This window comes from Solanum dulcamara, chromosome 11, assembly GCF_947179165.1.
Source record: "Solanum dulcamara chromosome 11, daSolDulc1.2, whole genome shotgun sequence".
Taxonomy (NCBI): domain Eukaryota; kingdom Viridiplantae; phylum Streptophyta; class Magnoliopsida; order Solanales; family Solanaceae; genus Solanum; species Solanum dulcamara.
Window position 1 is genome coordinate 46,733,240 of NC_077247.1, and position 72,089 is coordinate 46,805,328.

General features: G+C 31.2%; 5 protein-coding genes and 1 long non-coding RNA gene across 8 annotated transcripts in view; 4 read left to right on the top strand and 2 right to left on the bottom strand.

Annotated features, from left to right (window-relative positions):
- Positions 1-3,612: 3,612 nt before the first annotated feature.
- On the top strand, positions 3,613-4,600 carry LOC129873980 (uncharacterized). Its single transcript, XM_055949188.1, has one exon. It carries the CDS (start codon positions 3,844-3,846, stop codon positions 4,315-4,317), a length of 474 nt encoding a protein of 157 aa, XP_055805163.1. The 5' UTR covers positions 3,613-3,843; the 3' UTR covers positions 4,318-4,600.
- Positions 4,601-10,013: 5,413 nt separating this feature from the next.
- Positions 10,014-12,782, top strand: LOC129874469 (uncharacterized). Of its 3 annotated transcripts, none has more exons than XR_008762900.1 (4): positions 10,014-10,091; positions 10,172-10,275; positions 10,690-10,934; positions 12,426-12,782. It is a non-coding gene; the product is annotated as an uncharacterized LOC129874469 (long non-coding RNA). The 3 variants fall into 3 exon arrangements; XR_008762901.1 differs by having other exon boundaries at positions 10,888-10,934; XR_008762902.1 differs by having other exon boundaries at positions 10,021-10,091; positions 10,184-10,275.
- A 12,969-nt stretch (positions 12,783-25,751) lies between these two features.
- Positions 25,752-30,751, top strand: LOC129872152 (protein trichome birefringence-like 38). Its single transcript, XM_055947031.1, has 5 exons — positions 25,752-26,251; positions 26,645-26,816; positions 29,104-29,279; positions 29,395-29,553; positions 29,935-30,751. The coding sequence occupies exons 1-5, from the start codon at positions 25,938-25,940 to the stop codon at positions 30,224-30,226; spliced, it is 1,113 nt and encodes a 370-aa protein (XP_055803006.1). The 5' UTR covers positions 25,752-25,937; the 3' UTR covers positions 30,227-30,751.
- Positions 30,752-35,224: 4,473 nt separating this feature from the next.
- Positions 35,225-39,829, bottom strand: LOC129874278 (protein CHUP1, chloroplastic). The gene is made up of 6 exons (XM_055949538.1): positions 38,319-39,829; positions 37,588-37,719; positions 37,304-37,485; positions 37,063-37,174; positions 35,583-35,717; positions 35,225-35,486 (listed from the first exon to the last, which is right to left on the bottom strand). The coding sequence occupies exons 1-6, from the start codon at positions 39,549-39,551 to the stop codon at positions 35,361-35,363; spliced, it is 1,920 nt and encodes a 639-aa protein (XP_055805513.1). The 5' UTR covers positions 39,552-39,829; the 3' UTR covers positions 35,225-35,360.
- A 28,903-nt stretch (positions 39,830-68,732) lies between these two features.
- On the bottom strand, positions 68,733-69,870 carry LOC129872647 (phenylalanine ammonia-lyase-like). The gene is made up of 3 exons (XM_055947579.1): positions 69,772-69,870; positions 69,322-69,381; positions 68,733-69,050 (listed from the first exon to the last, which is right to left on the bottom strand). Exons 1-3 carry the CDS (start codon positions 69,868-69,870, stop codon positions 68,733-68,735), a joined length of 477 nt encoding a protein of 158 aa, XP_055803554.1.
- A 1,247-nt stretch (positions 69,871-71,117) lies between these two features.
- Positions 71,118-72,089, top strand: part of LOC129874160 (phospholipase A1-II 1-like) — a 1,957-nt gene continuing 985 nt past the window's right edge. The window contains exon 1 of the mRNA XM_055949405.1: positions 71,118-71,891. Coding sequence (XP_055805380.1) covers positions 71,250-71,891 — 642 coding nt within the window. The 5' untranslated portion in view covers positions 71,118-71,249. The remainder of the gene's footprint in view (positions 71,892-72,089) is intronic.

The following is a 72,089-nucleotide window of genomic DNA, read 5'->3' on the forward strand; positions in this document are numbered from 1 at the left end:
GCCAAGTCAAAATTTGACAAATAAAAAGGGACGGAAGGAGTATATAAGTTTTTTGCTATTATTAATAAAATAGTTTTGTCATTACTGTTTTGATTAATTTATCACTAATGTCTGTATTTTTTTTTTCACATTTCAATTTGTAAAAAATAATATAGGGTTTCTTGTATAGCTGTACGGTGACCAAAAAAAAAAGCTTCAATAATAATAATTGTATGTGTATGTAATGTATCGATATTATATAAATAGGAGAAAAGATATAAAGACACAACTAAAGTTATCTTGTTTTTTTAAAAAAACACCTTAACTTTAAGTGTGTCCTATTACCCCACAAAACTATTTAATACCTTTGTAAATAGATCATTTTAACCCAATATTGCCCAGCGTTTGTTAACACGCAGCTGACGTGCATGAACAACGTTTTTTCTTCCCAAAACCAATCATTTCATTACTTTTTTATTTTTATTTTTCTTTCCTTTTTTATTTTTATTTTCTATTGAATTCTTTGTTTTCCCGGTCTTCTTCAACGCGTTGATAGCGATTTTCGTCGTTGTGTTTGATTTTTTTTTAATACGAATGATGAAAAGGTAATAAAAATGACAAGAAAAAATAAAGAGGGAGATGGTTACTATTGATCACCATTTTATCCGGTGAAAAAAAAAAATTCGGCGACAAAGAGATGCTTTTTGCACTATATTGGTAATAAATTTCGTCATTGATGTTTAATTTTTTTGATAAAGATGATGAAAAGATAATAAAATGTCAAAGAAAAAAACAAAGAGGGAGATGATCATTACTAGTCACCATTTTATCTGGCAAACAAACATTTTCCGGCGATAAATACTTTAAATTTTTTCTCCACTTTTATGATCTACTTCATTATTTTTTTTATTTATAATATTAATTAATGTGACATTCTTAATTAATATATCATTAAGAAAAAATGAAGTTGATTGAAGAAAAAAAAATGGAGGAGGACTTGAACGTGGGGGTGGAGGTGAGGGTGAGAGGTGAGAGGTGATGAAGAAGAAACAAAGAAAATTGGGGGAGGGGCTGGAATGTGGGGTGGGTAGGGGAAAAAAGTCAAAAAGTAAAAGAGAGAAAAAGAATAAAGAAAGATTTAAAAAAAAATTTAAAAAATTAAATTAACACGTGTCACATAATAATTGGTGCGTGGCATTACTTTTTTAAAAAAAAAGTCGAAAAATGACGCAATAGTATTACTTTAAAATTGTTCAAGGGGTAATACGACGCCGGTAAAGTTAAGGTTTTTTTTTTGAAAAAATGGGACAATTTCAATTGTGTCTTTATATCTTTTCTCTATAAATAGAGTAAAACTTTGTATATATGATGTATAACTATGTATAAGAAATGTACATACATCCATATACTCTGTTTATACAATTTTTATACATTGCAAGTTGAATTATTTTTTTCAATGCTGACCAACTCAAATCTCCCCAAAACAGTTTCGAATTTTAGATATGAGCTCCTCGCGATGTTTCGAAAACGATTCACATTTGTGGCATGTCAAATTTTAAAATCGAGTTTTGTAGAAGTTTAATGGCTAAAGGAGTCTTTTAGTTCTAGCCAATTTAAAATCTTTTCTAAACAGTCTCAAATTTTAAGTATGAGCTCCTCTCGATGTTACGAATCTTTTGATATATTATTCACTCAAAATGATTCATATTTTCGACAAATTGAATTTTAAAAGTTGTGCTTCGAATCTCTTTTAAGTGCGGATTCACTGGCTATAAAATGTCTCTGTCTATATTCACCCCAAACTAAGTAGCCAAACATTCTTAATCTCAACTTGAGTCTTCATATAAGTGCCTTGGTGGCTTCCACACTCACAACATGCTTTGTCTTCAGATCTATCCAACTTTAACTAAAGGCCAAACAAAGTTCACATTAATAAAGCATAATTGAGTGGGGAAAGAGAAGTAATGCAACTGGTAAAAAATTTGGCCGAATGGTTATATTGTGTAATAAATGATAATTGAGTTGTTTTAAATAAAAAAAATTGACCAAATACATATTTTGTTTAATTTTCTTAATAATATATACTTTCTTACATAATTTATGCATATATTATTGCGAGGTAACCCAAAAAGATCAATAATCATATGTGGTTGGATTACTAAAGGTGGATTTAACACGATTATACTACTTTGAGCAGTACTAATCCAAACGGGCCCTAAATTGTCTCGTTTGATTATTTGCAAGTGAAAAAAATTAAAATACAATTTTTGTGTTTTAAATTTTTCTAACAAACACTAATGTTTAAATAAAGTTATTTTTTTAAAAAAAGTTCTTATGATCAAACCGTCCTTCAATTTATATTTCTAATGTAACATTAGTAATGTTGAACTTAAAAAGTAAGGAAAGTGCTGATGTATACCCAATGATGTATCATAATTATGCGTCAGAAATTTGACCTTTCGATTTATAATTTCCTAACAACTCACATGCAAATAATTTAATTATCTAATATGATAAAAATATAATTTTGTAACTTTATTTTTAGAGTAGGCAAAGTCTATGACAATACGTGAAAATTGCTCATAACTTGGAATACAATAAGTCATAATAATTTATCCTTTATTGTAAAGGGGTCAATACCATCCAGGGTTGTTTGGTTTAGGAGTCAGTTACGGCGGAATTAATAAATAAAAATTAATAATATAAACTTTATTTATTCGATTCTTTTTTTGATGAAATATCAGGCTTTTATTAATAATGAATCAAAGTACAACTCATTTGTAGTGAAAGAATTATTATATGATGATTAATAATGAATGCATTGTTGTGTGGTGGTTGTTATCTATCGTAAGACCTCAGTCCCCGAAGCGAAGAAAGAGGAGCAGAAATAAGATGTTGTCCTCTTTTTGAAGTCAAGTTTTTTTTTTGGCTCCTCTCTTGATTCAGTAGTTCTGCAACTACTATCGCAGTTGTTGTCAATGGGGATCTCACATTCTGAAAGGTTACGAGGCCGGCCCCAAAGTTATATATCATTGTTATGGTGCTGATGAATTCACTATTTTAATGCCGGGACATTACAGGTTGAGCATTTAAGACATGAATTAATTATTCTAGAAGGAATTTTTTTTATCTTTAAATAATTAATTAATTCCTAGAATATTAATATACATGTATTTGTGTTCTACATTGCATCTCGCATAAATAATTTATAAATTACCGCATAATTTAATTAATGTGAATATTATCTTATGCAAAATTTTATTTTAAAATTAGTAACGCATTTGTATCCTAAACAAAATATTGTATTATCTTATATGGGATTTTGTGTCTGGGATACGGTTTTTTTTTTTGGACATTTTCATTTTTATTTATGTTTTAAGATATAGTCATTCTTAATTAAATATTTACTTTATTAAGATGATTATGCTTGTAGTAACAATATAATAAAATGAGAAAAAATAACTAATTTTATCTTGAACTATAAATTATAAATAATTTGACATAATTATTTTTAAAAATAAATATATAATTTGACACTTGGGTGGCAAAAAAAAAAAAAAAAATTGTCATGTCTATAAAAGTAGAATATTGAGTAATAAATGGCAAACTCGTAAAATGAAGAAAAGGAAGTCAACCAATCCAATAAACAAAGAACTTTCTAACTGATTTCCTTTCTGCTTCTCAGAAACTCTCGTCTTTTCCAACAAAACAAACCTCTGAACAACCCAAGAAACAACTTCACCATTGAAACATCATCACCTCGATGACTCTACACGTTTTTACCTGAATCCTATCAAACAAACCTAGCGTCTTCATACTAAATTGTACCTAATTTTCAGCGTGTATATATACACAAAACACGTAATGGCAGGGAATATAATCGGAGGTGCAGCTCTTGGACAAGCATTGAGAATGTTATCCGAATCGATCACACAAGTCGGGAAAACTTCCGTCTGTTTCGATTCGAATTTTCGACGATTAAATTCGATGCTGCTTTCAATTAAGCCAGTGCTTGAGGATATTGAGACACTGAACAAAGCCTTGGAGGGAAGAGAATCAGAAATTGAAATATTCAAGAAGAGGTTAGAGGAAGGTGAGAAGCTTGTTCGTAAAAGTGCGAAAATCAAACGTTACAATGTGTGTAAAAGGTGGTACTATTCAAATAAATTAGCGGATCTTGAAAAATCGACAATGAAGTTCTTTGAGGTGCATGGCTTAATGCAAACATGTAGAGATCAGAAAAAGATACTTGTTGCCCTTAAAGAAGAAGGAGAGAAGTTGGATGAGATTTACGCCATTTTGAAGAATATGAGGCTTGATAAAAGCCGACGTATATAGCGCTACAATATAAAGTGAAGACTGAAGAATATATTCATCGTGTGATATTGTTACACAACGAATATATATAATAATACTATGCCAGAAGATGTTTAGTTACTTGTTTAGTCGAACAAACGACCATTTTATTTCCAAGAATAGAGTTTCTTTAGCTATATAACAGATAAATGTGATTTGATAGTATAAAGTTTCTTTATAGTAGCGTTATAGTATACATCAAATTCTTATAGAAAGACTCGCGTAAAAGTTTTTAATTTATAAAGAAGGTGATCAGTTGACGTCATTCTGATTAAATTGGTCGTATTATTTTTTTTTACACTGCCTCAATGAATAAAATTTTGACAGAAAAGAAAAAGGGGAAAAGGGGGGAAATTCAGATTTTGTTTTGGGTTAATAGTTATGAGCCAGTTGAGTCGTGAGCTTGACGAAGAATTTTGGGGAATTGACATAACAGGGCAACTGTTACAAATTATTAGCAATTTATAGCCCAATTTTATTTAGCAGAGCAAAAAAAAAATATAGCACTAAATAGCCTAAAAGTAATTAACAACATTTTAATAGATTCATTTTTTAAAACAACGTACAACCAATCAGCATTAATGAAGGAGACTTGAAATCAGTTTTTCTTTCTTGTTTTTAGCTCCTGTAATTAAGGAAGTTAACTTTTCAGTTTCCTTAATTGTATTTTTATAAAATATCAACGCAGTTCACAACAATATCAAGATATAGCTGACATTTTTGATTGTTTTGATTTTCGATTATTCCATGAAAAGGGTGGTTATTACAACAGATATTAATTTCAATGGATTCATTTAATTAAATTCAATTTTGTTAGCTAATGAATCAATAAAATTTCGATTGTATAATTGTCGATTGTGTATAGGTAAAGTATTGAGTACTCATTTGATTATTAATTGTATACATGTAAATTTATGCTATCAGCTGCAGTATATGCATATTCAAATATTATCCATTAAAATGTGACTACACTGTCAATTGTGTATACATAATATATTAAGTATTCATTAAATTATTATTTATGTACATTTAAATTTATGGTGTCAAACTGCAATATATATGTATACATGTATGCATTAAAATATGTATACATATTCATGTGTCCAATGTATACATACTCATGTATGCACATGTATTAATTCACTTAAGAGTTTGAATACATTGATTTGATTGATTTTTGCACAAATGTATGAATAATTATGTGTATAGTTATCAATTTTGTTTATACAAACCTTCAATTTCACAAATCAAGTACTCCCAATATTTTTGACAATGATGATGCAAGATTTTGAGAATGTGAAGTAAATATAGGTTACCGCAATGAGAAAACAACGGTTTAGCATCATCATATATTGAGTGAATTCAGATGCGGATGAGAAAAAACAGGCACAAAAGAAGCCAAAACCTAAATTTCCACCCAAAAAGAATTGAAAATCCTAATTCCACAAATGAGGAAATTCTTAATTTAATGGGTACGAGAAGTTGCAAAATTAGAAGTTGCAAGATTATGTATGAAAGAGGAATTTAAGTAGATAACAATTGATATCCAAATTGTTATATTAGATATGCATAGACAGAACAGATTCAAGATTCAGGATGAAGAGAAAATAACAATGGATAACCAAATTGTTATATTAGAAATGAAAACAGAAAGCAAATTTAGGAATAGAAGAGAAAATCTAGGAAAGAAAAAATTCGAACTACTTATGAAACATTTAAGAAAGAGAAAAAGGAGAGAAAAAAGCAAAACCGTTTCTCAAATTTAAAGAGAAAATATCAGAAAATTAGTTCCACTTTTTAAGAATACAAAATGGGCTAATTCATGCAATAATAAATATTAAAAAGCGTTTTAATGCCAAAAAAATAAAAGAGGGCTATTTAATGCTAATTCAATCTAAAGGTTGTTATGCTATGCCAACTTTTCAAGAATTTTAGGCAGGCCTGAATCCAATGATGATTAGTATCATGGACCCCAATACTAAAAAAAGCCCCGAGGCCCGTAAAACCTTGCTCATGATGCCCAAGGAAAAGATTCCAGATTGAATGGTGTTTTTTTTAAAAAAAATTGAATAAGAATTTTTGCAAAAAAGAATTACTCCATTTATTTATTAAAAAATAAACAAACATCAAGAGAGAGAAATCCATTTTATCCAAAAACAAAATATTTTAGTTTTACGAACACTGAAAAACTATTTTTAAGTAGTTAAGTGGCCTTTGCGTAAAAAAATATGAAAAATAGTTTCTGCCAAAAAAAACAATACGTGGTTCTTCTTTCTTTGAGTTTGATTGAAAAATAATTTTTGCAAAGAATTGGAAAATAAATAGATTCAACAAAAGTGGATGAAATAAATACCTACTTAGCCTAGATCCTTCGGTGGGTAAATTTAATGGAAGTAGTGGATAAAAATATTGCATAACAATAGTTTAATTAACAACATTCTCAATCAAGATTTTTTCTTCAAGCTTATTTAATACGTACATTTAACGAGGATATTTGTTTCCTATGTCTTTACGTTTTATAAGGTTAATTAAGTTGAAGCCCTACTTGAGTATTTTTTTTCTCAAAATTTTACCAATAACATTTCAAAACAAAATTACTATTATCTAGCTTTTATATTACTTGACCTATGTTGACCTGACACATTTTGTAAGAAAATTTTAATTAGATGTGTATTTTACTCTTTCTAGTCCATGTTAAGTGGTCACACTCCTTAAAAAAAATATTTAAGAACATAAAATAAAGGTTATTTTCTACTATTACCCTTTTGATTATTTCTAAGCTATTCTCCTATAAAATGTAAATTAGTTAAGAACAACATTAAAAGTAATTGTAAATATGAAAAAAAATATAAGTCTCACTCGTTATCTTGAACTTAGAATAATTCACTTAATTTGAACTACGAAAAAAAAGTCTTGATAAATCACTTAATATGAACTAGAGGAAATACTAAACTAATCTTATTAATGACACTTGAAATTCTAAATTTGATTATTACTATTTTATATAATTTTTAAATTCATATTGGGAAAAAAAATATATGATAAAACTCTCTATAATTATTTGCTAAAATAAATAAGTAAAATGAAGCACTTATTTTTAGTATAGGGGCCTAGCAAAATATGGGAGCCCAGGGGGCTGTGGTTACTAAACACTCTTCATATCTCATATTAGTTATCATATTTTGTTTCTTACTGATCTTTCGAGTTAATTTTTTTTAGATTAATTCAATATTTTTAATATTATAATTTAAATATTCAAAAGTTATTAAAAAAATTATAAATTATCATTTTTCTTATATTAGTATAACAAAAAATATCTCCAGTTGGATACAGTGCAAAGCGTTCTGTTTTGGCGAATCTAAAAAAGTTTTTTTTTTCACTCATCCTAAGAGCCACCATCGGTACTAGTCCAGGAGGTCAATAATCTCCATGAAAAGACTTTCATTATTTCCGTCTTGTATGATATCGATCATTACAATCAAAATCGAACCCCTTTTCTTACCGTCAAATGGCCCTCCGACATCCTAAATCGAGGTGGTTCTAAACGTAAAGGATCTCGCTCGAAAGAGACTCTTCACCTACTCAATTGAAGCGGTAGCTTCCCGTTCCGTATTTAAATACCAATTGTTGCCATTTTGAAATATTCATTTGGGACGAAAGTGGACGCCAGTAAGTATAACCACTTTAGTGATAAGCTAGATCCCAATAAAAGATAACGACAACCATAGCAATAATATGGATTTATTTTAAGATGACACAAATGCATTCATGTACATATAGTTCCAGACATATATTTACAAAACAAATTAGAAGCCAAATTAGTCATCATCCTATTAGACTATTAATAGTCAAATTATTAAACGTGACTTCAAAGCCAGAGCAGAAGGAAAGCATGGACATTATTCAAAGTGCAAACTTATCCTTGCAAATTGGGCAAGAAGAAAGATGATTGATAAATGATTCTTTCTCAATCAATGATCACTCGTATATTAATTAATTAGTTTTATTCTCATTCTTATTTAGCCTAAAATATGAGAACACATTGTTTATACCCTACATATAGCAAAAACTATTCTAGATCATTGTTACTAATTCGTATATTTTTAAATGTTTGAGGCAACTTTTACATTAATTCAACAAGTTTTTTTTATTCCACTAGTGAATTTGTTCGCGCTTCGCGTGGTTATGAAAGATAATAAGATGCCAATATATATTTAACCAGATATATAATTGATTTCATAGAGAAATACGTTTAGTTAGTAATTAGTTGACTTTCAACAAAGTCATAAGTTGTTATTTTGAACCAAAAGAAAAGATAAACTTACCAAAACAATTTTTTTATATAAAATATAAAATAAAGAGAAATCATAGAGAGAACTATGAAAAATAAATAAATAGTGCAACATCATTCTTACAATTTTAATCATTAAAAAATAGAAAGAAAAAATAAAAAATCAATACACAATCTTTCAAACTCTTGCCAACATCATTCCTACAAGTCGATCAACATTCAATAGCCTTCATTTTATTCTTTAAGTCAAATTTAACTCAAACTAAAGAATGAATAAAATAAGTATCGAAAACATAACAACTTAAAAGGATATTATGATCATTTCGACGAATTCTTACAATGCCTCTATTTATAGGACTATAATATGAATATGTCATGAATATGACTTTTTATTATTTTAGGGGTTATGATAATAAAAAAATCATGGGAGTGATGAAAATAAAGACCATGAAATTTTGCATTAAAGAATATGAATAAACGGTTAATTGACATATTTATCATTCTACAATAAAAATAGAGAAATTAGAGAATTTGTCAAAAAAAAAGAGAAGAAAATAAACAGAATTCTTAGCCAAAGATTATAATAAAGATGAAAAACTCAAGAGACTCAAGCATTATTGTGTAGATTTTAGTCTTATTTAAAACTTATAATGAAAAATTATTAATTGAGAATTCATGGAAAAGAAATTATATTTAGACACTTTAAGAAAGTAAAAGGTCAATAAATAAATAATTATGTCCTACAAAGTCATAAGTCATTATTTTGAATCAAAAGAAATTATAAATTTACAATAATCATGTTACACCCCACACTCTTGAGCTCAGAACGTCTTCTTAAGTTCCTTAGACACTATCATGTGAGCCGGATAAGCTACGACACTATCAAACAACTCTAAGGAAAGAAGATTGTGATACCTCGCGAGAAGGGAGGTTGGAGATAGAGTCATAAGAATTCGGAAAGAGTTGGAGGCTAAGAAGTGAGTCGTAGGACTCGATTTACCTACGTAAGACACTAAGTTAAGAGTCTTATACACTTAAGTTGCTTAAGGATATATCAAGCTTACGTAGTACGGATTACATAGGCTCTTAAAGTGAGACGAAATTACAAACCCGCGAGAAAGGGAAAAAGGCGATGCGTGAAAGCCAATGGAGGAGCGACACGTGGAAGCACCTCAAGCAAGCAGGTGATGCACCTACTTAGGGTCAAGTAGGTGATGTAGCTGCTTGGGGGAGGTGGACCCCGCTGCCACGTGGCAGCCCCTAATTGGCAGCATGACACGGTGGCCAATCATGGCTTAACACGTGTCATCCTTAGGGGCTGACACGTGTCACCCCTTGGGACCACCCATATAAGTGATATGTATCTCAAACTTCAGCTTGTTCATCAAAAATTTCCAGCAGCAACGTGAACAAAAAACCCTAAAGCTAAGGAGAGAAACTTGCGACGATTTTGAGAGAAAAATAGGTAAGTCCCATTTTCGTTCCGTAAATTAATTAATTAGCGTATAATACAATGATATGGAAGTATTAGTAGTATAAAATTAGGATTTGGTGCAGCAAAAATCAAACAGCAAGCTGCCACAACGATTCAGCACGTAAAAACAATTCCGAGGCGCGATTTCGGCAAGTTTTAGCCAATTTCGGGAAAGGTAAGTGCTTCCCCTCTAATTTGAAGTTTATGATGTTAAATTATGGTGTATTACACACCTTAGGAGCTGCTTGAAGTTGGGGAAAAGGTTTGAAAAGTTCGGCGTTCAAAATAAATGAAGTTGGAATCGCTATAGTTAAGTTGTTGTCGAAATAAGGTGTTGTACGCGTAGGGGTTGCTGCTGGTTATGTTGTGGCGTGTTGCAGGGTCTAAAAGTTCTCTAAATGATCTGGTGGAGATTCTGGTTGTAGATACATGACCCTCCGCTTTTGCAATCAAAGAATTCGTGAAAGAAAAATTAAAAACTCTAGTTTTGGTATCTTAGTTTCGAGTGAATTGTTGGGGTTCATATTGAGTAATTTTGTCGTAATATGTATATGTATGGGCTGCTAGTTGAATTGTTGGTTGGCTGCAGGTGATAAGGACATGGTTGGGAATTCGGATAGGGCACATTATAGGGGAGGTGCTGCCCGATTTTCGTTAACATCTTAACTAGTTAAGGAACTAGTCGAGAAGGCGAGCGAAGGGATGAATGTTATGAATACTCGTGGGTAGTCAAAGTTGCTGAAAAGTCTAAGGTTGTTAATACTTGCATTACTTCCATGTTAAATAGGTTTCGAGGACAACGACGTGGACGTGATTAAGAGAAGTCCATACAAGGTATGTGAAGCTTTCTTTTGGCGTATTTTTGGAATAAGTATGTAGAGCTATTTCTCTTTTCTTTTGGCATGTCCTAGATATAAGTTATAAATGATATGAATATGATATTTGGGATTTAATCCATTCGTAAATGCCTGAGTATGAGTCGAGACTCTTGTTTACTTTTTGATATTAGAACTCCTGTAATAGCTGAGTCACTGCCTTTAAGTCTTCTATGTGATGGAAACTAGTACATATAAAGCCTATTTCTTCTCTCCTTTAGGATGACTTAACTTTTAAGTGAAATGATATATGATATGGGTTTAGAGGTAATTCCATTTATGAACTCTGAGGGTAACTCGTGACTTGTAGTCACTTCTGACCATTTAGAGTCTGAAAGTAGTCAAATCATTATTCCTGAGCCTTCTATATAGTGAATAGTAAGTGGAGATACAAGCTCCTTTCCTTGAAGGCTCTGAACGATCAATGTCTCTGATTGCATAACTGTGTCTCTGATTGCATAACTCTGTCTCTGATTGCATAACTGTGTCTCTGATTGCATAACTATGTCTTTGATTGCATAAGCTATGTGGCATTCTCTTGATGCATGTCTGTGATTCCTGAGGCCCCAACTGATGTAAGCCTAATGACATCTAGAGGGCACTTCGGATAAGTACCTTCCTGGTCTTCAGGTGACGGTTCACTTGACAGTTTCATCGAGTCTCAGATAAGGACTTAGTTGCATATGGTTTCTCACTACTCTACTTGTGCATACTGTAATCCTACTTTCTTTGCGTCCTACGATGGGTCGGATATTATGTTAGGCGCAGTTTTACTACTTCTTTCACCGCGTCTCAGGCCGGATGTGTATAGTTCCACGCATGAGGAGACGATGTCGTACGTGAGGTGTGATATATGTTATATGGTATGACGATACAATTATTCACCGAGTCTCGGGCCAACTGTAATATGATAGTAAATGTGGTGAAATAAGGAAGGAGCATCGAGTCCCTCCTTAGAGGGCCGGGTACGTATGTATATTATGATGGTACGCTATAGACGTACACCACTCCATTCACCGAGTCCCTCACTAAAGGGGCCGGATACTTTATGTAGGCATGCATATGAGATTAGAGTGATACAGTGTGACCCTGAGCCCCGCAGTGAACCGGGTGTAATACAATGATATACTTGGTAAGATTATACCATATACGATGATATGATACCGTATGTGATGATATGATGAAATAAAATGCATGATGATACGATGATATGTGAATATGAAGAAATGATTATGACACTGAGTTCACTAGAGGGTCGGGCATAGTATATGATGATATATAGGATTACGTGTCCTAAAGTGCAGGTACAGTAATTTGTTAATTGTTACACTTGTCCCTTGCATCGTTATTTCAGTTATGGTCTCAGTTATGTGTTGTTATGCTTTATATACTCAGTATATATATCGTACTGACCCCCCGTACTCTGGGGGGCTGCGTTTCATGCCCGCAGGTACAGATGTTCATTCTGGAGATCCGTCAGCTTAGGAGTTCCTCTCAGCTGTGTCGGTAGTGCTTCACTATTCTGGAGCCTAAATTTTGATGCTGGTTACTTAATGTATACATTTGTACATTCAGAGGTACGGCAGGGGCGTTGTCCTGCCATATGTTGTTGTTACTATTCCTAAAGGTCTGTAGACATATGAATGTGGGATGTTTGTGAGCTCGTTTCAATTGTGCCTATATGGCATTTTATGAGTATTGTTTTTATGTTACAGCAGCCTTGTCGGCTTGCATTCCTTTATGTGTTATGAGACGAGTGAAGGAGGTCATACGTACATGAAAAAGTTTTAACTCATTTGTTTTTTTTTTGTGAGTAGTATCCCCTTGTTCATAGTTCAATATGACTATAACAGATAGGTAGGTATATGGGGGTCCAGGTCGGACCCCGGTCGCGGCCTACGGGTTAGGTCGTGACAAATCAAAACTTTATATAAAATACAAAATAAAGAGAAATCATGAGAGAACTACAAAAAATAAATAAATAATGCAACATCATTTTTATAATCTTAATCATTAGAATATTTTAAAAATATATGAAATCAATGCACAATTTTTTGAGCTCTTGTCGACATCCACTTCCACAAGCCACAATCAACGTTTAATAGCCTTCATCTTATTCTTCAAGTCACATAAGAACGTCAATATAATAAGCACGGAAAACATGACAACTTAAAATGCTAATATGCTCATTTAACAAAGTTTTACAATAAATCTCTATTTTTAGGACTATAATATAGAATACAAAATAATGTCATGAATATGACTATTAATTATTTTGGGTGTTATAATAATAAAAAGTAATGGGAGATGAAAATAAAGACCATTAAATTTTACATTAAAGAAAATTAAAAATGATCTTTTAGCTTCTTAACATTGCATATTTAACATAATTTTGAAAGTTAAATGAGTGATTTTTTAAATATGTTTAATATAACACATAAATAAGGAAAAATAGAAAAGACCTCAAAAAAATTTATAAAATAATTGTAGTTCGCCAAAGATAGGTGTCATATCACTTATTTTTAATTTTATTATTATACATAAATATAAATTACTATTATTCTCTTGCAGTATATTTATCATGACGATCATTGATGAACTTTTTTATATATTGTCTCGATTATATTTCAGACTTTTTTTTTTCAATATCATTTTATTGTAGTGGAGAATTAAGCGTCCTATTCTACAAAACGATCACCAAAACTCATATAAAGGTGAAAGTAGAATAATTAGAAAAGTTTGATGAAAAAGTTTATTTGCACAATGATTTGACTTCGTTTTTCCTACATGATCAAGTAATTATTTTTAATATAGCACATAAATAAGGAAAAATAGAGAAAAGTTCCCAAAAATTAAAAATAAATTTGTTGTTCTTGGCCAAGAAGAGGTGTCATATCACTTATTCCTAATTTTGTTATTATACATAAATATAAATTGTTATTATTCTCTTGCAGTGTATTTATCATGACGATCATTTGTAGAGCCTTTTTCTATATTATCTCGGATATATTTCGAACATTTTTTTTCTATTTTCAATATCATTTTGTTGGAGTGGAGAATTAAGCATCCTATTCTACGAAACAATCACCAAAACACATATAAAGGTAAAAGTAGAATCATCAGGAAAGTTTAATGAAAATGTTTATTTGCACAATGATTTGACTTCTGTTTTCCTATATGATCAAGTATATTTTTCTATAGCTAGCTTTTCTTCTTTGTTAATTTTTTTCACTTTTTTAATTAAGCTTTTTGGTCTTATACGATTTATCTTTGTATTTGCTATTTGTTCAACATTTTTAATGACAGAATATACTAAAATTTGCATTACTTGAAATTCTTGTCAAGTTTTTACAATAATATTAATGTAATAAAAATATGACTTACACGTACATAAAAAAAAGAGAAAAATAAAAATAATTATGCCTTTTCGCCAATAATTTTGTGGGGGCCTGTTTAGATTTTTTTCACTAAATTGTTGGATTGAAGTTCTATCCGTTGATCAAAAGATCAATATCATGAAGAAGATGAAATTTTTTTATTCAACCAAAAAAACAACTACAAGAAAGTAATCAAATCTCATATATGTAAAAAAAGAAGAAGCTAAAAGCAATGTATAAGCTATAAAATATTTTATATAAAGTTATACAAAAATTGTGATTCTTGGCCAAAAAGATGAGCAAGTTTCACCTATTTAATCTCTAACGTTACTATACATATAATTTGATCATCTCTTTTGTAACAAAATTTCTAATGCCTCTATTTATAGGACAAAAATATGGAACACCAAATCATCTATTAATATAATTTAGGAGTTATGATTGTTAAAAATCATGAGAGTAATAAAAATAAAGACAGTTAAGTTTTTAGATTAATGAATAAATTAAATAGTAATTGACACATTCATTGTTGTATAATAATAATAAATAAATAAATAAAAAAAGGTCCAAAAATAAAAAATAAAAAATAAGATCATTGACAAAAAAGAGGTGCCATGTTTCTTTTCTTTTATCTAACTTTATATAATATATAAATTTGTCAAATTACCCAAGTAACAAAGGTACTGAATTTTAATCTCACTATTGTTCGTTATCAAAAAAATATTCTAAACTATTTGGTCCAGCCACTAAAGTGGACCTCCAACTCCACTTCAACCACAAGTCCCACTGTCTTGATGTAGCCTACCTATACCTAAGTCCATTTTGAGTTGACTTTCACAATCAAGTTGACCTTCTGAAAGTTCCTCTCTTCTATAGTAGAAAAAAATAATAATGTGAAATTAGAAGTAGTATACTTTGGTAATTGAATTTTGTTATATTCCATCGCTAAATAAAATTAGCATAATTTTTTTATTATTTAACGGCAAAATTTGTTTGGTCAGTAATTCTTTATTTTCTAGTAATGAATTTACAGATGGTCATAATAAATTATAATATTAAAATGTATCACTTTAGTGGTAGAAATTAACAACAAAGTGGTCAATTATTCTTGATCTAACTCATATAACCAAAAATCTCATGATCATCACTAATTATCCATCACCAACTCATGATTTACAATGTTATTATTTTATTACTTTGCTATTTAATTTATGAAAGAATTTTACATTTATAAATAGTTGTGTTTCTTTTTATTGTGTTGTAGTATAAAAATTATGTGTGAAAAAATATTTTATTGTGTAGTGAGGTTGGAGTAGTGAAAGAAGAAAAATTCTAAATCTGTAATTTTTTTACTGTACAAAATAGAATAATTTTATGTTGAAGGAAGATGTTTTTTTTTTACAAAGTTTTGAACTATTTAATTAAGCCGGAGTTATTTAAGTTATATGATGTTGTTGGATTATAACAAGGCTTTGGAATAAAATAAAGCTTAGAAACGGATAAAAATGAAAATTATGATAAGGCTATTGCAAGAACCAATTTCAATCCCCTATAGCATACGTGGAGGGTAAAAATGGTGGGAGGCCGGGGTGGGGGGGTGGGGTGTAATTATTAATAGATTGTTTTTGCAATTTTTAATATGAAAATTGGATGTGTTAATTGATAATGGCAAATAGAAATCTTTTGGCTAACAACAGGATTATGAACGAGATCATTTTTACAATGAAGAGTGAGTAATTAATTAGTTGTTCTAATATATATATATATAGCATTTCACACTTTTAATAAAACTTTTTTGATAATGTGTAATTCTTTGGACCAAAGTATTCATAAATGTCGGATAATTTTGTGGAGTATCAACATTAGTCAGTAATAATGTTGATTTTGTCTCATTCCTTCAAACTTAAAAGATATGATGTGCTCACCAATTCCTTCAAACTAGTCTTGGTAAGATAATTATTAAGACAATGATGTGATCACCCATTCCCTCAACTAGTCTTAGATAATTATGTGACCAATTCCTTCTACCTTATCCTTTTATCTTCATGTTTGGCTCTGCAATGATTCCTACCACATATTTATTTTATAAGTTCCCATATTATCTCAAATCTCTATAACGCAAATTGCCAATTTCCTAATTTTATAACTAAAAGATTCGAAAACCATCGTAATTGCTCCAATTTGTTTTTTGACTAAATTTAATACTTCCTCACATAATTGAAAGAATTGTGAAAGATTAAAATACGTACACAAATCGAACACGAAATGTAATTTATACGAATATAATTTTATATCTAAAGACACATTTCACTCTCGTAGAAGCAATTCTTGTTGTAATTGGGGCCACCCCCTAACAACTTGTCTAAAGACTAACTAAAGAGAAAGTGCAGAGTGCTCCAACTATACCCTACGGCACCCATTCGAATTGGTTTTTTTCATCAATCATAATGCTTCATAATTGGATTGGGCAATTGGCATGAGTTAAATGGAAGTACTCTCATGGCTAATTCCTTTTTTTCAGAAAAAAAAAATATTGGTTGATCTCTTCCCTTCTCTCTAACTACCTAGAGGGAAATAATAAGAGATAAGTATCAAAAACATCTAAATTATCACATTTTTTTGAATTTCATATCTAAATTATTTGAATGGTAAGTTTCCTATTCAAACTATCACTTATTAGTTTGAAAAACACACCTATGTATAATACACTCTCTCTTTTATTTAAAAAAATGTTGCCACTTGACATTGCACATAAATAAAATATTTCACCTTGACAAAATAAAACAAACTTTTAATATTAGTTAAAAGTTAAAGATTAAAGTTTATTATCCAAGAAAAAATTATTTTTTGAAAAATAAAATTTAAAATATTTTTCTCACCCAACTCTACCACCTCCCTCCCACCCAATCCACCTCGTCCCCCACCCCCACTTCCGACAATCCTCCTCCCTTTTATTTTTTAAATTTCTTTTATAAAATATTTTTGAAAAATTCTGACTCCATCTCTTCCCCCAATCCTTCATAAAATAATTGATATTATTTTATTTTAAAAAAATTCTACCCACCCCATTTAACCCTCTGCTCTTAACTTATTGTTATTTTTTAATATATTTTTCTCATTTTGTGTTAGATATATACATATATTTTTAGAAAAATATTTTTTTCTACTTACATATCAAATATAACAAAAATAAAATTTTTATTTTAAAACAAGTCTTGCATCAAATAAAAGATACATACATACATACATACATACATACATATATATATATATATATATATATATATATATATAACACAAAATGAAAAAAATTGAAGAAAAAGATTAGGTGGGTGGAATAGAATTGTTTCTTTTGAAAAATTAAAACAAAAACTAAATTATTATATGGGTGGGGGGAGATGAAGTAAGAATTTCTTTAAAATTTTTACAAAGAAAATTATAAAATAAACTAAAAATTAGGGGGGGGGGTTTACGGTGAGAGGAAGTGGTGGAGTGGGTAAAAAAAATATTTTATATTTTATTTTATAATATTTTTTGGGGATAGTAATACTTTAGTATTTAACTTTAATTAATACTAATAATTTATTTAATTTTTGTCAAGGTGAAATATTTTATCTATGTGAAGTGTGATGTGATAATTTTTTAAAAAATAAAAAAGAGTATAGTACACACACCATAATGAGTGTGTAATAAAAAAAAAGTATGTTTCTCAAACTAATAAGTGATAGTTTAAGTATGAAACCTACACTATTAATAATTTAGTATGATAGTTGAGGTGTGTTAACACTTATCTCAAATAATAATGCACATACTTGTTACATCATCATGCATCATGCTCATCTATTATCACACCATCAAAAAAGTTGTTGTCTTATCCTTTTAGAACCTCACATATAAAATTAGAGTGAATATATTGTTGTTGTTGGTTGTCTTCTATTATCATTTTAAAAAAAAAAATGGGTCCACTGCCCTTCCACTCTTGTATTACTTATTCTTACATTAGCATTTTACTACATGTGTTCTATTTTCTAATCCTGATCACTTATAATACAAAAATTGGACTTAAAGAGAGACCTTGGTTTAGCTATGAACTAACTTTCTATGCTTAATTAAAAACAAAAACTTGCCAATGACATCTTTGATGGTTGTCAATATTGCATTATTTTCTATATGTAGTACTTGATGAAATTGTTAGCCAAAAGTTCATTAAAAAATGGTTGCACGTGTAACTACAATCCCACTAGGATACTAATGTGTATTTTAAAACAAATTAAAAGAAGATATCAAATACAAGCTTGCTTTATTAATCAGTTGCCATCTTAATCCAATAATTAATTTTCTTCCCCTCAAGGGTCACAGTTGCTTAAATAAATTTTTATATACACCTTGTTTCACGTTGAAAATATTGGGTTCTAGATGGACCCAACTAAATAGCTACATCCTCACTTGGTTCAGTATTTACAACAATTGTAATATTATTGTTCACAACTTAATTTCTATTTTAACTTATATGGAAAATAAAATATATTTAATTTACTTATAAATTAAATAAGGATGAATTCACATGTAGTTTGAAAGAGAAGGTTCCTCCTAAAGTGTTTACTATTAAATTAGTTTTAACATCGATCTTAAAAGATGGATGAAGTAGGTCAAATACTTATCTTGGAATGTAACTATGGACATTGGACACAATAGGGGGTAGGACCACACACATGTAACACATGGTTAGTGTAATATAGTTAGAAGTAGATCAAGAAAAAACTACCATTTTGGTTATACCTATTTTTGATGGGTGGTTCCAAGAATATAGTCATTGACTGGAAATATTCCACTCATGATTTTTTGGTTTTATTTCATGAAATGCATGTTGCCGTATTTTTCGGTTAAGGTTTTCTTTAAATTAAAAGAGGAATAGAATATTGAAAGATGTTGTGCTTTGGAGATTAGGAGCTCCGTTGATTGGGGATTTTGATTTCACGTCGTTAGTTATTGATGATGATTCAATTCCTTATCTTATTCTTTATCTTATGATCTTCTTCTTCATTTTTCTTTTCCTTGATACTATATATAATAAAATTTATTTATTTATATTTATTTTCTATATTATTATAAAAGCACGAATATAAATGTTGATTGACTAAAATATTCACTAAAAGTTAATTTACTTATTTACTCTTTTAAGTTGAAATTATTTACTCTTTTAAGTTGAAATTTCCTCCATCTGAGAAATTACTAATGAGTATAAATGTAATTTTGTTCTAGAACTAAACAAAATATATTTCTATTAGGACTAAGTTTATTGCAAGATACATATTAACCTATTACTACTACAAACTGAACATTAAATCTATTTCAAGTAAATTACGAGTAGAAAATTTCTACACGTTTTATAATATTGATCGATCAAAATATCTATTAAATATTGAAAGACTTTTATATCCTTAATGAGTAAATATTTACTAGTTATAACTTTAGTTAATTTCAAAGTCCTACATATTTGCATGGTAATTAAATAACAATCATTTTAAAAAATAGTAAATAACAATTTTATCTATTGTAGAAAAATAGTAAATGATAATTTTATCTTAGAGTCTTTCAATAAAGGATAAAATGTTCAATCAATAATTCAGTGAGCTACAACCTCCCGTCATTAATCTTTTTTCCTAAATTCAAGATTATTCGAGACCAAACTCCTAGATTCCAAGTCGAATCAGGGTCAAATCTTAATTTGATTGTTGGATCTTGAGTTATAAATCGAGGTAAGATTTCGGATGGAGTGTCAAGGTTGGGTCCCGAATTAGATGTTAGGGTGGGATTTAATGTTAGGTGTCGGAGTTAGGTTTCAGATCGAGAGTCGAGGTTGTGTGCTAGATCAAGTATTGAAGTGGGTGTGTAATCGATTATCGGCTTTGAGTGTAGGTAACAGATTTCGGTTCGAAAGTCGGATCCTAATTCGAAAGTCGGGTCCTAAATCAAAACTTGGAGTCGGGTCCTATGTCGAAAGTCGGGATTGTTTCCTAGGTCAAATTCGGGGTCAGATCTCGATTTGCAAGTCAGATCCAAGGTTTGATGTTGGGGTCGAATCTCGAGACGAAAGTCGGGCCGAATCAAGAGTTGGAAGCCGGGGTCGGTCTCATGTAGGATGGTAGGGTCGGGTGGGGTCAGATTTCGGTTCTAAAGTTGGGAGCAGGGTCGAATCTCAAATCGGAAGTCGGATCCCAATCCGAGATTCGAATTGGGTCCTAGATCCGGAGTTGGTGTCGGAAGTGTGGTCCCGAATTAGTATCGGGTGTCAGGTGTCGAGGTTGAATGTCGGGGTCAAATTTCAGTCGTGTCCAGAGTCGAATATCTAGATCGGATCTCGATTGAGTCTCGAATCGAGTCCTAAAACGAATGTTGGATCAGCAAATGGTCGGGAGTTAAGGTCAAGTCTTGATTCGAAAGTAGAGTCCCGATTCAGGTGTCGGATGTCGGGGTCGAGTTTGAGTCGAGTGTCGAAATAGGACTCTAAATTAATCATCAAATATTTTTTATATGATAATTGATAGGAAGTAACGTACAAATTATGTTCGTAGACATTAGTATTGAATAAAACACGAAAGATACTGTGATTCTCGATCCCCTTCATGTCACTAAGTTATTAGTACAGTTCTAGTAGAAAATGGTTGCTAAACAAAACAAAAGAGAATAATTTGTGTCCAGGTTGGAATCAATCTATTGTTAGTATTTAAGCATCTTATTCTAATGGAAAGTTTTATGTTTTTTTTAATAACGATAGTGTCCAACTCAGCTTATGCACTTAATTTGTTTAGTGAATAATTAGTGCTTTCCATTAATATAGATATGGAATTCTATTTCCAAATTTAGGCAGAAAAAAATTACCTACGTAATACTTTTGTCATTTGAAATTCGCACTTTAATCTCTCAATATGGTATTTATCCCATTATTCTATCAAAAAGAATTATTCCCTCCATTTCTTTTTAGTTGCCATGATAAGATTTTGCATATCGTTAAAAAAAATTTAATTAAGAGAGTAATTTGACAAATATATTTCTTATTAATTTTTTAATTTTTATTTATTTATTTACGTGCCTCTTAATTCTAAAATAATTAATAAGAAGGATAAAGCTGAAATAAAATAATTAACTGTAACACCCCAATTTTTTTCGCCAAGACTCGAACCATTCTTCATGTGCGTGTAGGATCTAACTCAGTGACTTTTACTTGTATATATGAGTTAGGATTAATTCCTAAGTATTTGAAGTGTATTAGATGTGTTTTAGGGTCATAAGGAATCCCTAACACCAAGCCGAGTCCAAAGAATTTCTATCGGCTAAGTTTTCCGATGAGTCCATATAAGTGTCAATTTCAAACGACCATATATCCTAAAATATAACGAATTGGGTATCCTGTGACCTATAAAATTAAAGGTCTTTGAGTCTTCTTTCCAACGCCACCAAGTTGTCTCATTTGGAGTTCGGAGTAAAAAGTTATGACCATTTTACTGAGATGCTCTATCCTAACAGAAGTCCGCGATGGATCCGCGATGTGAAGAGGACACGGACTCCACTGCCTAAGATGAACGACCCCCCCTTATTTTTTAAGGGTATTTTTGTCCTATAACCCTTTGAGAAGTTATTCTAATGTCCCTAAACTTGTAGAAATCAGTTTTCCTCATTAAAAACCCTCTCATTCACTTCTAAACATCAACGCTCAAGAATTTTCAAGAAAGTATCAAGTTAGGGTTCTTTTTCAAGATCTTTAACAAGGTAATTCCTTCATAGATTTCAAGCTTTCCAAACCAAACTTCTTCATCTATTTATGAATCGCTAAGAGAAATCTTCAATCCTAACCATAGAGTTTTCAAGAAAACAAATCTATGAATTTCAAGAAAGGGTCTCTTAATTGTTCTTCTTCAAGTTAAGATTTTTCATCAAGATTTATGGAGCTTTTAGGGCATGTAAGGCTAACATAAAATATGGATTGAGTTCTTCCATATGCCACATAGATGTGTTGGATAGAAATTGTGAAAGACTTGAACCCTCCATGAACGTTTTCTTGAATTTTTCTAAAACCCTAGAATACCTTTACATACTATTAATTGATTGATGATCTTCATGACTTGAATTCTTGAACAAATTACTTTTCACATGATATTTCATAAACTGTAGCCATATATATATTGATTGTAAATGATTATGTATATGTATTGATTGTAAATGATTATGTATATGTATTGATTGTAAATAATTATGTATATGTATTGATTGTAAATGATTATGTATATGTATTGATTGGAATGAAAAACACGAATTGGGATAGCTAGGAATGTGAATGACCTAAAATAGGAACATAACTTATTGTTGTCATACAAGTATATCTAACTACTCTTGAAAGATGTGATTGGAACTGATTGGATAGTATGATTTGTTGAAAGGTTTGATTGTGATAAAATTGATAAATTGATAGGGGTCCACATGAGACTTGTCAATATGATTAGATTAAACTGATTGGATAGAGTTTTATGAGCATAGAGTCTTGGGAGGAGTATCGAGCACCGAATTGGGTAAGATTAAGTAATAACTCGAATCCAATAACTACGTCGCCAAACTAGGAGATGATTGGACCGTTAAAGTCAGATGTTTCCCAAATTACTGTCCTGACATGATAGGACTTGATTGATTGTGGATCCATGATTGTTGATTCGTTCCTACCCTGGCAAGGTATGAACGGACGTGACAATAACGTCGGTTTGTTGTACTATCACTGGCTCATAAGTGATAGTTGTCGGATAAGAAAAACTCTTATAATAGTCTTGATAGTACTCCGAGTCGGATTGGAATAGATTGGATTGAGTTGTATATGATTGGTTTTGTCTAAATCATATTCTTGTTTAAACTTAGGACATCTTGATTTAATTGTTCCTTCTTCTGAGTTGAGATTCTGAGTTGATTTGATCCTACCCTGATGCATGTTTCATTTTGCCATTTTACATACTCGTACATTTCACGTACTGACGCCATTTGGCCTACATCGTTTAATGATGCAGAGACATGTATTAAAGATCATCAACAGGCGCACCGTTGAAGATCTATTCACTTCCAGCTAGTTGGTGAGTCCTCCCTGTTTCCGTAGGATATCACATTTATCTTTTCAACTTTGAGTTTGTTTTCCTTTATTTTGATTTGTGGTAGTCATGAACTTGTCATTGACATCTCTTGGATTGTTGATAGAGGCTTCATAGATTAGAGTTTGGATAATGTTGATTTGTTTATTTTGACTAGTTTCATTCTTACTTGTTGTTAAATTGGATATGTGGTTGGCCTTTGACCTTATTTATGAATAGAATCCTTGTGAGTTGAGTCTTCCGCTGATAGAATGTGACTGAATGAGAGTGTGATTGGATCAAGTAATTCGCTTGAAGGCCAGCAATGGATTTCGAGTGCCGGCCACGTCTAGAGTACCCTTCCGGGGCGTGACATTAATTCTCTCTTAATTATTGAAATTAATAGTTATTTTGAAACAAATATTTTTAATATATATATTAACTAAAAAAGAACGAGAGAGTATTGAAATTCTTATCTAGTATAATTTGTTTATTACTGCTTTCTGGAGTGGAAAACAAGCATTTATTATATTTTGCACTCCCTTTCGTTCCTGTTTAGTTGTCTATATTTGACTTAGCAATAAATATTAAAATAAATTTATTATATTTTCTTCAATTATTATAAATATTAAAAAATGAATGTATTTAATAATAAGTAAAATAGCTATAAAATAATAGATTTTTTTTTTTCAAATTGAACAAAGTAAAGATGATTAGATGAGTATTTATTTTATAAGTATAATATACAAGTGAAAACGGAGAGAGAAAATATATTCCTATATTTTATTTTTCAGCCTTTTTCTTTACAAATAAAGTACTACAAGTGCATTTAATCCAGAAAACAATTGAAGTTATACTATAAAACAACTAATACCCCACATAAATTATTGATAGCAATAGACAATAGGCAGCCTATAATAGGCTGTAAACTTGCTAAAACTAGTTCCCTTGTGCCTGGAAATTAATAAATCTTTAAAATTCATTTAATGCAACCCAAAGAAAAAAAAATTATATAAATAAATGAATCTTAATTAAGAACGTGGACTTTTTTTTTTGATTAAAATAGATATTATTATATAATTAGCATCAAAACGGCGGTGCAAGTTGTTCCATGGGAAGCCCCTGGTCCAGTATTTGGCCATTACATTGTTTAACGTTTCTTATAAAAGTAGTTCCTGAATTATCTGTAATCAACACTTCGATCGCAAACAGTATAACAAGAAGGTGGACTTGTTATACTGATTACTGAAATAAAGTATCAGTAGAGGATAAAAGAATAAAGTAACATTTTGCTTCTTTTTTTCTTGTTCCTTTTTCGATGAGGGAATAATCCGACTAAGCAATTCCACTAAATTAGAATCTCTGCTTCTAATAATTGATCATAAAACCAAACAAACCAACAACTAAACTCATAATATTCAAAAATGATTTAAGATGTTTAAGATATCTACAGTTTTATCTTTTAAAAGTTAACTAACTTATAGTAGTACCTGATTTAATTTCAACTACTAATCCAAACAGGACGAATCAGTACCACGATTTCTAACTCCTGTAGTCAATGCTGCTAAATTAGGTGTTTTTAATACTCTTGTAAACTATGTGCAAGTAAAGCTAATCAAAAACTGATTCAACCACCTTTTTTTTCTTTAAGCATTTGACATTTTAAATATATTGATCCAACTAATTAGAATTCACATAGATCTCTTTGTTCTGAGGATTTCTTCATTTCATGAGTTTGAATTTGTAAACTTTAAATAAGCGTTGTATCATAAATTTTAAATAGTTTTTACTTTATTTCAAATTTATGGAATAAGAGTTGAAGATAGAGTCGTGTTTGGTTATACTTCTTGTAAAGGAGTGAAGAGAATATTTATTTTGAAATTATGAAGATAGAATTGGAAAACATGTTATAAGTTATTTTTTTTCAAATTTGGAATACAAGTTTTCAAACTGAATTTGAAATTTTCATAATAAAATACGGATTTTAAATAAAATAAAAAATAAATAATGTTTACTATCTCAACTATTCCACCGGATCACCACAATTATTAATGGTATATATCTAGTCTATCAAATAAACAAGTCTGTTAATTAATTGTGCCGACGGAATTACTCCATAGAGAACAATGTACCAAGAGAAAAATAAATTTAACTGCTAAGAGCCAAAACATAATGCCCCACTGTTTCTACACGAAAACTTGATAAATTGATCAAATTCATTCATGATTTTCCAATTCGATGTCAGAAATCAACGTCAATCTTTTTTTTTTCTTTCATCATGTGATCATTTTTACAAGGAATCTCTAGATACCACTTCTCCTCCCACCCCACCACTCCACCCCCACCAAAGCAAAAAAAAAATTAAAAAATATTTTTATGTAGTTGTGGCTTGTATTATATATAGGACAATGTACTAAGCTTGAAGACAAGTTCCTCATTACGTGTTCCCTCCATTATTTCCATACCAAAAAGGCAAAGATGGTTCTGTGGAGCCAATTGGTCATTAAATCATTGGTTTTAGTTAGTAGCATTATTTCTCTGTTGTTACATACTGGCAGAGCAGAGGTTATTGTACAAAATTTGAGTGGCCTTAGTTGGAAAAACAAAGGGTTAGTAAGCAGTAGCAGGTGTAACTTGTTTCAAGGTAGCTGGGCAATTGACCCTTCTTATCCTCTTTATGATTCCTCAACTTGCCCTTTCATTGACCCTGAATTTGATTGCCTAAAATATGGTCGCCCTGATAAGCAATACCTCAAATATGCTTGGAAACCTGATTCTTGTAACTTGCCCAGGTACCCTTTAATGTTCTTCTTCTAACCCTTTTTTTTTTTTTACTTTTTATATTTGCAATATAGACTTACAATATTCCAGGATAAGGCTGCGTACGCATCACTCGGGCCCAGACCCTATCACACCAATTATGTTGTTGTTGTTATTGCAGACTTACAACACATTTTGAAGAAACAGAGAAGCTTTTGCTCTGTTTAATATTGTTTAGTACAACTCCTCTTGTGTGTGTTAGTCGGGGCGTTGTAATAAATTGACAGTCAGCGTAAAAGCTAGTCAATTTATGATATATTTTCATACCGGCCTCAATTAGTTATGTAATGATTTACTAATAGATTATTTTTTTTCTATTTTTTGAGAAATTTAGTTTTGATATCAGCGATTGTGATGTTTTACAGGTTTAATGGAAAGGATTTCTTGAAGAGATGGTCAGGGAAGAAAATAATGTTTATTGGGGACTCATTGAGTTTGAACATGTGGAATTCTCTGGCGTGTATGCTACATGCGTCGGTGCCCAATGCCAAAACTGCAATTTCTCGGACGGAGACACTTTCTTCTGTCACCTTTCAGGTTTACACTCTGTTTTCCTTTATGTGTGTCTCTCTTTGTTTTTGGTTTTCTTGTTATCATTTCTGCTCCTCCCTCCTCGTTTTAGTTTTTAAAAAATTATCTTAAAATAAGTGTCAGTTCAGAAATTTAAAATCAAAATTGACAGCTATTTTTAACTATATACTTAACATTAAGAACTTTAGTGAGAGAAGAAAAAGGGGGAAAGGGAAAGGAAAAAAGAACAATCTTTTGCTATAGTATTTTAACTGTTTTTGATTGGGTGTAAAAAAAAAATTAATCGAAAGTATTTAATGACAGAAATGATTTTTCTAATCATTTGATGATGTTGAATTCAACAATTGTTAAAAGAACATATACGTTACGTTATTATAATTGTAATGGATCATGATGTTGGTTGTTGACTTGTTGGGATAATGATGAAGCGGTGAAAAAAGAGGAATAGCCACTAAACAGGTGGATTCATCATTAATTATTAGGTCACCAGTTTAAAGTCTTAAAATAAAGAATTTTTTATATCGAATATCAAACAATTAGATTAAAATTAAATTTTAAAAAGCAATAACAAAGAGGGCATAGATTTCAGCAGAAATAGACTAATCTTTCTGATTTTGAAAAGTTTATCTTTTAAATAACAAAAAACTTTATAAACTTAGGCATCGTTTTGGTGTGAGAAATAAAAATAAATAGTTCAAAAATAAAATTTTGATCTCTTGTTTGATTATCAAATTTGAAATAACTTATCCCACCATTTATATCATAGTGATGAGATAAGTTATCCTATATACCCGATAGGATAACTTATCTTAAGATAATTAATCCTGGAATAAAATAAAGTATGTTCACAACTAAAACATATCATTGAGATCTCACAAATGAAGTTTGAAAAGAATATATAATATATGTCTATCTTAGAAGTTGTTTCCACCCTCAATATGTTCACAATCATGTATGAATGATGATACTAATTTGTAACTTTATAAAAATGGAAATTAACTTGCTTAGAATAAATTAAATTCTATTGATAATATAAAAAAACTGTATACGTAATTATATACTCCATAATTTAAGGCTCGTCACAAAGCAAAAACACATGCATACACATATATGTGTGTTCTCACGTGCTCTGTCTTGGTTTCCCTCTGTTTTTGTTTTACAATATGAGACTGCAATTAGTACAGGAGACAGATGGAGCTGTTAAGGAAAGAGTTTATTTTCTCCAATTTTATATATTCTGTTTGGCAAATCGTGAAGGAGGAGACAACCAAGATCCAAATAAGATGTAGAACAGGGGATAGAAAAGTTGTTTTTTTTTGTTTTTTTTTTTTGGTGACAGCAATAATTAATATAATACTTCAAACAAAATATGAACATTATTTGAGAACTGTGGTACCCAAAGACCACAGCCAACAAAGGAAAAAAAAGAAAGTTGACTTTTTAGGCTCCCAATAAAAAAACTTCGAAAGGTGACAAAAAGGAATTTTTTTTTTTGCCATGTCTTCAATATCAGTAAACCCGTGAACTAGTGAAAGGCATGCTTAGCCCTTTTCCATATTCTCGAATCTGCTCTAGCCCAATTATTCTTTCTTCTTTTCTTTTTTTAACTAAGGAAAGAGAATGACAATTGAGAATGGCATAAATTGCCTTTATTTTTTTTCTTGCTAGTAATATACTCTTATTTAATACTCCAACATAAAAAATTTATAAGAAATACTAGCTTTATGATGTTTTTTTTTTACACGTCTCTTGAGAAAATATTAGTTAGACAATGTTTTTGACTATTCTTCTGGTGGCAAGCAGCGGTTGCCAGAAGCTATAAACCTCATATCCATCTTCCTTTGTTATCAACCCTTTGAATATGTTCCAAAGGTATAGTTATCGATGTATACCTACTCAATCTTCATATTTATTATCAAGTTGTAATTGTTGCATTTACAAGAAACCATAAGGGCAACAAAAAAGATAGTACAAGAGAAAAAAAATAATAGTTGTGTTACCTGGCCAGAACATTGCCATAATCATTGGTAGGTCCAATCTTTGAAGGCTAGTTTTTATTGCGACTTTTTTGGTTGTCAGAGCATAAGTTCTTCACCTTTGGCCTTAATTATAAGCCACATCTACTAAAAAAAAATCTAACCTAACAATAAAAGGCATAGCTTTGTCATAAAAGCTCTGACAATTTTGTTGCCAACTTGTTACTCATATTTATAGAAAAAAATAAGGGTGTTCCACTATAGTTTTTGATACACTTTCACTTTTTTAGTTGCCTCATACTATCTTTCCCCTGCAGGACTATGGAGTTACTTTATTCCTTTATCGAACAACTTACCTTGTGGATATAGTCAGAGAAAAGATTGGACGGGTATTGAAATTGGATTCCATTCAACAAGGTGATGCTTGGAAAGGAATGGATATGTTAATTTTCAATTCTTGGCATTGGTGGACTCACAAGGGAAATTCTCAACCGTACGATCCGCTTTCTCCCTTTTTTTCTAAAAACACCATATAATAAATCAAATTAAGACATAAAATGATGAAGAGGTGTGAAAAAAACGATAATAATTGAATCATATTTTTGTAGATGGGATTATGTGCAAGATGGTATGAAAGTATCGAAAGATATGGACCGTTTAATGGCATTTTACAAAGGTCTAACTACTTGGGCAAGATGGGTTGATGGAAATGTTGACTCCTCTAAGACCAAAGTCTTCTTCCAAGGCATTTCTCCTACTCATTATATGTAAGCGCTACACTTCTTCGTTTGCTCAATAATCACTCGAATTTAAGTTTCATACATTGACAATTCCAAAATTATTCGTTTGATCAACTAACTCAAAAGTGTGTAATGGTAACCTATATTTGGTCGAACCCTTGAAAAGTGTTGCTGCACCTTTGTTGGATCCTCCAGAAATACATAGCTTCTGAAGGATCCGACACATATTCAACGGTATTTTTGACGAGTCCTAGCAACCATGTAGGTAACCTAGACAAAGTAGATTAAGGTGCAATCATAGTCAGCATATAACTTAAATCCTTCTTACTAACCACTAATTTTCAGTAAACAGAAATGTTTCCCAGTCTTAAGAAGCTCAAAATTCATACTTTGTTCTATCTTGATCAGGGGTCAGGAATGGGGGGCATCAACAAAGAATTGTAATTCAGAGCAAATACCATTAGCAGGATCGACATATCCAGCAGGGACACCAGCATCAGCTATTGTAGTTAACAAAGTACTAAATAGGATGAAGACACCAGTTCACCTCCTCGATATCACGTTTCTCTCCCAGTTAAGGAAAGATGCTCATCCATCAATGTACAGCGGCAATCACCCTGGTGTAGATTGCAGCCACTGGTGTCTCCCTGGACTACCTGATACTTGGAATCAGCTTCTCTACGCATCACTAATTATGTGAGGATGAAAGAACCTCCTCATATAATTTTCTCCTTTTAATCATCTTCCTTTCCACTTAAAAGAACTGTACATTTGTGGATGTGTGTGAAGACCATCAGCTCAAAACAGCGAGCAATCCAGTGCACGTTGCAATCAATGGCGCAGTACTCCTGGACTTCTTAATAATTGGAGCCAGCTTGTTTATGCAGCAGCAGTTCTTCTCTGAAGATGAAGACTTCAGATTAGTTTTAACTGATTATAGTTTGTTTCTTTTCATAGGTGTTGGTCTGTGAAATTAATGATTCAAGGACATACAATAGCTTTTAGATGTAATAAGGTTGCATAGTAGTTTTGTTAATTTCTAGTTACTAGCTTGAAGTTTCCTTTCATTTTATTAAGCAATTACAAATAAAAGCAGAATCTCTCTGCTTATATATATCTGGATTGAGTCCTAATACATGTAAAGGCTTCTTATCCAGATATGGAATTTCATATGTAAGTCAGATTTATGATGCACAACTAAGGGATTTGCAACACTTAGATGAAATTTTCACTATTCAATAACATATTTTGCACGGCCACCAAATGTTAACATTGTTTACACTTACCATATAAGTTGAGAAAGGAACTTTCTTACAGAGTGTGTAAAGAAGAAACATGTACATATGATGGAAACCATAAGTAAAAATAATGAACTTCATTGACTTTCATCTGGTTTGCAGATGAAGTAAAAAAAAATAATAATAAGGAATTGACTTTGAGACAATCGGAGATGAAAGATAAGTTACCAACATGAATAGCAGCATTTACGATGTGAAGATCATCAGTTTATCTTCCGTTTCTTCAACTTCTACACCGCAGGAGGCAGGAGCATATCACTTACCATTTACAACCTTAATATTCATGATTCTTGCACTATCAAACACAAAAACATAACCAACCAAGAACAGGATATGTTTGTTGGTATAGTTCAGAGCTGCTAACATCTTATAGTTGTCAACTGCAACCTGTGATGGAGCAAATTATTTGTACAGTAATTTCTCCATATCAAATCGACTAGTCCCAAAGAAAAGTTTTTCATTCAATTTCAGTTTGATAGCAAAAGGATCACATACCTTTTGTTTTATAAAGTTCGCCGTGAGATCTATGTTGTATGAAACAATGTAAAAATGAGAAGCTATGATCGTAAGGAAAATGTAAGTATATCTCGTACTTAGGAAAGACTGATTTCACTGTTCCGATATCTAAATGATTGTTGAAGAGGCTGAGTGTTATATTCGGTTAAATTATCAAAATACCCCTACACGAAAGAACGCTCGCACAATGCATCATCCGTAACTTTTTCGGCCAATCCAAGGTCGGAATGTCGATCAGGGGGAAAAATCATGTAGGAAAGTGGTCTTGATTGAATTTTAGGCCAATCGGATCAAAAGATAATTTTTTGGGGCAAAATTTCAATTCCAGAGAAGTGCGCAACCAGTCTACGTCGCAGACTTGCTCTCCCGTAGTGCAATTTTTCTCGAAATCAGGCCAGAAATCTTTTTCACAAAACTAAGCCATAAAACGCATTCATCAAATGCGATTTACCCTTTATTCATAAAATGCATTCCTAGAATGCGATTTATGTGTAATTTTTTTCCTATATTTTTCGGTTTCAGTGAGGGCATTCCGATCTTTTCTCCACCCCTCCTATACTTAACATATAACTGATATAGGTCGTTTTCGACCTTATAAGAGTTTCTAAACCCATTTCTTAGGCTTTTTACACATTCAAGCAAAAGAAACTAGGGCTAAGAAGAGGAGAAAGAACTAGGGTTCTCTTTCAAGATTCTTCATCAAGGTAAGTTCTTTTTCATAGATTTCAAGCTTTTCAACCCAAATTCCTTCATATATACATGAATCGCTAAGGAAAATCTTAAATCCTAACCATAGGTTTTCCAAGACAACAAATCCAAGAATTTCAAGAAAGGGTCTCTTGATTGTTCTCTTCAAGTTAAGATTTTTCATCAAGATTTGTGGAGCTTTTAAGGTTTGTAAGGCTATTCATAACTTTGGATTGAGTTCATCCACGCACCGGCCCTACATCTCAATGCAATCGTTACATAGTTGAGTTGAGTTTTAGCCCTAGTTTCTTGAGTTCTTGAATAAATTATAATCCCCATTGCTCATGAGTTGTTTCTTTTGAGATAGTTGTGGGTTTGTCTCGACACCTTCTTGATAGTTGATAAAGGCTTCATAGACATAGACTGAGTAGATTGGAGTTGATGTCCCTTTTGAGTCTGTTTTTGCAAATACTATTATTTATGAGATTGAGTTGGCTTTTAAAATTGTTTACTTAAAAACTATTTCTTTATTGAGTTGTTGAGCTGTTATCCCCTTGAGTGTCTTATTTTGTATATCTAAGTCTTCCGCTGAGTGATTAGACCAAGTGGTTCGCTTGGGGCCAACAAGGGTCTCTTAGTACCGACCACGCCTGGCGTGACTCTAAGGAAACTTCCATATCAATCTGCAGTTTCATCTACTAGAATGAAAAACCAGGCATAGATAATAGATCATGCATGAGCCACATAATCCACCCAACACAGTTGAGCCTTGCTTCCTTTTAAAGAATCCATCTCATAAACTTTAACCACTTTAACGAATAACAAACCTAGCTGAAATGCAACACGATCTTTTAATTATGGTTAGCCATTTATCCCGACTGCAAATAGCATGTTTGGATGGACATCAAGAATGAGTCCAAATAGAGCCTACACCAACACTGAAAGAAAAATCACCTGTGATGTTGAAAATTGAAATATAGCCTTGAGTAGCATTAAATTTATGGACCATGTAAAATCACTATAAATGGAGACATAAAAGTTGCTAGGAACTAGAGATAGAGAGTTATACAAGTTAGACATATTAGTAAAATAAAAATGTGGCAGCTCACTAGGTCACCCTGCACAATGTGCACGGATGCAGCATTTGAAAACATTGTTTCCAGTTCATTTTGATTATGTCCAATTCAACGCAAAAAATTTTCCAAGAGAACCTCATCAAGGAGGAAAGTTGCATTGGTAGCATGGGACAAGCTATGTGTTCCAAAGAAATATGGCGGACTCAACATTAAAAGTAGCAAATTCTGGAATGTGACTTACGATTGGTCAACTGGGTCCATGGTCTCTAACTCTCTATATGAAGAACCAACCTGATATCTGGACACACCACCCTCCATTGGACTGCAGTTGGTACTGGAAGAGTTTGAATGTACTTAAAACTGATACAGTAACATGGTATCTGAATGATCACTATTTGTTGACTCCGGTCTCCGAATGGTACATACTCTGTGGGTATCCATCCCTCAACTGGGGAACTGGGAGGCAATTCAAGAAGGAAGTTGTTGCTGCAGTATGGAGGACTATGGAACTGGAATTTTTTCAGAAATGAAGCAAATAGTAGCTATAATAGTGTCACAAATTAGGAAAGAAGTTACAGAAAGAATTGCAGTAGTACAGGGGTTGAAGAAAGCTGTTAAATGTCGTTTTTTTATTCATCGTTTGTGTAATCTTTTGGTTTGTCTATGGTAATATTTCACATTTATTAACAAAAAAAGAAGAGGAGGAAATTCAGTCATTATTGTTCAGTATATATTCAATCTAGGGAGATCATTTAGATTAAAGAATGCTATGGGCACAAGCTATAATATTTTCTAATCCAAACGGTATCTAACAAGTTAAACAGAGCAATTGTCAGATGATTTGTATTAACATATCACTAATAACAGTTAAATTAGGCTACTTCATTTTCTGCATTACTGCATCAGGTTCTTTCGTCGTTCTGAATGATGAAGTGTACTTTAGAAGGGACCTCTTGTACTATGCTGTCACAAAGTTGTGAGAAAATTTAGTATATCTAGAGGATGAAAAGAACTCAACAATATTTTCTAGCCTCTCTACCAAGTGGAAGTACAACTCCCAATAACATGCAGCATTAGACATCTATGTTAGCTGTTGTAACACACATCTTCAACAACTCCAAGTACAAACAAATTAAAGGAATTTAAGAATAAAAGAGATAAGAAAACGATTTTCAAATTAAAAATGAACAAGTTAATCTTCCAATTTCATTCCCCTAAAATGCCATGATATCACACGTCAAATTAATAGCCATTATATGTTTTTGTTAGAATATATGGTAATATATTTTGATAGATTTGTAACAAATTGTATATATTCTAACAGTTTTCTGTAACTGTTGAAATAGGAAAGTAAAGTACTCCGAGCATAGACGGATTCATGATTTAAAGTTTATTGATTCTTACAACAAACTCAAGTTTGAAAAATCCAATCTTGATTACAAATTAACAAGCAAGTCTAGTAACCAAATAAGTTGCAGGAATAAGTTGTTAATTCCATAAATGTTATCTTAATCCCTGCTACTACTTACTTACAGTAATAATTTTTATGAGTATAATTTTCACTTTAATTACTACGTTGTACAACAATTATTTGGAAATGAAGCGAAGCCAGAAAGTAAAAGTACCCATCTCTTCATCATTGCAAGTTAAGGTTAGATTTATCGTCTTCTCCATCACTTTAGAAAAAGGGGGAAAACAGTGAGAGAGAAATTGTGAAACTTTCTTTTGCTAGCTCTCCTTTCAAAAAAAAAAAAAAGGCACAAAGAAAACGTATCTTCTAGCTTTGGTTTTATGACGAGGAAAGTGAGGAAGATGAGAAAAGAAAAAGGTAAGTAGACGTAAGTTCAAAACTTGAATTTGAAATGGTGGAAGTTAAACTTGAAACTTAAGCATATTTTGAGGAATCGAAATTAACATTTAGCCAATTCTAAGAAAAATGAGAATGTACCTGGATTAATCCAAAGCTCATATCTGTTTTCATATTTATACTTTTTGGTCTATAATTTTTTTCATGTTGAAGCTTGGGCTGGGCTTCTAAGTTATGGTATAAACAGATTAATAAATATAAAAAAAAACTTATGGTTAAGTTATTAGCTGATGGAGAGTCCATTTTCACACGAATTATGAATAAATTAATAAATGCTTATGCATAAAAATGGCTACTGCCATTGGTATATTCACATACACATTGGTGATGTCATTTTTTATACAACAAAAATAACAGCATTCTGAAGCTGAGTTTGCTGCAGATTTTGAATTAGCAAGGTGTAGATCTGCAAACATATTTGTGTTGCTGATTTTGACATTGTATATGGCACGATCTTGCTTTGTCTCTCAGCTCTTGGAATGCCCTCATTGTCTCCACGTCAAAACCACCCGCAAACTTCACAAAAAACATAAACCACAAATTTAATTATTCCTAGTACAAAAAACCATGTGAGAGAATTAATTTGCACCTTTTTTCCCTTTTAGTATTTACCTGATGTACACGAAAGGCGAACCTAACGCCTTGAATTATAAGCTCTTCTTCTTCGGGACCACCACCAACCATTTCTAACTCAGCGGATACCCTCTTCATGTACTTCATAGCTAATTTTACTGATGCCAGCTTGATCTGCAATAATGCAAAAGAAAAAAACACAACTACCTCACGTTATCAACAGGTCCTTCTTTGTGTTATTTCTCAATCAAAGCAGCAGCATGGTACAAAATTTGAGACCACACGGGATGCAAGAAAATGGAAGATTATTAATACAAAGATTTGCCCCACATAACAGTGAAAAACAGGGACACCAGTATTTGTGCAGGCAAGCAGAATGTCTGTGAACGTTGCCTGCTCTTAATTATATAACCTTGCAGGAAAAAGACCAACAGAGATAGTTTCATAGATGCCCATATCACTGTGCAGTAACCCCAAGTGATATGATATGCCCAATAATTGACCTAAAATCTCAGAAGGAAAATATTTTTTTCATTGGCCTCTGCCACGGGTCCCAAACTCAGCTTAGCGGATTACCCGCCACACGAAGGGGTAATGTAGTTCAATTATATTGTGGACAAATTTTATAAGCATTTTTAAATCTTGAAAAGTATGAAAATAAAAGTAAAGAAACAAGTTTTTGCCAATTAGGAAACTTCTTCCTGCTAGAGGCATATTTTAATTTGCCTTTAAAATATGCAGATATATCTTAGTGTGACATTATAAAAAAATAATAGGGAGATTTCTATCTTAGAGTGACATTATAAAAATCATAGGGATCTATGAAAGGTCAACATTAAGAATCTGATTCTTTTTTTTCTACTTACTACCACCAAACACTGGCATAAAAAGGGATGCAGACAAGCAAATATGTTTTGGAGAACAGAGACTTGACATGTGCTCATGCAGGCATGGGCATGTTAATAATGCAGAACTTCCCAATAAATTCTGTCATCTAGTAACACACTAATAGAAAAATACAGAGTATATTTTAACCCATGCTATTTCCTTTGTCTATCCATTATTCATCAGAAACCTCCATGGGTACAGACCAGTAAGACCAAGAACCATCTCAATTATATTGCTTTTCCTCTAGTCATAAAGGAATAGAGAGAGATCTGATACAGTAAATTGGTTTTGAGAAGGAAGTATGAAATCATACCATGAGAAATGAAAATCACATATCGTGTTTACTGGCTTTGCAAAGCAGAGGAAAGTACGAAGAAATTTCGACAGAACTAGCTTCAGTGCTCTATGCATCATTTCCTAGAGCGTTTTGGGAACTGTCCTAGTATTTCCTTTTAATAGTCAGTAAAAAATGGACACGCATCAAAAGGGGTGCCACCAGAAAAATTGGCACACATTGCGGTCACTGGTGAAACTTGAAGACATTTCTATGTGAAACATAAATAGGAAAAGTATATCATCAAACAGCTACTATAGTAGAGATCATGAAGGAGACAAGAGAATTATAAATTACCTGAGTAACAAAACCAGTATCCAGCATCCACTCAATTGGAATTTGAAAGACCTTATATCTCTTTGTAGCTGATTCTCTCATTCTTGACAAATTGTAAATTCCATGCTCTAATCTGTTTTATTGATAACAAGAGACATTAGAATGGTGATCAATCACTACTGTCTACCATATTTCCTTTACAAATGCAAGTTCTCATTAATTAATTTAGAACTTAAATAGTAATAATAGAGCAAATTCGTACTTTTCAAATAAGGCCTGCATCTTCTTAAGAGCTGTGCCACAGGGTTGTCTGGGATTATCACGAAAGGACGATGCCTCAGATTCAAGTTTCTTTAGATCACAATATCCAAATGCAGCTTCTCTCAGTGCATCAGCCTTCTGTTCAGGCCATTCAAAGTGTTTCAGAACAGCCCTTTCATCAACCTGAAAAAACTTCAAGTCATCAGATTGATTGACCAAATATATACAATTTCGCATGTTAGATAATGAAACAAACATTAAATGATATGTAAAGAAAAAGTTTACCAGGTAAGAGAGCTCGTCATCAAGCCATTTTACAAAAGGCACAACATCCTCAATGTCTGTGAATGCAGCATGTTCTACTTCTTTGATCAAAAACCTAATAAAATCTCCTTGTGTCTCAACATCAGTTTTAATCTGCAATAAGGAAGCAAAAGTGGAATAATCAGAAATTAAATAAAACAACTAACATTGAATGAGACTTTACAGTTCTACCTTCTTTAGGCAAACCTCATTAAAATGCCAATTCTGTTTTCTCAGTTCCAAAATTTTAGTCCAATTAAGAATAAATTTTGATTGAGATCTTCAATTATTTTGTGTTTATTGTTAACCGATTAAAGATTTGTAGCACTTTGTATGCAATTATCAAAATTCAACTTTTTGTTCAAATACTAATATCAGATCTGAAACAAAATTTCACTTAAACGCATGAAATCCATAAAGATTGTGATAGCGATTAGTCAATTTATGCAGCATCGAATTGACTAAATTGCCCAGAGTGAGCTGATGGAATTACACCTTTCCTGATTCATAATTGCACTTTACCCCCTTACCTATATTGATTCGAATCTAGAAACTGTCTTATCTTGTAGGATACTTTAGCAAAATTCCAAGAAAAGTGCAATTAGGGTACCAAAAATAGACATTACAGAACTAGTCATTTTCGCAGACAGGAATGCATAAGGTAAATGGTAAAACAGTGATTTAACAAAATAGCAATGGTAGAAAAGACTTACCGCTAGTAAATGCGCCGACCGGTTCTCAATTTCTCCGATCATATCCTTCGCCGACGCTGGGGCATCGGCGGCGGAACCAACTCCGGCACCGGAATCCCTCCGGCAGTCTCTCCGCATTAGAGAGTGATAAAACTCCACTACTTCAGGTATCCGCCTAACATTTGCTTGTAAAGGCTTTAAACCTTTCGGAGGTGGTGGTGGTGGTGGCGGTGGTGGGCCTGTTTTGGACGCTGCTGTAGGTAGTGGTGGTGGTGGCGGCGGCGGCGGTGGAGGAGGATTTGCTGCCATGTTGGGCGCCGGTGCTGGTAGCGGAGGTGGAGGCGGAATGTTAGAAATTTCAGCTAATGCACGTTCAGCTGAATCTGATAATGAACTATACGAAGGAGAAGATGAAGAAGATGATAAAGACGAAGATGATGAGGATGATGGCAATAGTGCCGATGATGGCCGCGGTGGTGGTTTTGGAACTCGAGGAATTCGTGATCTTAAACTCATAATCCCAACCGATATCTCAGCTAGCTCATCTGAATTAGACCTAGAATGTCTAGGCCTTTCACACATTTCCAATGCACTAACAATTTCCTCTTTCACCTCACACTCTGGTTTTGAAGTTAGAGTAATGCTAGGTTGAGTCACGCATTTCCTCAAATACTTGGCGAGGTTAGATTTGTTGTGAGCACCATTTGTTACATCTACAAATCTATGAGGTGATAACTCTTCATTAGCTTTCTTCAGCTCAGAAATTTCAGCTTCCATAGCTTTTATCCTCTCATCAAACCTCCCATTTTGCTTCGATAGCTCAATGTGTAACATCTCTACTTCTTCTCTAAGCCTCTCGTTTTCCACCTCCAAGCATTCAATCATCCGACCTTTCCGTTCGATTTCCGCATCTTTTAGACTGATCTCACTCTCCAACAATGGAAGTATAGCAACTGATTCTTTAAGCAGTTTCTTCTCAAGGAGTTCTGTTTTCAAACGTGACTCTCTTTCACGCAACTCTTCGACTATGCGTAGAAGCTCCGCAACATCCGGTGGACGAGGCTGAACTTGAGCAGAGGAACGGGGGAAGTAAACACCAAAAGAGCGAGAAAACACAGCACCTTTGGATGTTTGCTGTTTTGGGCAGCTGGGTGAAGGAGAAGGAGGCTTAGGAGATAAATCCTGCTTCGATGGCTTTGGATTAGCAGGTGATTTCTGTAAACCCATAGCCACTTTTACTTTGCCTGCAACCATTGTTACATCTAGCACAAAGCTTTGAACTCTCTCTCAAGAATGCTATCTATCCCTTCAAATCTACAAAGAGAAGAGGAATAGGCGAAAATGAGGTCCCTGTCTATCTGCCTGGAAGAAAAGGGTAAAGGAGGGGGTAGAGGGGTAGAGTGAAGATATAATACTGTAAAACGCTGTGTGTGTGTGTTTTTTGTATAGAGGAGAGGGAGGGTATTTCTTTCTTTGTTGAAACTTTGAAATGTGTAAATGATGCAGCAATATCGATGAACGGTCTTCTTTTCTTGGATCCGCTTTTATTTTTTTCCTTTTTTATTTATAGAGAAAAACAATAAATAAGACAAGCATTTTTATCAAAGTTGAAATCATCCACGCGCCCAATTGAATACTTGTACTATTTCATCTTAACCCTAACGAAGGTAAGAGATTAATTGCTCCAACGGTGATAAAAATGCATATCAAATTCAGTAAGAGTCATATGAATTTTTACTTCATTTTAAAGATATATTTTTTATTATTTAATTTATCTTTAAAAATTAGTTAAACTGATTCTAGAAAAGCATAACCTGACAAATTAAAAAAATGGAGGAAGTAACTCCTAAAAATTACATTAAATTAAATTATCCTTAATTAAAATTTGCATATCAGTATAACTACGTATTAATAGAGCTCAATAAACGGACTAATTAATAGAGCTCCAACTAGTCATAGCATTTACTGAAGCAACAGATTAATTATAGGATGGTAACCTTTAAAATTCTCTCCTCAAAATGGTCACCTAACATAGTTCAATATTCAAAATAAAATTTTAAAACATCAAATGGAGGTAAAAAAAAATTAATATTTACCACCATAATTGATCCTATAAAAGAATGTTTGATTTCTACAATGTTGATAAACATAGCTAAAAAGAAAATCATCAAATTTATTTACTTCAAATTTTATTTCAGAACTAAACATATATATATAAATTTCAATATGTTTGCTTATTAAATACTATGGACTGGAAAAATATTTACATACATCACAATGGCCATTAGATCAAAAGTTGGCTATTTCAACACTTGCTGTAGCTCATCAAATATGTGATATGTAAGACACCTTTTATTTATTTAATTTTCGTAAGCTATTCTTTTTTATTTATTTTACATAGAGTTGTGTATGAGAAAGTGTTGATGAAAACTTGAACCGGGGAGTGATCAAGATGGTGGCAATAAACTTCTCGATTTGTACCAAAACAAATACTAACACATTTGAAAATTTCAAATTATGGTGAAGGTACTTCTGAAATTATATGTTGTAGAAAGTTTAAAAAATTGTGATAGTAAGAAGGTGGCGATTAAGTTAGATCAAATACGTGATATCTCTTTATAGAATATATTAGAATTTTTTTTAATATCTGACTTGTGCAACAAATGTGAATTTTGATTAGGTGTTTTTAATCCTAAAATATAAAGAGGCGTTCAAATACTATAAAATTTTGTCTAAAAGAAGAAAATACAAGAGCTTGATAGTGATTTTGCTTGATGATGGTAGCATGTCACACAATTCAAATTTTATGGACATGTTTAACATAACATGCATTGTATATCTTGATGAGAAGTGGTTCATGAAATATTACATATTTAAAAGAGCAAAACAATTATCAGTAAAAGTTATATTTTTAACTGCAATTGCTCGTTCAAAATTTAAATCACATGAATACGAAATCTGCTTAGAAAAAAATTGATGTATTCTCTTTCGTAACACAAGAAATAACTACATGAGCCAATGTCAATAGAGTTGTCGAAACTCTAGAGAGAAAACCAATAACTTTAGTAACAAAGTAGATAGTAATGTCGTATTTAATTGAGAAAGTAAAATTAGCTATCAAAACAAAGCGGTTGAGAAAAGACTAAATAATTATTTAATAAAAGAAAATGTAAAGCAAACGTTCAATATGATGATGAAGAATTTTTTATCGTAGCGACATATATAATATGAGTTTGTTTCATCCGCTTAACGAGTTCAACCATCAAAGTTTCCAAATTTGAACATTTTAAATTTTAAATTTTTCAGAGCAATTCAATTTTCATACGATAAGAAATCACATATAATCATCTATAAGCTTGTTACTATTGTTACGAAATAACACAAAGATTTTTCAAGCAACGCAATGATAGAAATTATGCTAGCAAAAAAATTTCATATTCACATCTTAATAAATTAAAGCAGTGTTGCATACAAAATATTAAGAATTATTTGGTGTGAAGGATAACACCAAATAATTTTGAAATTAAATTATAATGACACTTAAATTGATATTTAATTAACAAGTACGATTAAAAATATAATCATGAATAGACAAAGTCAAATCCTCATATCAATCCTAATATAAATTGGTGTAACCAACAGGCCTAAAATAAATAAGATAAGTATCACTCATTAAAAATGAACTTAAGAAAAGGGAAAGAAGGTATAATGTATTGAACAAAAATATCAAATAAAAACTTGGTAAATTTACTAAAATATAATGGAAATTTATGTGAAGAAATTAGCTAATTGAATTGATCCGCTAGATTTTAAAAAATTTAGCATCACGCGCTGAGTGAGAATGGGATATGTTATTTTATCTATTCTGTCGAATGTTTTATTTTTGCAAAAGAAATAAAATATTCGAGAGTGACTCGGACTCAGAGTAGGAAATGAAAAAATTGTTTCAAACGGTCAGTTTATCAGTACGTGAGAAATAAAATTCTTTTATCGCGATATTTTGGAAGATATCGCGTGATGTTTTTTTTAAAGAGAGGGGTAGTTGGTTTGAATTTTGAGGTTGGTCTCACTCACTTTTCATTAAGATATCTCTTTATTATTTTGACCGTTTCCTTAACAATGTACTTTTTTTATTCTTTGACTCAATTTGGATAAAAAAAAATTGTGTGTGTTTTCACTTATGTTTGGAGTCCATAAAGCTTTGATTAAATTGGATTCGAACTTGAAACTTTTTAATTAAGAGTAAAGGCCTAGGGTATACATTCAGATCTGGAGGCATACCTAATTAACGATAAGAGCAGAGATCTCCTCTCTCCTTCGGACCCTCTACCTCTAACGCACACAAAACCAATCTCATAACTTTTTTTGGAAAGAGAAAACGAGCGAAACGAAGTGGAGCGAGGGGGAGGGAGGATCTACTTGGAACATCGTTCTAAGTTGTCCAATAGGTATAACCCTTGTCTTTGTTCTTTTTTAAATGCTTGAGGGACTTCTTTCAATGTCAATGCTTCGGGTACTACTAGGCACAACACTACATCACTACATCACACCCTATCTTGATAACTTGGATAATCATCTTGGGCATTTGATTAAGTTTTATTGTGAATTTTAAATATATATATATTAATAAATAGTATTTAAAAATAAAATTATTTTTGATTTTTTTGCATAATTTAAAGTGGAAAAAAAGTGGAAAAAAATTTGATTGGTTTTCTAATTTCGAAATTTTATAGCCAAACATATTTTTTGAAGTTTAACTTCAAAAAAAAAAAGATTCATGGCGAAACAACTCCTTAATTCATTTTTACTTATACACTGCTTCTTCAGATTATGCGAAGATCTTGCATCAACATTATTTTAAAATGTCAATTTATATTTTTTTGCTTATAAATTTTTTCAGCCTATAAACTCCTTAAAATCAGTCAAATCAAACAGACACTAACTCTCTTTCTATTCATTAGTGAGAGACTAAAGAGAAAATATTTATCAAGATACTTTGAAGTTTTTTATATTGCTGTTGTCTCAATCTACATGGCGCTCTTTCTTTATTAATTAGTCAATCTAAGAAGAATTACACATTTTTATTAGTATTAGTTTAACTTTAAAATGCATATTTTACTCTTAATAAGATAATTTATTCATACAAATACCTATGGCTTATTTTAATTTGCAATCTTTAAAAGTCTTTTTTCTTCCTTAAACTCCATATCTAATCAAATTAAACACCATCACATAAATTGAGATGAAGAAAACTGTAATTTGAATGAGTCAATTACGTGTATTTAAACTATATTTATTTTAATAATGGATGAGTGGATGTTCCACTAAGGCATGTTTTAAAAATGGATGAGTGGATGTTCCACTAAGGCAAGTTGTCCGCCATCCATTCATTTTCTTCTTATAAATTGTTATTTTGTGGCAATGAAAATGTAAGATACGAACATTGTAATCTGCACTCTCTCTCCCTTTTTCAATCTGCTCCTTTCTATTTTCTCTTACTCTTTTTTTTTTATTTTGCTAAGTTTATTTTATAACACGTTATCATCACAAAGCTCTAATTTTTTTTTCCAGAAAATTAACTTTTATAGCAAATATATCTACTGAAGAAATTTAATTTTAGTTGTCTTTGTTATTTTTTAAATTAATTTTCATCATGTCAAACTTGTCAAAATTGGAGTTTGTGGCACTTGATATTTCTTACAAAAATTATTTATCATGGTTACTTAATGCTGAAATTCACCTTACCGCTAAGGGTCTTGGTGATGCTATTGTCACGCCCCGGGAGGGTACCATAGACGTGGTCGGCACTCGAAAACCATTTTTGGCCTTCAAGCGAACCACTTGGTCCAATCACACTTTCATTCAGTTACACTCTATTAGCGGAAGACTCAAATCATAAGAATACTATTCATAATAAAGCCAAAGGCCAACCACATCTCCATTCAACAACTAGAAAAAATAAAACTAGTCACAACGAAACAATTCAACATCATACACACTCTAGTCTATGAAGCCTCTATCAACAATATAAGATGTGGCAATGACAAATTCATGGCTACCACAAATCAAAATAAAGGAAAACTAACTCAAAGCCGAAAAGATAACTGCGGTATCCTCTGAAAACAAGGAGGACTCACCAACTAGCTGAAAGTGAATAGATCTTCAACGATGCGCCTGTTGATGATCTCTAGTACCTGTCTCTGCTTCATGAAATGATGCAGGCCAAATGGCGTCAGTACGTGGAATGTACGAGTATGTAAAATAGCCGAATAAAACATACATCAAGGTGGAATCAAATCAACTTAGAATCTCAACTCAGAAGAAGGTACAACTCAATCAAGATGTTCTGAGTCTAAACAAAATATAATTTAGACAGGACCAATCACATACAATCCAACCCAATCCATCACAATCCGACTCAGAGTACTATCAAGACCTATATGAGAGTTTCTCTTATCCGACAACCATCACTTATGAGCCAGTGATAGTACAACAAGCCGACGTTGTTGCCACGTCCGTTCATACCTTGCCAGGGTAAGAACGAATCAACAAATCATGGATTCATACCCAATCAAGTCCTATTATATCAGGACAGTAATTTGGAAAATATCTGACTTTAACGGTCTAATCCCTTTCTACGTTTGGCGACAAAGTTATTGAATTCGAGTTATTACTTACTCTTACCCAATTCAGTGCTCGATACTTCTCCCAAGACTCAATGCTCATAAAATTCTATTCAATCAATTCAATCTAATCATATCGACCAGTCTCGTTTGGACTTTTGTCAATTCATCAATTCTATCCCAAATCAAGCCTCTTGACCAATCATATTATCCAATCAACCCCAATCTTATATATTTTTTTTAAAGGCATGTAAAAGACAATGGCCTAGTCTATATCTTTTTTTTTATTTTTTATTTTTAGGAAATCTCAAGAATATTGTTTACTTTACTTTCTATCATCACCTTTGACTAGAAAGAATGTCTTTCCATAGAGGTCTTTTGCCAAACATTATTATTTAATAACTATCCAAGTTGTCTCAAACCAAATCAAACACTTCACGTGAAATTAGGAAATGAATGATAAAGTTTAGCTTTTTCTATATTATTAGAATATATCAAAGTGGAAGTATTATATGAATATACTAATAGGAATATAACTTTTTCTTAAATATAATTTAATTTCATGATGCTAATGGAATTCCATTGAGGCATCAACTCACAGAAATTGGATTCATGCTAACTAAAAGGTTAATCAAATATTGTCCCCATCTTATTTCTAGAAATTTGGATCTGTGAAGGTGTTAAACTAATGAAAACATCCTAACTAACATTTTAGTATTCTTTCTATGTTCCATCATTTGGTAATTGAATTAAACTATAACGTACCAACGGATTCCAAGTTACTGCAAGTTAATTATCTATTGCTAATATAACAAAAATATGTTTAACAACTCATATCAATCAACTCTTAGACATAACAAAATATGTATAACAACTCATATCAATCAAATCTTAGACATAACAAAATATGTATAACAACTCATATCAATCAACTCTTAGACATAACAAAATATGTATAACAACTCATATCAATCAACTCTTAGACATAACAAAATATGTATAACAACTCATATCAATCAACTCATATCAAACATGAAACATTTATCAATTTCTCAACTTATCAATATCAACATAACAAAATCAAGTTAATAGATGTATGAACTCATTAGGACATAAATCTATCAAGAAAATTCAATTCCTATGAAAATTCAATCTCAAAGAAGATGTAGGGCACATGGTGATTTAATCCATGTTTTTAGTAGCCTTACATACCTTAGTGTACATTTTGAAGAAACCTTGATGTTAGGTCTTCAAAGGAAAACTTGAATCCTTGAATTTGAGAGGATTTTATTGGAGATAATTTGAGAGAGAAAGGGATGAAGATTAGGGTTGTTTGGAGAGGCAAGAGACTGAAATTATGATCCAAAACGCGTCCAGTTATGTATATAGATATTAGGTAATTTTACCAAAATATCCCAACAAATTCTGGAAAATCGGCCAAAATTCACTGCAGGTCCTCTCTGTTCGATCAAGCATAACTTTTGACTCCGAACTCGTAAAAATACAATCTTGGTGGAGTTGGAAAAAAGACTCAAAGACCTTTAATTTGATGGTTATGGGACACCCAATTCGTTATATTTTAGGAGATATGGTCATTTGAATTTGACCCTTATACTAACTCATTCGGAAACTTAGCCCAAAGGAATTCTTTGGACTTGGCTTGATTTTTGGGATCCCTTATGACTCTAAATCACATATAATATACTTTAAATACTTATGAATCAATCATAGATCATATATACAATTTCAAGCCTTCGAGTTCGATCTTATACGTACATGAAGAATGGTCCAAATCTTAGTAAGAAAAAAGTTAGGGTGTTACAGCTATAATCGAAGGAAATAAAGCATCAAGTCAGGATAAAGCGAAGGCTATGATATTCCTTCGTCATCATCTAAATGAAAGCATGGAGGTTGAATACTTGACAGTAAAAGATCCACTTGAATTGTGGAAAGATTTAAAAGGGAGGTATGACCACCTTAGGGCAACGGTATTGCCAAGGGCTCGTTATGAATAAATGCACTTACGATTTCAAAATTTTAAAATTATAATTGAGTATAATTCTATTGTATTTACAATAACTTTCCAATTAAAATTATGTAGGGAAACTATAAATGATGAGGACATATTGGAAAAGACATTAACTACTTTTCATGCCTTTAATGTGATATTGCAGCAGCAATATCGTGAAAAAGTTTTTTAAAAATACTCTGAATTGATCTCATGCCTTCTGGTGGCTGAGCAACATAATACTTTTTTAATGAAAAATTATGAAGCCCTTCCCACTGAAACTGCTCCGTTATCGAAAGTAAATGTGGTAGAAGCATAAGTCCAGTCTGAGAGAAGACAAAATAAAAGTCAAGGATACAATAATGTGCGTGAATATAGCAATGACAGAAGACGATATAATAATCGTCGTGGTGTGGTCAACATAAAAGGGAGAACAATATGAGTTCTCAAAATGGCCCTTCAAGAAGTAATTGACATCGTTGTAGAATGAAAGACCACTAAAAGAACGCTTGAGCATTTTGTAAGACTTTATCAAAATTTCTTCAAAAGAAAGGCAAATAGAGGTGGTTCCTCTTCTTCTAATGCTCAGATAGAGTCACACTTGGCATTTGAAAATAATATTGAGGTAAGAACTCCGCATAATGATAATATTGAAGCAAATTTGATTTGAAGAATGACGATTTTAATGACTTCAATGATTTTACTCATTTGGAGGTTGAAGATTTTTTTAGGAATTATAATTGATGTTTAATTTCATTATATGATTTACAATATGTTGTCATTTTTATATACTTTTGATTATCATATTTTTACGTTGATCTATTTAAAAGAAAAGAAGAAAAAAAGGACTTATGTTATTCTAGCAATATTGTTACTTATTTTATCTCTTTTAATGTATTTTTATTTTATGAAGATAAATAAATGTCTCACTCTTAAATTGGACCTAACATGAGTAATAGAGATATGTGCCTTTTAGATAGTGTTACAACGCACACTATATTAAGAGAAAAGAAATATTTCTCTCATTTGGTTATGAAAGGGGCCAGTGTTAATACAATATCCGGTAGTATAATTGAGGGCTCTGGAAGAGCAGCTTTATCACTACATGGGGAACAATATTGACTATTAATAATGCTTTGTATTATAGTAAGTCTTAAAGAAACTTATTAAGTTTCAAGGCTATTCGACAAAATGACTATCATATTGAGACTGTTAGTGAAGGAAAAATTGATTACCTTTATATTACTATAATAAAAGCAGGAAAAAGATTTGTGCATGAAAAATTACCCGCACTTTCTTATGGGTTATACCACACAAGTATTGATGTGGTTGAATCACATGTCATGGTAAATAAAAGATTTATTGACCACAATGAATTTATCATTTGGCATGACCGGTTGGACCATCCCAGTTATAATATGATGTGTAGAATTATTTAAAATTCATATAGGCACACTTTGAAGAATCAGAAAATTCTTCAATGTAAGGAATTCTCTTGTGTTGCTTGTTTTCAGGAAAAACTGATTATTAAACCATCAGCAACTAAGGTTGGGATTGAATCCCCTGTATTTTTGGAACGTATACAGGGTGATATATGTGGGTCAATTCACCCTTCATGTGGACTATTTAAATATTATATGGTTTTAATTGATGCATCTACAAGATGGTCACATGGGAGCTTATTATCATCTCGCAATATGGCTTTTGCGATATTGTTAGCTCAAATTATAAGGTTAAGAGCACAATTTCCAAATTATACAATAAAGACAATTCGTCTTGATAATGCTGGTGAATTTAAATCTCAATCCTTTAATGATTATTGTATGTAGGTTGGAATAAAAGTTGAGCATCCGATCGCTCATGTTCATACTCAAAATGGTCTAACAGAATCATTGATTAAATGCCTACAATTGATAGCTAGACCATTGCTAATAAGGACAAAACTTCCTCTTTCGATATGAGGGCAAGCTATTTTGTATGCAGCAATACTTATGCGCATAAGGCCAATAAATTTTCATGAATTTTCTCCATTACAGTTGGATTTTGGAAGGAAGCCAAATATATCCCATCTTAGAATATTTGAGTGTGCGATATATGTTCCAATTGCTCTATCGTACCACACAAAGATGGGTCCTCAAAAAAGGTTGAAAATATATGTTGGGTATGAATATCCTTCTATTATAAAATATTTGGAACCTATCACTGCAGATTTATTTACGGCAAGATTCGCTGATTGTTATTTTGATGAATCAGTATACCCAACATTAGAGGGAGAACTTAAGCAATTGAAAAATGAGATAGATTAAAATTCATTATCACTATCTCATTTAGATCCTCGAACAAATCAATGTAAGAAAGAAGTTAAGTTCAAAAGATGATTTATTATAGAAAATTGCAAATCAACAGTCGGATGCATTTACTAACCTTCCACGGGTTACTAAATCGCATATCCCAGATGCTAATGCTCAAGTTCGAGTTGAAGTCTCGGTAGGACAACTTATTCAGGCAAATGAGTCTAGGCCACGCTTAAAATGTGGAAGACCAATTGATTCCAAAGATAAAAATCCTCAAAAAAAAAGAATAAATAATCAAGATAATCATAATTTGGGGGCAATTGCTCAAGAAGAGCCCAGAGACACAAAAAATAGTGATACCATCGAGGAAGTCCACGTACTTAAAAATAATGAGAATGAAGAAATCTCAATAAGTTATGTCTCGACAGAAAAATGGTGAAACCGAAATGATATTGTGGTCGATAATATTTTTGCTTATAGTTGCCATTGAAATAACGCAACAAGATAAGGATCTTGAATTAAAATATGTCCATGAATATAGACAGAGAAATGATTGGCCAAAATAGAAGGATGCAATTCAAGCAGAGTTAACTTCACTTGAAAAACGTGAAGTTTTCAAATCAATAATTCGAACACCTGAAGGTGTCAAGCCAGTAGGGTGCAAATGAGTTTTGTGCGTAAACAAAATGGAAAAAGGTGAAGTCGTAAGATATAAAGCACGACTTGTAGCCCAAGATTTTTTGCAAAGGCCTGACATTGACTATATGGAAACATATTCCCCTGTGGTAAATGCAATTACCTTCAAGTATCTATTGAATTTGGCAGTTCATGAAAAGTTTGAAATGCACCTAATGGACGTGGTCACTGCCTATTTATATGGCTCATTGGACCACGAGATATATATGAAAATTCTCGAAGGGTTCAAATAGCCTGAAGCATAAAAGAATTCTAGAGAAACTTGCTCAATAAAGCTTCATAAATTCTTATACGGGTTGAAAAAAATCAGGGCACGTGTGGTACAATCCTCTTAGCGAATATTTGCTAAAAGAAGGACATAAAAATGATCCAATTTGCCCTTGTGTCTTTATGAAAATGTATGGATCTGAATTTATCATAATAACAGTATATGTTGATGATTTGAATATTATTGGAACTCCGAAAGAACTTTCAAAGGCAGTAAAATGTCTAAAAAAGGAGTTTGAAATGAAAGACCTCAGAAAGATAAAATTTTGTCTTGGTCTACAAATTGAATATTTTACAAATAGAATATTTGTACATCAATCAACATATACTGAAAATATTTTAAAGAGGTTTTATATGGATAAAGCACATTTATTGAGTACCCCAATGGTTGTGAGATCTCATGATGTTAATATAGATCCGTTTCGACCTCATGAAAATGATGAAGAGCTTATTGGTGCTGAAATACCATATCTTAGTGCAATTGATGCATTAATGTATCTTGCCAACAATTCTAGACCAGATATAGCTTTCTCTATAAGCTTATTATCAAGATTTAGTTCTTCTCCAACACGAAGACATTGGAATGGAATTAAGCATATATTCAGATACCTCAGAGTGATCATTGATATGAAATTGTTTTACTCAAATGAATTCACGTCATAATTGATTGGTTACGCAGATGTGGGGTATTTGTTTGATCCCCCATAAAGGTCGATCGCCGACAGACTATTTATTTACATATGGTGGTACATCTGTATTATGGCGTTCAACAAAGCAAACTATGGTTGCCACTTCCTCAAATCATGCATTAATAATAGTCATTGATGAAGCAAGTCGAGAATGCGTTTGATTAAGATCAATAACTCAACACATTCAAGAAACATGTGACCTTTCTTTAAAAAGAGACGTTCCAACAATATTGTATGAAGACAATGCTGCATGTATAGCTCAACTGAAGGGAGGATACATCAAATGAAACAGAACAAAATATATTTCACCAAAATTCTTTTTTAGTCATGATTTTCAAAGGAAGGGTGAAATAGATGTCCAACAAGTTTGTTCAAGTGACAATTTAGCAGATATGTTTACCAAGGCATTGCCGACTTCAATCTTTGAGAAAATGAGATACAAAATTGAAATGCGCTGCCATCGAAATAGTAAATGATGTTTTCATCAGGGGGAGTAAAATACGTGTTGTACTCTTTTTCCCTTAGCCAAGGTTTTGTCCTATTGATTTTCCTGGTAAGGTTTTTAATGAGGCAGCATTCAAAGCGTATTACTAGATGTGTGTACTCTTTTTCCTTCACTAGATTTTTTCCCTCTAAATTTTTCCTAGTAAGGTTTTAACGAGGCACAATATCTATGGGTATTCAGGATAACTTTGTATGTTGTTTCTTGTAAAGTTTTTTTTATTACACGTGGACATCCAAGGGGGAGTGTTTTGAAAATGGATGAGCGGATGTTCCACTAGAGCAAGTTGCCCATCATCCATTCCTTTTCTTGTTATAAATTGTCATTTTGTGGCAATGAAAATGTAAGATACGAACACTGCAATCTGCAGTCTGCTCCTTTCTATTTTCTCTTACTCTTTTTATTTTATTTTGCTAAGTTAGTTTATTTTATAACAATATTGATTATTTGTTTTAGTTTTTTTTACTAATACATGTCCAATATAACTTTAGTCATAAAAGCTTAACTAACTAGGAAAATATGACTCAATATTTTTTATACATCAAAATTTACACATAAGTTAATTAGTTAGAAGGGTTTTGTTCTTATTTATACAAAAATTCAAGGGTATTCATATAATAATTTTACCTTTCTACTTAGCTAGATAATCTTTGAATATAATTTTCTCTGATTATAGTTCATCAAATTATTAAAACATTCAAGCCATCAGAGAGAAAGAAAAAAAGAAGGAAAGATTGCTTATAAGATGAGGAAAATCAGTGTTTTTTGTTCAATTTAAACTTAAAAATTATGTTAAGCTAATGAGATTGTATAGGAAAATTAAATAAAATGATGTATTTCCAAGCTATGCGCTAACTAATGAAAATAACAAAGCAAAATATCAACTCACGCTGTGGGACATACGCCGTAAGAGAGAAATTAACTAAGCAAATCATAAACAAGAAATTTAATATTTCTCTAGTCCATATTAATTGAATTATTGATACTTTAATCATAATTCAAAGTAAGTAAATTATTCAAAATTCAAAGAATTATTTAATTTATGTCATTAATATTTTTTAAAAAATATTTCAGCCAATTAATATGAACTAGAAAAAGTATATCGTGTAATTCATTAATTATATACGAAAATTTAATATTACGTAAGCCTTTAATATTGTAGAGCACGTGCTTGCAACAGTTCAACATTTTGTCACTACATTTAAGGTGACAATTACGACTAATAAAAATGACATTAATAGCAACTTGAACAACGAACCACTCACTTCCCTTTCAATTCCAGCCTTTAGCAACATGAGTGCTTCATTATGTTTTTGTTTTGGTTGCAAATCCAGATCGATTTAATTAAGGGTTTAACATGAGAATTTAGTTTAGATATTTGCCCACTCTACGCCTCAAATTTGTGATATTATATATCCAATCATTAAAGGATGTAACTCTTTATAGTTTCTTGATTATTTAACACTCATTTTATTTAAGTAAGGATAAATTGAAAGAACGTCATTAAGAATGGAGTTTGATTTAGCATAATCATCAAGAATTATTTTGGCAACGACACCTAATTGCTTCTGTTTTAAGGCCGAGATCTCTAGATCATTGAAGTTTATGAATCGAAATTATTTCAAAAGCAATGTGGCTTTGTTATTGTTAACATTTTGCATTTCATTTTTACCTCACGTAGATAATTTTCTAATTTGCACTAGAATGAAATATTAATAGGGCGTTATAATTACCATATACATAATGTGAATTATAGTTCAAGATTTTACTCTCTTCTTTATAATTTTAATTAAAGTTATTAGATGGAAAAGAATCAAGATTTGAGTGCCTAATCTCCAAGAATGATGTGCAAACGACATATTTGAAAACTTGCTAATCACTTTTAATAATGTTTCCTAAAGATATACGTAATTGTTTTACTTTCAAATTATTATATGAAATGCATACGCAGCATACAAGAGTAAAAACTACTTCAATAAATTTTAATTATTCGGGGATATGTGTCGGCATAGATTTTTTGGTAATAGTTTCTTCTTTATACTGTTTAGGCGTTATCTAATTTAATGAGTCTAATATGATATAGTATATTTTAGCTTTGTGTATAGCTACAGCCTACAATTAACTTGAATGTGTCCCTCACATGGTGTAATGTCTCTTTCTTCTCAAATTCTCTCACCTTACAACCGCGTCCCTGAGTTCTAGTACTCCCTGATGTATGGTTACAAGGTTTATGTTAAGCAAGTTTATTGTATCAGACCCAGATTAATCCCAATTCGTTATTATCAATGTTGGGCCCCTATTTATAAGTGTTCACGCTTTAGTTTAGGTCTGGCCGTCTGGGTGTGCATGGAGTGTTAAGAAGTCTCACATCGATAGAGGGATGAGAAATTGATCTTCTTATATGGACATGGACAAATCTCCCCTTATGAGCTAGCTTTTGGAGTTGAGTTAAGCTCAGATGTCATATCTTTACATATATTGACAAGTCAGACATGATGCATCTAGTCAAGCTAAGCCCCGCCCCACATGATGCATCGATCGATCATGGGAGATTGACGGGCCACCCAAACCTAAAACCGTATGACCCTCCACGGCTCCATCAAGACTAACGAACCACCACATGCACCACCATAATTCTTTGGCATCACAAACATTGGACAGATATTTTTATAGCCACCAAATCTGCAAGGAAGAAATCCCACTCCATGCACTAGCGGCCTGACATCTTTCATACTTAAGACATGTTGGCCCATGAAATCTTCTACTAGTTGAGTTAACGCAGGCGCTCTTAGTACAATTCATTCTTTAAAATATCTCACATTATTTCACAGTATTCATATATACCTTATGGCTTATGTTGCTTCGCAGTTTCTTTGATTACTAAACGTCTATTCTGAGCAAGTTAAAATTTTATGAGAAAATATTAAATTATGATCTAAAATTTTATAAACATTTGACAATAGTCTAATGTTGACTATTGCTTTGTCAATTCCAAAGTTATATATATACATAAATTTGAAAATATGGAAGAAATAAATGGTGACTTAAAGAGGGATATATTTGCATAAGTCAACCTATCAGTCCAAGTAACATTTGAGTAGGGTATTGACCTACCTCTTTATTAATACAACTTATTTTTATTCAATCCAACGCATTTGATACCTCTACTTTTGTAAATATTACTTAGTTGAGATGACATTTTTTAGCGGGTAATTAAAGTTTTGCACCGTTTCAAATGTAATCAGTGTTATCTCTTGTATTTAAAGTTAGTAAATCAGAAACAGTATAGATGAAAATAAAAAAACAGTATCCGAGTTCACAGAATTTACTGTGTGTCCTTAAGAAATTTAATTCCCTTACTATACCCGAGGTTATAGATTATTTCCTCCCAGGATAAAACGGATAGAACATTAAAGAAGTAGTGGTACCTCAAACTTCTTTAATTCCAGCAAACTCAAAAACAGCAATGTAATCACATAAAGACACAACTTTGTTTGTAAGAAAATATATGCAGAAGAGAGAGAGATTTTCGATATTGAAAACTGAGAGAAGACCTCTCTATTTATAGCCAACAATGAGTTAGAATATACTTGCTCAGAACAGTCTCATCTGTTCAGAATAGGCATAGTGTCTTTTGGTAAAAAAATGTCTTTTCGGAAGAAACGGATCCTTTCCAAAACATTTTCGTGAAATTTAAATAAATCTCATTTTAGTTAATTCCGCGGATTTAATTAATTTAAATTAATCCGCAAATTAATTAATAATCAATAATTTTGAATTAATACTAAATTAATATTCAGAAAAAGGAAATCAATTAATGAGAAGCCGAAGCCGAGCGAGCAATGACAATGCGAGGGACACTTAACCCTTTATGAGTTAAAGGAAGTCTTTCTCAATACAAGGACAAACATTTTTCTTTCTTCTACCAATGAGAGAGAAATAACTTTTTATTTTCCCTTCACTTGATTCACCCACATTTCTCAATTCTTATATACCATTCACACTTCACGTAAACCCAAAAATCAGAATACAACCACTTTTTAATGCAAACAAAATTTGGATAAAAATTTTCCTGGTTAAAGTACAAAATAATTTCAACACCCGGTGTTGTAGTTCAAAATTTTAACAAGTGAAACTTGAGCACTGAATTTTTAAAAATAGTCGAATTTTGAAGCTAAGAAATAAAAATATGATTATCAAATAATTTCTTAAGAGACATGTTAATAAAAAATGTGACATCGGAGGAGTATAAGTTTTAAAATAGGCAATGATGTCTCTTTAAAATTTAAGGACAATCTCTTGTAGAAATTGAAAATTTTAGTGGCGAAATTTAGGAGTTCGAATGTTTCGCTTGAACTTTTAAAAGTTTAAACTCTGGAGATTTTTCATGGAGTTTGAAATAGGTATCATGAAGGAAATACTATATATATATATATAATTAAAATAGGTATCGTGAAATATATGTACATAAAATAAATGTGAACAAGATTATTTTACTCCTGATACAAATTATTGTAATTAACTTTATGATTTTTTTTCTTGAATGTCAGTATGATTAATTTTAAAATCTTGGCTAAACATGATTAATGGGTTGGCAAAATGACTTAGAAGATATTTATATTTTGGGTGAATTGTTAACTGAATCTTTCTACTCCATAAAATTTTAACGAGACACTTGAACTCGTTCAAAATAAGAATTATACTCTTTTCTCCCCTACTTTTAGGTAAGGTTGGTTGAAAGAACATGCATTGCACTTATGGATTGGGGATGGGGAGGATATTAATTTAAAGGATAGCATTAGGACTAGTTTGGTTTTCATGCATTGATACATCACTTTCAGATGAAGATTGGTGAGCCTGGCAATATAGTGACCACTAACAAACATACAGCCTTCTCTCTTTTTCACTTATTAGTTTGTCTCATTCCACTATATAAAACTATTTTACTTCAACAACTCTTGACCTTAAGATGCAAATGGATATGTAATAACACGAACAAAATGAAAAAGCTCTGGGCTAGCTACTTTAATTTATTCTTCAAGTTGATGTAATCAACATACCCTTCTGATCCAAATATTTTACCTTTTTACATGATCATTAGATGCAGCTGCTTCTTCGCCCTTTTATGTATTTTTATCATTTTAATTTAATTATTTGTTTAGTTTGTTTCAAAAAAACTATATCTTCCTTTTTTATCAGTTCTTTAATTTTAATTTTTTTACATATGACATATTTAATATCACAAGATAAAAAAATATTTTGATACGTTTGACATATTCTTAATTTAACATCACAAAATGAATTTTTTTTACTCTCTTAAATTAAGTGCCAAATCAAAACATGACAAATAAAATTAAAATTGGAGAGTATTAATTAGTCCACTACATTATAGGGAATGGTGCAAGCTGTAAAAGAGATGAGAGTTGAAGAGAGTTTGAGGAGGATATGTATGAGGTGCAATTTCGATCAATTAGGTTCACCTTCCAAATGTGGGAAACTTTATCGCTTTGCTGTATAATCAGGGGTTAAATTAAAGGCCATGAAAGCATGATTTGAGAGGAGTAGTGATTTGTTCTTTATTTATTCAATTCATTTTAAAATATTTAATCTAATTCATCCAAAAACTTAGTTGATATGTAGTTTTAATTTATCCATGAAAAACTTGATTAAAATATTGTTTTATTTGATATATTATATACATCCAAAAAATATTATTACACTTTAATACTCCGAGTAAATTAAAATTATAAGAGAACAAATAAGAAATTAAAATTGAATAAGAGTCATGTGTGTTGAGTTATGATTCATCCTATTTCAACCCAATCCATTCCGGACCGGGTAATTTTTGAACAAGTCATTGACTTACACAATTATTAAATACTTCATTAATCCACTTTGATTAGCAAAATTTAGTCTAATCTGCTCATTAGGATCGTTTGATACAGTGTATTAGAAGAAATAATGCATGCATTAGCTTTGTGTGTTTATATAAGGTAGTACCTTGTTTGGTACACTTCTTTTAGCCTAGTGTATTGAGGAGTGTATTAATAGTACATGAAAATCTATGGTATTAGTAATGCAAGAAGATTTAATGCATGCATTAGCATGGCTAAAGACCCAATTGCCCTTCGAAACCTTTTTTGATATCTTTTCCGCCATATTTATGGAGGGTATCTTTGTAAATAAATATTTTTTAAAAAAAATTATACAATACATGCTATTTTTAACACACCATATCAAACAATGCATAAGAAATATTTTTTGCTTAATTAATGTAAGCACAACTAATACAAGTATTATTAATACATATTATTTAGCATTATTCTTATATACCCTACCAAACGAGCAATGAAAAACTCATTCGGATTATCAACCTTTAGTAAATACTTAGATTCGATCTTAAGTGTGAGTTGTTTTGATAGATTAAAATTATTCTAAATTTTTAATATTTTAGGGAAGAAAAAGTCATTGGTGACATTTTTTTCTTCTAATTCTACATTAATTAAGTGAAACGTTTACGCCCATCATAATTATTGATTTATGATAGTGCACTAATTAGTGTAAGAAGATATTGGTGAGAAGAAGCCAAATTAGTGTTGGAGGAAATTGAACTTTGCGTCTTAGTGAAGACTGAAGGCAGAGTAACACAAACTAAAAGAGTAGACAATTATCTCTTTTCTAATAGGCTTCTTTGTCCAATGCCACTTTGAGAAAACTTAGCATACACTCCATGTGCCGATATAGCTAGTTAGGTATATTTTATTATTGTTTCACTAATTTAATTATTACCCTCCTCGTTTTTTTTATAAGAGGAAGTTGATCGTATAATTTAATTGTTACTCTCCTCGTTTTTTTTTATAAGAGAAAGTTGATAGTATAATTTAATTGTTACTCTCCTTGTTTTTGAGAAGAGAGAGTTGATGTGTATGCACTCCTTACATTCAATTCTAAAGTGGTGAATTGGCTCAACAAAGAAGCAAAAATAATGAAAAGTCTAGGGACGGATTTTATTTATTTATTTAAAAGAAAAAAAAAACTCGCCATGTTTCATCAAATTATATCGAGAGAAAAATGTATTCTTAGGCTAATCATTAAAGTTATCTTTGTAATTAATAGATTTGTTAATGATCATTTGCCTATAACTTGTGATATATATTCTCCCATTTTAATTTGTTTGTATTAATTTTTTTTATTCTATTTCAAAAAAGAATGTTTAATTATTTTGATAATTTTTGAATTTCAACTTTTCACATGACATGTTTAATTAAAATCATAAGATTAAAGAACATTTTGATATATTCTATATAATTTTAGTTTTAGACCATAAACTTTAATTTTTTTCTTATTTTTTTAAATTTTATATCAAATCAGATAAATATATTGAGATGGAGGAAGTATAACGTATATATGGTCCCATATATAGTAGGGGTAATCAATATATTAATTATTAAGAGACGATACTGAGGCCAAATCTGATAGATTTGATAGGATGATATAACAAATCACTACAACAATTGGTCAGAATTAACATCATCAACTCCTATAGAATCTAATACGATGTAACTAGTAAAGAATTGCAATTGGAATATATATATCTAATGTACAGAAAATATTGGGCCACGAGCCCACGACTTTGGCAAGAAATTTCCTTAGAATTTAGATATTCTCTTTATTATGAAACATAAAAATTCTAATAAACTTTAAAAGAAAATAATCACGCGGGTTTAGAATTTTATTGAATAATTGGTGATCATTTGGGCAAGAAAAGTGTGAAAGGTAAAGGAGGAAAGAAGCAACATATATAGGAAGCGCGCGGTGAATTGAAGTCTGAAACATGAAAAAAGGAATGCGGTGATAATATATGTGAATAAATGCAGGGTGGCCCCTCCCCTTTTACCTCTAATTAAAGTTTCCTTGAAGGACTTATAATTGGGTTAATAACCATCAAGTAATATACTATCTCCGTTCGATATTAATTGTCATATATACTAAAAATGTTTATTCCAAAATAGTTATCAATTTAAATAATTAGAAGAGAATTTTTTTTAAAAAAAAAAATTGCCCTTAGCATTAATTATTTTAAAATTAAGAGACACGTAAATTGATAAAAATTAAAGAATTAATTAGGAGTATATTAGTTAAATAACACTCCTAATTAATATTTTCTTAAGGATCGTGCAAAACTTTATCATGACAACTAAAAGAAGACGGAGAGTAATATAGAAAGAGTACTACTCCCTTTATTTCATACTGTTAACTGAATTGTAAGGCTTTTTTTTAATGTTTAAAATAAGTGGATTATTTAAAGTTCAAGTTGAAAATTTCTCCTTATTTATATTTTCAAGGTGGTAATTTCAAGAGTTAATTGCTCATATTTATGATTTTACTTTGAATTATTTATATTTTCAAGAATAGCTAAAAGAGAAAAGTGAAAAGTGGTATTCAATTTATGTCCTAATCTTTTTTTCCCCTTAATATATGTGTATTATCTCACAAATTCAGTTAATATATAATAGAGGAAGTATTAAAAAACTATTTCTTCTTAATACTGTTTAATTTTTAAGAAATATTTAATAAATAAAAATATCTTAATAAATTATACTGTGCATTTTTTAATGAATGTTAAACTACATTAAAGTGACTCATTCTCAAACGGAAGGAAAATTTAAATTCATCATCACCATATATATGAACAATAAGAAACAAATAAGGTAATAGATGATGAGAGATGGCACATGTCTTCGTAAAGTAAAGGGGGTTTGAGAAAATGACATAAGTATGTATAATGCATGGGCAACTAAGCAATAAATGCAGAGGAAGAGCTTTAAACTTATTACTCCCTCCATTTTTATTAGGGTGTTTCACACCCTTTAAGAAAAGAATATTAAGATATTAATTAAATATTGCTTTATATTTTTATCCTTATTAATTATTATCAAATTACTCTTTAAAGTGCCTGTACATTAATTAAAGTTTTTTGAACTTATCACACAAAAAATCTAAATAAAAGGTAAAAATGGAAAAACAATCTAAAATATTTTGAAGATTGAACAATCAAGTTAATTTAAAATATAAAAAAAATATCTCAGTAATTCAATTATTTTGAATAAGGGGAGAGGGAGTGGCTTTTATTTTCCAAAAATATTTTCCTGCATGCATGAGCTTTCTCAAAATCAACTTGCACTTATTCCCTGCCCCCAACATGAACTAGCTTGTTTCTTTCTGCTACTAGTACTACTACTATTATTTTCATGTTTTATTGGGGCCAACATGTCACATGCTCATATTAAACAGATCAACCGTCCACCCCTAGAGAAAAACAGAAGAATGAAAAGATCAAACATGCAAATAACAATATAATGCTTGGATGGGGAGTTTTGTTTGGGTATTTGATTATTTTTTTTGATTTTTCATTTGGTGTTCGGAGCTTGTAGAGTCACGATTAAATTTGGATCGCGCACTGTAGGGCTTATTCCGAGTGGCGCTCCCAACAAAAAAAATTTCATTCCCAGAGTTCGAACATGAAATTTCTAATTAAGGGTGAAACAGTCCCACCACAAACCCATATTCATTTTTTTGGATATTTGATTATTAGCTGCATACTCCCTCCCTTCATTTTTATTACTACTATTTTGCACTCTTCTAATGAAAATATTAATAAGTGCTTATTTTACTTTATAAATCTAAATTTAATTACTAGTACTTCAATAAGTTTGAGAAATGATTATGCAATAATAAAAATTAAATTACATCATTGGCGTAGCCACATATAACTCAGGATGGCCAGTCGGACATTCTTCGTCAAAAAATTATATTGTATATAAAAAATTGTACAAAATATATATGTCAAAACTTATTTTTCATACGTATATATTAAATCTTGGACACTCTTAATAAAATTTCTAATTTTGCCACTGAATTAGATGAATATTAAATTCGCCATTTAATTTAGCTTTAAAAATTAGTCAATTGTTGGGGTATGACACATCCAATAAATATTAAAATGCATAAATTAAATGTTACTGTCCACTATTATCCTTTAGATTATTTCCAACTATTCTCTTAAAAATGTAAAATAGTTAAACATCTTATTAAATGAAAAGTAACTATGAAAAAAAATAATCAATAATTCTCTTTAATTTTAAATAATTAACTTATTTTAAACTATGAGAAAAGTCCCAACAATTCATTTAATATGAATTACTTCCTCCTTTCATTTTTAGTTATCGTGTTGCGCTTTTCGAGAGTTTATTTGACTAATTTTTAAAGCTAAATTGAATTATATTAATTCAATATTTTAAAATAAAAATAAAAATATTCAAAAATTATACAAAAAGTATTACAAAATGGAAAAAATATATTTTAAAATATTAACCAAAACTCATATTATGTGACTTTCAAAAAAAAAACTATGACAACTAAAAAGGAAAGACTAGAAAAATTAATTTTATTTCAATTGTTATGCAAAATGGTTCAAATATCCATCAAGCACTTCTTTCCCAAAACACGACATAATTCATAGGGTCTAGGTTTTAATTTGTCAAGCTTGGTTTCCCCCGGGCTTCCACCTTGCTACATTTCCTCGAAAACAGTTGCTTTGTTTCGATTTATATGACACAATTTGAATTTTAAGAGTTAAGCCTTTTAATTTCGATTGTAAATTTAAAAATAAATTTTATTTTTTAAAAATATAATTTTATATTTGAAAATAACATAAAAAAAACTCTATAAGTCATAATAAATAACAATTCAGAATACTTAAAAGACATTAAAAAAAATGACATTCAAGAAAAAATTCATTTGACTCTTGATATCCAAAAGTCTCGTATAAATTGAGACCGAGGGAGTATATGTTATATGGAGGTTTTTCCCATGCATTAATATTAGAAAAACATGGAATCGACTTTATTAGAGATTGCTTTATTTTTCAATATGAAACTTTTCGATGTGAATTTAAATTTAACACAAATATCAAATAACTAATCGAAAATCCGGAAATAAAAAACAATAGTATTAAAGAGGTAGGACAGTCAAATTAAAGAGGAGCAGAATTTAGTGAGACTGGGGGATTTTTTTTTTCCTTATAAAGATCTACAAACTGCTTTAACATTTTAATTTACTTTCTTCTCTTGAAAGAGTGTGTTCTCAAAATTTAATTTTTAACTGACTTTGAAGTTGATCTAACCATTTTCTAAGTAAAAAAGTCTTTAACTCATGAAATTTTAATATTTTTTCGAGCAAAATACATATTTCAAACACAACACTCTAATTTTTAATTGAACATCAAATATTATTTTTATTTCAAGTATCAGCAAATTCATATTCAAACGTATGCCTAATTTCTCGGATAAGAGAGCCGTTCTCCTTGAGTTAAATTAGACCACCTTTAATTTCTCGACTCAAGTCTACATTTTTCTAAAAATTTAATATTAGATGGAGGAGGTTAGTCTTAATTAAGGACCCGGCCTTATCAAGAATTTTATGTGGAGCTCGCAAGAACAAAATTAAAGATGTGGTTTCATTTAATTTGATACGACATGAATCTTTACTTTTCCACTTGACATATGAACTACTGCTACCATAAAATAATTGATGAACTAAGAAAGATCGTTTCACATAGATGTTCTGTGCCCAACTTGACCCTGCAAGGGCCTTATAAAATTTAAGAATAAAAGAAAGATTTTTTTTTTCAAAATTTATAGTAAAATATATGTTATTGATATTTATCTTGCATTATAAATCATCTTATTATAGATTAAACAAGAAGTTAATAATTGATGAACTAAGAAAGATCGTTTCACATAGATGTTCTGTTCCCAACTTGACCCTGCAAGGGCCTAATAAAATTTAAGAATAACAGAAAATTTATTTTCAAAATTTATAGTAAAATATATGTTATGGATATTTATCTTGCATTATAAATCATCTTATTATAGATTAAACAAGAAGTTTAAAGTTAAAACTATTACTTTTTTCGTCAAAACAAGTGTCGTTTTAGCTCATTTCACGTCCATTAAAGAAAAATATTTCCTCCATTTCAAAATAATTGAATTGTTGGAGTATTTTTTAGTATTCAAAATAATTGAATTGTTCACTATTCAATATAGATGTTGAAATTTTGTCCAATTTTACTCTTCATTAATTAAATTTTCAAGGATGAGTTCCAAGGACTTGATTTTCTTGGAAATTTTTTAGTACATTAATGTGATTTAACTTTTCATTGACTATAATACTTTATATCTTCCAATTTTTCCCATTCATCTTCCTATCAAATTTGAAGAAAAAAAATTGCAAGAGAGTTAAGAGATTTTAGAGTATGACATTTTTCTCATTCATCTTCCTAAATTTTAAAGTTTTTTTACTTCCAAAAATTTGTTGCCAATTTTAAGATATTTAAGATTGTTAGGACCAAAAATTTTACCTCCAAAAATGCTAAACATATCTAGAGGGAGTAATATGTTAAGTAATTCTAAGGGACTTTTTTGGATTTTGTTTTAGAAATAAATGAATGAATTAAATGAGTATTGGGAGTTAGTATGATCATTACTAATGTTTTGGAGTTTGAAAAAGGGCAAAAATGAAAAAAATGACTAATTTATGGTTTTTTTTCTTAAAATGTGTGCAATATTCCAATAATTCAATTATTTTTAAATGGAGAGAGTAATAAATACAAAATATAGTTTACTAAATTATCCTTATTTGTTAGATGTTTCTTGAAAATTTACTATTACCAATAAAAAGAAGTAATTCTTTGATACCGTCTCTGTTCCTTTTTACTTGTTAAATTTTGACTTGACACATCTATTAAAAAAATAATGATTGATATAGTGAGTTTACCATTTTACCCCTATTAATTGATAGAGTTTTAAATATATTTGCTCACTATATTTTTCAAAGACATTAACTCAATGTTAATAAATTGAGGGTCTAATGGAAAGAATTTTTTTTTTCTTTTTTCTTGATTTGTAAAAAAGGAAGTCAAATTAAAAAATATTTGACAAGTAAATAGTAACGATGTCACGACCCAAAATGGGCCGTGAGTGGCACCCACACTTAACCTCCTGGGTGGGAGAACCAATAATATAAACCCCAACTAATACTAATAATGTGGAAGCTCAAATAAATACGTTTTCCCCAAAACCTGAAAGTCATCACATTAAGGACATCTAACTTTTAAAATACTAAGTTTAGAATGTCAAACACTAAAATAAAATAAGTGACATAGTTCGTGTCCGAACACTAAGGACATCATGTCGTGACTAAGAGAATTCATCGTCAGCTAGAAGGATAGCTCACCCTGAAATCTTATGAACTGGAGACTGACTAGAGCTGAAGTCGAGTCGAAGCCGATGGAAGACTCACTGCACTCCACAAATAAAACAAAGAAAGATACAAGTAGGGGTCAGTACAGGACAACATGTACTGAGTAGGTATCATCGGCCGACTCAAAATAGGGATCAATATGCAATAAGTAATAGCGGAAAATCAACCGTAGCACTTAATATGTGGCAACCAACAAGATCAAGATCAAGTGACAACACAATGAACAATTTCATAACCAATCAACAATATCAAGATCACACAGGAGGACTCATGCCTCCACATCACACTTTTTTGGAAAATGAGTTATTGGAGATTGGGTAGCATTAAGTCATTTTAAATTGTTCTTATTTTATATTACCGTGCCGGAATGTGACACCCGATCCAATAATACCGTGTCGGAACGTGACACCCGATCCAATAATACCGTGTCGGAACGTGACACCCGATCCAAATATACCGTGCCGGAATGTGACACCCGATCCAAATATACCGTGTCGGAACGTGACACCCGATCCAAATTAATTTATCATTCTTCATGATTACATTCCCCTTCATTAACAATATTTTATCAAGCCTTCTTTATTCAAGGCACCATTTTTGATAGGGCAAGTTCAAGATTATGGATTTCATGGCCTCGGGATTTCAGACCAATCACAACAACATAACAATCATCCAAACCACAACAATTAAATGTGTAGTAAACTTCACACATTACTCAATGAATATCAATCACTATTAAGAGTCTATCTATGATATAGAATAAAAACCATAACCTACCTCCATCGAAGAACCAAAGTAAAGCAAGCTAATCCACCAATGTCTTTCCTTTCTTCAATGCCTCAGACCAATTTCAATCTATCAAATATATAATATTTATAAGTAAACTAATCCGTAAACACCAATATTATATATATGTTTAACCTATACCCAATAACTCACCCAATTCTATAGTCACGTTCCTAATCTTGATGCCACTTAACATGTAAACTCCCATATTTTTTGAATTTTAAAACTAGGGTTAAACCTCAATTAAATTAAATAATCACTTTAAAATTTGAGCCTTTCGTAACGCTTCCGAACGATCAAAATCTATTCAAATACATAATCTTCATAAGAATACGAACTCAATGACACCCATATTGCTATATTTATTTTCGAATCAAAAATTGGGTCAAAAAGTCATTCCGAGTCATTGAAGTCAAATCTAAAATTTTCTTTTTGATTATGTTCGCTCATGATAAAATAAACTCACATGTCAAATTTCAGCTAAAACGGATCGTTATTCGACCCCCAAATCAAGATTTTATGTGAAGAACCCTAGGGTCATATTTTCTTATTTCAACATTATTTCTCCACCAATATACCCTAAAAATATGTTCATAATCACATAAAAATTTAATGGAAAGGATGAAAATAATTACCTTGACGTTTTGAAATGAAAATTCCTATTTTTCTCTTCTCCTTTATTTTTCTTTTCCCTTTTCTTTTCTTTCTTCCTCCGTATTTTTTTTCCCTAGCTTCTGCGTTTGTTTTCTTGTTTGCGCCGCACCTTCCTCTTCTCTTTACTTTTCTAATTAAAATATAATTATGTATCAAAAGTAATAAATCCTATCCTTTTCCTTTAATAATTGGTATAGATTGTTAAATAAATTATCAACTTAGCCCCCTAATTAAATTAGTTATTTAAATTTACTCTCAACTAAATAATCATAGTTATCGAATGGTCCAAATACCTATTAAAAATTTACGGAATGAGTCTTTTATAAAATAAAAAGTTCTAGTTCTCAAAACGACCTAATGGGTCGTTACAAACGAAGAGAGTCTAAGAGTATAATTCAAAACACAATGTATTATTTTTTGTCTTAAATTTTTAAAGCGATAATTATTTTGAATTTTTTAATTTTATTTTATCAAAGTGACGGTTATTTTGAGATAAGGAATTAGTATTATTGGAAAATAAATAAGTATTAAAACTAAAGGTATACTTAAAATTAATGAGGTTGGCCGCTTAATATTAGGATTGGTGGTACGAGGCAAATGCAGAGAAGGGAGGGGGGCACTTTGATTTGATGATATATATCAACGTGTGGGCAGTAGAGGATGGCCATATTGTTTTAATTGAAATGACATTTTGGTCTAATTAACTTAATTTCGTAAGATTGAGGGCACCCACTGCTCTTTCCTTCTCTGATTTGGACTCATCAATGATTTAATAAAATCACTCCTCATATCTGAAAACAAAAACAAAACACAATATCCAAATTTAGCTCACTTATAATTGGAACAATTTTGCAATTTTGTCTAGCTTATAATATTGTTAGTGCAATTTTCTATCATTCTCATGAAATGAAAAGCTTTATCCGGGTCTGTTCTGTCTTTGCTTGTTTCACTTAAAGATTTAAGTTAGGTATATTGACTATTGACAATGTAATTTTATATATAGAATAATGCTATTTTGACCGATTAGTATATTACGGACTAAGTCGTAGGAGTTGGTGTGAAGGATAAAATCAAATAATTTCGAGACTAAATTATAGTGGCACTTAAGTTGGTGTTTGGTTGACAAGTATGTAAGTTATCCCTCTTCTCGGGTGGTATACTAATCCGGGATAAAATAGGTAAATGACAAACATATCCCTTTAAATATTTTTATACCTTACTTTTCACATTCATATGTATTTACATTATTTTTAGTACCATAGATAACAACATTCACTCCTTATTTTTATGACAATTCTTCATATTTTTTTTATTAAAAAATTATACTATATAATATAATTTTTATTTATAAATTTATTTGACTAATTCTTATGTTTATTTATATTTTGATTTCTCATAAAAATTTTTTACTTTAACAAACTTAAAATGAAAATTTTAAATTAAATAAGAAGAAAATTTTATTTTTAAATAATACAGACATCATGAAAATACACACATAAAAATATTTAAAATAAAGAAGATGAAAGTTTTATTTTAAGAATGAATATTGAATAACTAAAGCTTGCAAAGAAAATATAAAAACTAAATAAAGTGAAGGGTATTTTTGTAAACAAATAACCTATTCTTAAAATTTATGCAATGCATATTATTTTGAATACAACAAACCAAACATTCAATAAGAAATAATCTCAGTATAACTTATTCCATCATAACTAGTCTCATCATAACTTGTATTCAAACCAAACGACCCGTTAATCTATAAATATGGACTCTTTTCATTTTGAATATGACAAATCAAACAAGCAATAAAAAATACTCTCAGCATAACTTATTCAACATAACTAATTCTATTGTAACTTGTATCCAAATCAAACTATACCGGATTCCTTCAGATAGTAGCATATTTCAATGGCCCAATACCATTCTAATGGGCTGTTCTAAGTTGGTGGTGTAATTTGATGCCCACTATTTTACTCAAACCATTTTTTTTTTTGGGTTCCTAATTAATTACCTTCTGGTAATATATAATAAAATGAACTTTACACTGAGGGATCAGATTAGACTTGGTAAATTCCAACTTCAGAAAATAAAAGTTTGAAACTTCAGATCTCAAGTTTGAAATTTAATTTAGAAGTAACTAAAATTTAACAAACTCCGGCTAGGTTTAATTCTTACATCGGGCAACGGGCGTACTATTACTTCGATTCATACGAAGGACTCCAACTTCTTATATCTAAGAGTTTATTTATAAGGTGTATACTTTATCTAAATCTCATAGTGAAAAAACCCAATTATAATTTATTCTTCATTTTTCTTAAATTACTCGATTTTCCTGATTTTTCCCAAATTTCTGATACATTAGTGGTTCTTCTGATACATCACATTTTGGGTGTATAATAATTAATGCTGTTGATTTATTTATGGATAGTAACGTAATTTAAGTTAGGATTGATTGTTTCAATCAATTATCGTGCTAATTAAGAGAAATAATCCTTAAAAAACGTAACAGTTATGAAGAGAAAGAAAATCTCAAAAAACAGAGCATAACTGTGAACAAAAAATTCAATCCAAAATTTAATTTTCATCAAGATATTCATCTCGTTGACAAAACTTCAGACATAACAGCAAGAATATTGGACTCAAACAGGACCATTGATGACATACCAGAACCAACTGCTGTATCATTCACAAGTGCAAGTCCTTCCTTAGGCTGCAGCTCAAAAAATCCATCTATAACTCCAGCAATGCGGAACGCTTCCTCAGCATTAAGTTTCTCACCATTGGGTCCAACAGCCTTGGAATTAGGCCTACTAGTGAGCAAACCAACAGTGTAGGACAACGGGACAAGATCACTCGAGGCAGTGATCGTGCCACGTAGAGGCAAACACGGGGTTTTATTGTTGTCGATCAACTTTGTAATTGCTTTCAAGATTTCAAATCAACAAGATGTATCAGAAATATTAAAGCTTGATACATGATAATCTATTACAAAAATAAGATGTATCAGAATCATTAAATCTTGATACATGAGAATCTAATACATAAACAAGATGTATCAGAATCATTAAATCTTGATACATGAGAATCTGATACATAAACAAGACGTATTAGAATCATTAAATCTTGATACATGAGAATCTGATACATAAATTAGATGTATCAAAAGCAGTAAAGATTGATACATGAGAATCTGATACATAAACAGGATGTATCAGAATTGTTACATCTTGATACATGAGAATCTGATACATAAACAAGATGTAACAGAAGAACTAAAGCTTGATACATGAGAATATGGTACAAAAACAAGATGTATCAGAAGCAGTAAGGCTTGATAAATGAGAATCTGATACATAAACAAGATGTATTAAAAGCAGTCAAGTTTGATATATGAGAATATGATACATATACTTTCATCTTATATTCGAGTTTGATACATGAGAAAAACTTAAAAGTCTGTTAAATTGTTGAATAGCCAAAACAATGTTTACTATTGGTGCAAAAGCATAATTGTACATTTTACTACTATAAAATTCAAAAAAAAAACTACTCGACGTCCATTGGTTCTCCTTGACTAGGAGAGATGAAATCTCTCTTAGGTTTTTTTGGATCGTCATTTTCGCTAACATAACCATTCTTGGCCTTCTGACAACCATAATTCCACAATAGTGCGGCATATCTTGAATGGAAGAATTCGGCATGTAGAGCAATAGCTGGAATAGAAATTCCATCACTAAGATATTAGGCAAAAATAGACAGGAAAACACCATAATCCCTGCAAAAAAAGGAATACACAACTTTTAAAAAAATAAAATTGACATATAAATGATTTAAATACAACTTGAACTCGATACATAAACAGGATGTATTAGAAGCATTAAAGCTTGATATATGAGAATCTGATACATAAAAAAATGTATCAGAAGCAGTAAAACTTGATACATGAGAATTCGATACAAAAATACGATGTATCAGAAGCATTAAAGCTTGATACATAAGAATCTGATACATAAACTAGATGTATCAGAACCAGTGAATCTTCAGAAAAAATGACATTTTAAAAAAACACATTTTATATGAACTCATACCTTTGGGAGATTAGGGCGTGTTGTAACCCCTTCAATCTGCTTGTCTGCTTCTTTGGGTGCATGTTGAACAGGAGATTTCGACTTCAATTTCTCACGTAGCTTATCCATCACTGCTCGATTGTTACGATGTTTGGATCTAACCTCATCGCAATCTTCCCAAGATGAATCAGAACCCGATGAATCAAGAATTTCTTGATTTTCATTCAACTGTTTGAGACCAACACTAAAAGATGGAGCGGATTTCATATATATCAGTGAAGAATATGAGTAAAAAAAAATAAAAAGTTACAGAAGAAAACAGAGGAAATCGAATGAGGTGAGAATGAAGTGAGATTCCAGATAAGGAAAAACTTGAATATACCTTACTTAGAAGCTTGAAATTGAGTAATAGATGGACCGAAATTGAAAAAAAAACTGCCAACGACGAAGCTATAGATTAGGCGTGAATTTAGGATAGTTGAGTGAAGTTAAATGTGATGTATCTGTGAGATGGAGAGATAGTTAAAAAAAAGAGAAATTTTTAATATTTTTTTATATGATAAAAAATATTAATAAATATAATATTATAATATGTGTAAGTAAGTAATTTTCCCTTAAAACCCAATATCTTATACATCACTGGCCACATAGTCCACAACGTCCTATAAAATTTGGCCTTTCAAGGCTTGCTCCGCCAAGTTCAAGGGAAACTCTTTAAACAATTAGTCACTATATTGGGCCTTTTCAGAATATCCAATCCAAGCTTCCACCAAATAATGTTTTTGTCCTTTACGAGCAAAGCCAATCCAAATGGGCCCTAAAAAGGAAAACAACACAGGTGGAAACGAGGGAGAAATTACTTTTGTTAAGGCATCTGCTTTATCATTCCCCCCCCCCCCCCTTTTTTTTTCCCTGTTTCCAGAGTGTTCCTCTTTGCTTAGCTCTTTCCTAAAGTAGAAGAAGAAATTTGGAAGAGATCTGCTCTACCGGATCTTCAAAATTAGTACCACTTGTAATTACTCCATATTTATTGGAGTATCTATATGGCATGCATAAACAGAGGATGGGATGTTGTAAGTAGAAATATCAGGAGCTGCCTCACAAGGAAAAAGGGGATCGAAAACAGAGACAACAGCATAGCAGAAAGATGGGAGATTTTGAGTGGAAAGAACAATTGGGAAGGCTTACTTGACCCTTTGGATTACGATCTTCGACGATACCTTATTCACTATGGTCAAATGCCTCAAGCCATCTGCGATTCATTCAACAGTGAAATAGCTTCAAAGAATTTAGGAACAAATCGATACTCCAAAAAGAATCTCTTCACAAGAGTGGGGCTCGACAAAAACAACCCCTACAAATATCAGATCACCAAATATATCTATGGAGCTTCAGATGTACCAAGTAAAACTGAAAAGATCAAAGCATCAAATTGGGTCGGGTTTGTTGCTGTTGCCACTGATGATGGTAAAGTTGCATTAGGAAGGAGAGACATTTTAATTGCTTGGAGAGGCACCATGTGTCCTGCAGAATGGAATGATGATGATGACTGGGTTTTGGTCCGACCCACAGAAATCTTTGGAGAAAATACAGATGACATTCTTGTACACAGAGGTTTTTATTCAATTTATACTTCTCTTGATGACGCTTCAAAATTCAATCGAACAACTAGTGCCAGAGACCAGGTGAGCTACCTCCCTGTTTTCTTTTTATACCGTTTTTATTTTAATAAATTGGGGGAAGCAAAAAGGGAAATGAGTGAGGAGCACCAAAAAATTCCAACTAACCTTCTAACATTTCTAATATGTTTATGTTTAGACATAGGTTTAATACTTACAATATTTAGCACTATAATTTAAGCTTCTCGTTTACTAGATATAGAA

Excerpts from the sequence above, each read along its gene's own strand:
- LOC129873980 (XM_055949188.1), top strand. The coding sequence starts at position 3,844 with ATGGCAGGGAATATAATCGGAGGTGCAGCTCTTGGACAAGCATTGAGA.
- LOC129872152 (XM_055947031.1), top strand. The coding sequence starts at position 25,938 with ATGGTTCTGTGGAGCCAATTGGTCATTAAATCATTGGTTTTAGTTAGT. Across the intron at positions 26,817-29,103 it reads TTTCTTCTGTCACCTTTCAG|GACTATGGAGTTACTTTATT; the intron begins GTTTACACTCTG and ends TTTCCCCTGCAG. Across the intron at positions 29,280-29,394 it reads CACAAGGGAAATTCTCAACC|ATGGGATTATGTGCAAGATG; the intron begins GTACGATCCGCT and ends ATATTTTTGTAG.
- LOC129874278 (XM_055949538.1), bottom strand. The coding sequence starts at position 39,551 with ATGGTTGCAGGCAAAGTAAAAGTGGCTATGGGTTTACAGAAATCACCT. Across the intron at positions 37,486-37,587 it reads ATGACGAGCTCTCTTACCTG|GTTGATGAAAGGGCTGTTCT; the intron begins GTAAACTTTTTC and ends AAGTTTTTTCAG. Across the intron at positions 35,718-37,062 it reads ATACTGGTTTTGTTACTCAG|ATCAAGCTGGCATCAGTAAA; the intron begins GTAATTTATAAT and ends GCATTATTGCAG.
- LOC129872647 (XM_055947579.1), bottom strand. The coding sequence starts at position 69,870 with ATGGAATTTCTATTCCAGCTATTGCTCTACATGCCGAATTCTTCCATT. Across the intron at positions 69,382-69,771 it reads TTGTCAGAAGGCCAAGAATG|ATTCTCATGTATCAAGATGT; the intron begins GTTATGTTAGCG and ends TTTATGTATCAG. Across the intron at positions 69,051-69,321 it reads TTTATGTATCAGATTCTCAT|TTGATCGACAACAATAAAAC; the intron begins GTATCAATCTTT and ends GCAATTACAAAG.